Source organism: Cryptomeria japonica, chromosome 5, assembly GCF_030272615.1.
Source record: "Cryptomeria japonica chromosome 5, Sugi_1.0, whole genome shotgun sequence".
In the NCBI taxonomy this organism is placed as follows: domain Eukaryota; kingdom Viridiplantae; phylum Streptophyta; class Pinopsida; order Cupressales; family Cupressaceae; genus Cryptomeria; species Cryptomeria japonica.
This window is the reverse complement of record NC_081409.1, coordinates 206,571,368-206,643,456: the sequence shown is the minus strand read 5'-3', so window position 1 is coordinate 206,643,456 and position 72,089 is coordinate 206,571,368. Positions and strand designations below refer to the sequence as shown.

Sequence of the window (72,089 nt, the reverse complement as noted above, 5' to 3'; positions counted from 1 at the left end):
ATATCTCTCCCCCTTTGACATCAATGCCAGAAATCTGACAAAAAGATCAAAGCAAAAACATAAACCACTGAATCACAAAGTTGACTACTCCCCCCTTAGCAGTAGCATCCCACATTAGTGCCAGAATGAATAGCATCTCTAATAGTGCATGGCAAACTGATGCCAAACCACATTAATCAAGTCTCTACCAGAGGGGCATAAACTCCCAATCTATCTCTCAGGTACTCAAATGATTCCTTGGGCAAAGGTTTAGTGAAAATATCTGCAATTTGTTCTTTAGTGTTCACATAAACCAATCTAACTTCATTTGCTTCCACCTTTTCCTTCAAAAAGTTATACTTGATAGATATGTGCTTTGTTTTAGAATGAAATACTGGATTCTTTCATATATCAATAGCAGTAGAGTTATCACAATGAATAAATACAGGTGCATCACAATCCACCTTTATATCTTTCAACATTTTCTTCATCCATAAAACTTGTGTACAGTTAGTAGCAACAACAACATACTCAGCTTCAACAATAGATAAAGAAGTACATGACTGTTTCTTGTTGATCCATGAAACCAACTTCTTTCCAAGAAAGAAAGCTCCACCAAAAGTGCTTTTCCGGTCATCAATATCTCCAGCCCAATCGAAATCTATATATGCACATAAAGTAAAGTTATCATCCTTAGGGTACCACAAACCATATTTTGATGTACCTTGCAAGTATCTAAAAATCCATTTCATTGCAATCTCTTGATTTTCTCTAGGATCACTCTAAAATCCTGAAACAATACAAACAACATTCATAATGTCAGGCCTAGTCTGAGTCAAATAAAGTAGACCTCCAATCATAGATTTGTATCTTGTAGGATTTACCAGTGTAGAAACATCTTTTCTTGTTGATTTCTCACTTGCAACCATAGGAGTACTTACCAGTTTAGAATCTCCTATACCAAATTTCTTCAACATTTCCTCACAATATTTAGTTTGACAAATGAAAATACCTTTGTCAGCCTAAGTAATCTGCAAACCTAAGAAAAAATTCATCTCATCAATCATAGACATCTCAAATTCTTTCTCTATATTCTTAGAAAATTCTATGCATAACTTATCTTCACCTCCAAAAATAATATCATCAACAAACACTTCAATAATCAACTTATCATCATCAGTGATCTTATAATATAAATTACTGTCAGCACTGCCCTTAGTAAAACCAAGCTTCAAAAGGTATTTATCCAACCTTGCATATCAAGCTCTAGGTGCTTGTTTCAATCGATATAAAGCTTTCCTTAATCTGCAAACCATATTTGTATCATCTGATAGTGAAAAAGCATCAAGTTGCTTAATATGAACTTCCTCATCAAGATCCCCATTCAAAAATGCATATTTAACATCCATTTGATAAACCTTGTAGTTTTTATAAGCATCATAGGTAAGAAATAATCTTACAGCTTCAATCTTAGCTACAGGTGCAAAATTCTCTCCATAATCAATTCCTTCCTTCTGAGAATATCCTTACAAACCAGTCTAGCCTTATTCCTTATAACTTGACCATCCTCATTCAATTTATTCCTAAAAACCCATTTAGTTCCAATAACATTTTTATTTTTAGGCTGGGGAACCAAGGTCCATGTGTTATTTTTCTCAATCTGATCTAGTTCTTCTTCCATAGCTTTCAACCAATATTCATCTTTACATGCCTCAATTACTGATACAAGTTAAACTTGTGAAATTAAACATACCTCATTAGTTGCCAGTCTTCTTCTTGCCATCACTCCATTGCTCTTATCCCCAATGATCTGATCTTCTGAATGATTCAATCTCACATACTTAAGAGTCTTTTGACTTTCTGTTCCTCTTCCCCGTTCTTCAGTTACTATAGAATTCTCTGATATTGCCAGAGTAACTGGTTCAACACTCTGTTCTAGTAAAGGTGCTACTGGTTCCTTCTCATAAACTCTGATTTGACTTTTGTTCAACTCATCTACTTTGACATTAGCACTCTCCGCAATTCTGTGCAATCTCTTGTTATAACATCTATATGCTTTGCTTTCATTAGAATAACAAAGAAATATGCCTTCATCACATCTAGGATCAAATTTCTCAATGATATTATCTCTCCTGATATAACATTTACTACCAAAAATTCTGAAATACTTAACTGTAGGTGTATTGCCAAACCATAATTCATAAGGCGTCTTACCGATTTCTCTTTGATATATGTACTATGTTGAATGTATAAACCACTGTGCTCACTGCTTCTCTCTAGTAGATATGAGGTAGACTAGATTCCATCATCATTGTTCTAGCAGCATCCAAGATAGTTATGTTCTTCCTTTCCACAACTCCATTCTGCTGAGGTGTTTGGGGAGTAGAAAATTGTCTTCTTATACCATGCTTCTCACAAAAGTTATTAAACTCATTGGATGTGAATTATCCACCATGATCTGACCTCAAACATTTAATCTTCATTCTTGTCTCAGTTTCCACTTTAGCCTAAAAGATTTTAAAATTTTAAAATGCTTCAAATTTCTCTTTTAGAAAAGCAACCCACATCATTCTAGAATAATCATTAATGATTAGCATGAAATATCTATCACCTTGAAATTTTTTAACTCTAGCAGGGCCACATAAGTCAGTATGAATAAGATCAAGAACATCATTTGATTTATCTTGCATACTCCTAAAAGAGGTTCTGACCTATTTACCCATTTGACATTCTTTACATACCGGATTATAGGGCTTCATAATCTTAGGTATATCCCTAATTGCCTTAGTTGAACTGATCTTCACAATGCAATCAAAATTCACATGACACAGTCTTTTATGCCATAGCCAACTCTCATCAATTTGTGTAATCAAACATGTCTTCTCACTGGAGTTTAAATGGAACATATTACCTTTTGTCTGTGTACCGGTTGCAATCTCTAAACTAGATATGTTAATGATTTTGCATTTTCCATCCTTGAACTATAATTGAAATCCCTTATCTACTAATTGTCCTACACTCAAAAGATTTTGTCTTAAACCTTCAACATAATAAACATTGTCAGTATTATTCTTACCATCCAATGATATAGTTCCTTTTCCTTTGATCATACATGCTTTGTCATCTCCAAATCTAACTAGACTGCCATCAAATTCTTGCAAAGATAGAAACTTCCCTTTATCTCCAGTCATATGATGTGAACAATCGATGTCAATTACCCATTCATCTTTGTCTTCAATTTTAGTAGCAAGTACCTTCTCTTCAGGTACATTCACTTCCAGTGCCAGATCATCTTCCTTGATAGCCAGGAACACCCATTCCTTCCCATTGTTGGAACCACTTCCAGAGTCTTCTGCTGGTTCATCATCAGAATCAATAATGCCTTCCTCATCCGCTATGTAGCATGATTTGTCTCTATTTTTCTTGTTCTTGTACTTGTACTTGTTCTAATATCTAGGATTAGGATTAAATGATCTTCTAGCTCTTTCTTCAAATATTGAATTCCTTTCAGGACATCTAGATGCAAAATGACCAATCTTATTACATGCAAAACATTTAAAAGGTGCTTTTCCTTCATTCTTACTTCCTACCGGTCCTTTAGGTACTCTTCTAGCAAATAATGCTTCATGTTGCTCAAACTCATCATCTTCTATCTTCATATCTTCTAATTCCTTTGCATACAAAGCTTTCCAGTCTTGCTTACCAGTTGTAGATGTAGATGCATGAAAAGCAGGTTCAAACTTCACAGCTCCAGAAGGTCTAAATTCTTCAACCTCAAAAGCAGATAGTTTCCCAACCAAAGTATCTATGTTGACAAATGTATTAGCCATTGCTCTCAACTCATTAATAACAGTAGCCTTCATTTTGTATGTCACAACCCTCCTTTATCACCTTTTGATTTAAATACAAACTCTATTATATTTCTTTTGGATAAACTATTGAATGAATATTATAAAGGAATAAAAATAATAAATCACACACACACATGGAAAATATACTCTTTTTTTAATTGTTTATTTAAATTTCCTCACCCAAATTATGGCACATGTTGTAGGAGGAATAAGAAGCTTCTAGAGGCTTCTCCACCACCTTGCATGTAACTCCTCCCACTAAGTCTAATCAATTTACATGAAGGCCAAATTAGGAGAGAATCTCTATTTTTTTTAATTAAAAATTAGGTAGTGGAATTTGGAGTTTTTTCTTATAAAAGATGTACAAGTTTTCAAAAAGAGTTGTTGGTTATTCCATAAGAAATTCTTCAAGTAAATTTTTCTTTTGTAGTCAATTTTCATTTTTCAGCTAAGATTTTTGCTTGGGAGGACTTCTCTTCAAGTTTGGAGGATCAAGGGAGATTCATAGAGGATTCCACACCATTTTCAAGCACCCAGGTTCTTTCAAATTTAGTTTTTCATGCATCTTATTCTTGCTGCAATTTAGATTAGATTAATTTGTTTAAGAAAATTAGATCCATTAGTTCAAATTTTTGATAATAAGTAGATTAATTTGTTTAAGAATTAGATTCATTTGTTTCAAATTTTTTATAAGAATTAGATCCATTAGTTTTCAATATATAAGTATTAGATTCATTTGTTTAAGAAGTTAGATCCATGTATTTCAAATTCTGATAGGAATTAGTTCAAAATTGTTAAAATTTCTTATTAAGTTTCAAATCGATTCTTGCTGAAGAACCAAATTAGAACCATCCTTATTTCCTTTCTCTAGATTCATCTTTCTGGTTTTCAAATAAATTAAAAAAAAAATCTGAATCTCATAGATCTCACTGTAGATATTTCTCTATATTTCTCATTGATTTCTATACATATTTCCCATTTTCTGGTTATACATTTTCTGCAAAAAGATTGTTGAAAGAAAGGATAGGATTCGCTGTGAATAACTTTCCTACAATATTCTTATTGTTTTAGCTTGGTTATTTACTCCTCTCTGAAAAAAACAAAAACAAAAAAAAACAACAACAACAACAACAACAACAGTTGAAAACAAAGGAATGAGTCCCTCTATGAAACACTCTCTGTATTCCAATATGCATATTACTTCATTCTTTTTGTATTCTGGTTAGTCTTTGTTAATCACTCCAATAAGTAAATCCTTATTGTCTCATGTTCGTATTTTGGGTTACTATTACTCTCTGTGTTTTTGCTGCTACAAATAAACTCTTATCGTTCATACTAATTCTGAGTTGAATAAAATTAAAACTGCTCTGGTTCTTTTTTTTTACAAAATTAGACTAGGAACTTTACACACAAAAAATAAAATAAAATAAAAAATAAAAAAATAAAATAAAAAATAAAATAAAATAAATATATATATATATATATATATATATATATATATATATATATATATATATATATATATATATATATATATATATATATATATATATATATATATATATATATATATATATATATATATATATATATATATATATATCTTTTTATATATATTAATAAGTGAGAGTCTTTATTTAAAAAAAAAAAAAGAGAAAACAACATAATGCATTCTGTACGGGCCTGTGCGTACCGGTCCGCAGGCCAGTGGAACGGAGACAGTACTCCGCAGGTGGAGTGGTACCATCACGGTACCCCCCACTAGTCTGCGAGCACTGCTGCGGCAGTGGCCATAGGTTAGTGGGGGGGGGGGGGGGGGGGGGGGACTGTGGGGTCCCACTCCCACTAAAACCCATGCAAGCCATTCGAACTTAGTTCGATGGCATTAAATGCAATTTTTTTAAAATTCTTTTTTTTGTATATTTAAAATTTTAGTTAAATAAAATTCTTTATTTTTATATAAATAAATTTTAGTTAATAGAAATTTTTAAACTTAAGAAATTTATTTTATAAACTAGTTTTAATAAAATTATATTAAGTCATCTTAAGACCCATCTAGCAATAAATGACATAAGCTAAATTTTATGTTAGGACTAGTGACTTTATAAGTGGCATTTTCGTGTACAACTCACCTTGCTTCATGTCATGCATATACATATATATCGTTGATTTAATTATTTGATGTTTCCATCTTCATGCGAATTATACATTTAAGCGTTGGTATTCAAGTTACCTAACCTTCATTATTAGGCAATTATTTTCAAGTTTTTGATTAAATAATTCTAGTTACGATTCTTTTATTTCATAGTTATTTCAGTTCACTTTGCTTTGCAATATCTAAGTTCATAATTATTATCAACATGATGTTATTATAAGATTGAAACTAATCAAAGGAAGTTGGGAAACCAAAACTAGCAGCGTTTGGTATATATGGTGCCTCTGGGTCATGCTTACGGATAATGCCGTCGTGTTGAACTACTGCGCTTAACGCCTAATAAAGCTGCATCAACGACGTCTGTGGCATCGTCCCTATAAATCGTTGGGGAGTAATAAGGGACATTTGGAAGTTAAAATCCAAGGGGCAGGTAATCCCCCTTGGATCGATAATTTAATAAGATAACTTTTAAATGATTTTCACATCTGTTGAGATAAACCATAGTAAACCCCTTTTAGGGATGGTCAAGTTAAATGCTCTCATGAAATTGATTTCTTTTTTTTTTATCTTGAAGGGATATTGGTGATTTGCAATTGGGTGACGCTCATGATAAGAATTAGGATCTAGTTATTTTTAGGCCACAAGCAGTAGGCCATCTTGAGCCTTCGCTTAGGCGCTACCATCGTGGGTAGCAACCGCAGAGAAACTGTCTGGGGCACTGACCCTAGAAAGGGTTGCGTACCCACAAATCAGTTTACATCAAACCATAGAATAGAAAATAGAACTACATACTTTACGCCTTGATCCCGTGCCGAAGTGGGTATGTGGGCAGTCTTGGGACGGAGTTGTCCCTCGTACTCAGGCATTTGTGGGTGGGGTCTAGGCTTGGTTGAGTAAGAATCCTAATTGAAAGATAAGGTAATTAAATTGGAAAAGAAATTCAATGCATACTCGGAAGGAATCCCGTATGGATTCACTTGACTTCCCGAGGCTTTAAGCCAAATTCTGAGGCGGAAATCAAGCTTGTATTATTTAATTACTCCTAAGGACGGCGACCTCGGTGCACTTCTGTTAGAAGAGTGTAGTACTTAGTGAGTGGCTCAGGACCCGAATGGTCCTGATGAGTCTAAGTCTCTGGCCAGAGCATCTCCTATCCTGTTTGGATAGATGCCTACCCTGTATGGGTAGATGCCTATCCCGTTTGGATAGATGCCTACCCCGTATGGGTAGATGCCTATCCCGTATTCTATAGATGGAATCTCATGACCCGTATGGACAATTGCCTAACCCGTATGGTTAGATGCTCATCCCGGAAGGATGAATGCCTAATCCTAATGGATGGATGCCCAAAGTATGCAATTGAATAAACATAATGATTTCATTAAACCAAAAAAAAAAGAATACTCAATTTTGTTGAATCAATTATGGTGGGTTATCACATTGTAAGTCAGTGATAGGGCTCTCAGGACTTTAGAAACAATTTTATCTTCGCTCAGAGTTCCACCACAACATTGAATTCCCATAAAAATCTCATTTTCCCTTTCCATGAATGTAGTAATCTTTTCATTTTCTTCCATCTTCAGGTTTTCATATCTCACCCGGTAACCATCAGGTTTAGCAATCTTCACTGTAGGGTCACCTTCATTAAGAGTCTCCAACTTATACCATATAACCTTTCCAGATGATTTGTTGGTTAATCCCATTATTTGCTGATCAGAAAGTGCACACAAGAGGGGTTCTCTTGCTCTACAATCATTCTCAAGCTCCTTGTCCAGGTTTGTTGGAGGAGGATTTCCAAATCCTAGATTATAAGGTGTGACACCATTTTGTGTGATCTCCTAAATCTCCTTGCCAAGACATCTCAGATGAGTCTCCATCCGAATCTTCCATACTATGTAATTTGTTCCATCAAGCCTTGGAATATCCCTCCGAAAGATAGCTCCAGAAGAACTGGATGAACTTGAATCGTTAGTCGACATAGGATCTTCCTCAAGCAGTTAAGCTTTCTGCAGAGAGGACCAAAGCTCTGATACCAATTGTTAGACAATTCAAATAACCGAAAGACAACTAAGAGGGGGCGGGGGTGAATCAGTTGTCTCAGAGTAGTGAAACTATTAGCAGTTTAAAACTTTAATACTAGAACCTAAAACATTAATACTAGAATAGAAGTTAAACCAATTAATCATAAACAATAACAACATAATAAAACCATCCATATGACACCGAGATTTATACATGGAAAACTCGATAAAGGGAAAAACCACGGTGGGAAGCCTACCTAAAGTCAGATAATACTTTTGCAGTAAGTATGTGCATTACAATTGAGGGGTCTGCACTTGCAGGAAGGCCAAAGGCCTAGAACGCACTACTCATCACAAAAGGAGCCTCACTGACTACATAGAAATCTAGACTACATTCTAGAGAAGTGTTGAATTGCAAAAGATAGCATCTCCTATATCTGAGTACAATTCCGGTTAAGCTCAATACCGGAGGACTGATTCTTCTTACATAAACCCAATTTGATCTCCAATGATCGACCAAATCATCTGCCTGAATGATATTACATTATTCACACATTACATTCCTTGACCATGACCTCTAACATAACCATGATGATCTACAATGAGATCTTACATCTATATATACAAACCCTCAACCATAAACAATTAAGTCAGCCACCAGATAATAAACCAATTACATAATTATAAACCATGCCGGCCTTAGACCAAACAAATAATATCCAACACATAAGACATCCCGGAAACACATCAAGAGGTCCAATCCACACGTTACATTAAAGCAGGTCCATAACCTAGATCAACCGGGACCTAGTATAGGTCCACACTCTATAGCAATGATCTCCATCCGCCAAGTCTTGAACTGGATCACCAACAACATCCTGAAACTCCACCAAAAGCTGCACCAACACCACTTATGCAATTCATCAAAGATCTTCATCAAAAGCTCTGTCGGTGAAACCCTCGTCGGAACTAGAAACTAAGTTTCTAAGCAAGCAAGATAGCATCCAATCACCAGACCAAAAACCAACTGACTGAATATGAGCATGAGTATCATGAACAAGCTGATTCCATCACCAAACTATACCAGAGCCTACCAGAACATGCCGGATCCAAAACAGCCAGAATTCACTCAACCTACCGAGACCAAAAGGGTACTGGTAAAGCATCCAAACAACTAGTGTTGGCATCAATGACAAAACGTCAATGCAACACAGTCAATTCCACCAAATGGCCAACAAAATCTTCATCAACTCTTCTTTACATTTTTTGTTTCTCACTATTTAGAAAAAAATAAATCTATTACTTTTAATGCTTGCACCAATGATATTCCAATCCAAGATGGTAGAAAGACAAAGAGACTAATAAACCCAATGTCGATTCCATCACCTTTGTCCTTCGAAACACAAATCAAATCCATAATTTACCCCTAAAGTCTTTGAGTTGGTTGACAAGAAGAGGAGGGGTACTCATATACGTGACATATCGGATGTAGAAGCTCATCGTACTTTGCACACCCTCAACCATCATTAATTTGCACTCTCACACATTAATAATATACTTCATTCTTGAGTGTGACACTTTCAAAGCCAATAGGCACAGTTTTGAAAGCACCTTGGCAGCTAGTTCTTGGGATAATCTATTTAGTGAAGGGTGTGTGGAGAAGTTAGGCGCTCTCATCATCATATTGCACAAGAAAAGAGTTGAAATGCAGAAGTTGGTTAGTGAAGGGGTCTATCCCATAGGCTATATTTAGCCTTGTGGATGTTAAAGTAATTTCTTCTTCTTCTTCTTCTACATTCCTTTGTTGGATATGGTTGCCTTTCATTCAACACCAATGACTCTAAGCCTAGATTCATGTTGCCACATCAATTGCTTTGTTTGTAATCATACTAGCCTCATGATTTGCCGCTATAGGTATCTATGCATGCCCCATCTTGTAATCTTCAAATTCTTTTAAGAAACTTAGGCATTTTTCTATCATGCCCCTAAGATTCCCATTGCACATGTCTTGATAATAATCAACGAATCTTCCTTAACGAAGATTTTATAAATCTTTTTTTTAAACCTTCCTTTATACCAAGCTAACACCCTTGGAAAAATAGTTATTCATTCTTAGAATGTGCCATTATTCTTTATACATTATAAATATATTATAATAGATGTTTGGTGCATTCTAGAGGTTGGATAGCCATTCCTCACTGCTTACACTTCTACTTCGTTATTAGTATTGGAGGCAGTGAAAAAATTATATTTACCAATCATCCACAAATTAAAGAGCAAGTTATGAAGTTTTAGTTTGATAATAAACTCAGTCAATGTAAAAATGCTATTTAATTTATATAATCTTTGTTTATTTTGGGGATGTCTTGATGTCCTTATGCCTATACTGCTAGTGATTCACAGAGAGAGAGAGAGAGAGAGAGAGAGAGAGAGAGAGAGAGAGAGAGAGAGAGAGAGAGAGAGAGAGAGAGATGCACCCAACCTTAGATAGATAGTGATTGTCTCTTGAAGTCTTATCAATGCCAAGGTTCTTATTAATTCATCTGTCTTGTAGTGGAAACCAAGAGGCTCTGGTTCTAGCCATCTTGGTGGAATTATCTTCTCCAACTCAATGAATACGCTGATTATATAAGTAATATATTACATCAATTAATAATCTTCATATAATTTTCATAATAGTATAATATTTATAATTTTATTTGATATATAAATGTTAAATTGTTATTTAATTAATTTATATATTTTTATAAATATTTATATATTCTTATATAATATATTATAATATTATTGAGAAAATTTAGATTTAGAATATACTATCATCTTCATCATTTAAATTATAATGTTCAAAATATAAATTAGCATTATAAATATATATATATATATATATATATATATATATATATATATATATATATATATATATATATATACATATATACATATATAGATATACATATATATATATATATATATAGATATACATATATACATATATATATACATATATATATATACATATACATATATATATACATATATATATATATACATATACATATATATATACATATATATATATATATGTCTATATATATATATACATATATATATATATGTATATATATATATATAGACATATATATATATATGTATATATATATATACACATACACATACACATGTATATATAATTTTAAAAATATTAATCTTGATTTATCTAATGAAAAAAAGTCAATAGTAAAAAAGTACACAACATGTACATGTTTCCATTTGGAAGATTTAATTTCATACGAGATCTCCTTTGGAGCACCAAACTAGAAATAACAATTGGAAGACCAACTAAGCTCAACCCCTTGGATGATTTGATTTGTTTTTCATTAATATGAATATTTTTTAATTTAAAATATTTAATTATTTTTATTTCTTATGAAAACATTTTGGACGTATTCTATATAGATTAATTTTAAGATATATATGCTAATTTAATATAAACATTGAAATTGATATATATTGTGATATCTTTAATTAAAATATCTTTATTTATGATAATGCTAATTTTGTTTAATTAAACCATCTCTATCTTTTATTAAAATATTTTTGATGTATTCTTGTATAGATTAATTTTAATATATACATACTAGTTTAATATAAACATTGAAATTGATATATGTTGTGACACCTTTAATTAAAATATCTTTACTCATAATAATGTTAATTTTGTTTAATTAAAATATCTTTGTCCATAAAAATGCTAATTTTGTTTTATTTACGTCGAAGGCGTATCCTTTCTATGGAATGCACCAGCTAACTTTTGCAAATCAACGATTACCATTCACTCAGAGGTGTGCAAGACTATTAAAACGTCTTCCATCGTCCGATTTTTCAGTTAATTTATTATTTTATTAACATATGTTGTCCTTCAATATTTCTTTGTATCTCGTCCATTCACGAGATATATTCACAATGTCTAATTCCTCCTTTTGGGGCCCCATCTTTTTCATTTCATAGTTCATTTTTACCAATAAATTTATTTTGCAAATACCAAGACACTATATAATGTGTATTTAATGCCCAATCTAGTAACATGGGCACATAATAAATTCCTTTTATTTAATTTTTTAAAAATGAATTTTGTAGATTTATTATATATATATATATATATATATAAAATAAATCTAAGGTATAAATAATTATTAAATTTAATTTTTTTATTGAAACAAAATAAATTAATTGCTATAAGTACTTATTTTTGAAATTTTAATCATTAATATACGAGAATATATAACAAATATAATATATGAATAATAAATTATATATTTAAAAGTTTCTAATTTTTTAATTTTATTTTCATAATTATTATATTAAAATATATAAATAATTGATTTTATAAAATATTAAGTTTTTTTTTTAAATAATGATATTTTGATTGGTTCGACACATCTAGCAATCTTAATTCTCAAATTATGCTAAAAACAAAATATATCTCTTGATTAAAGAATTTGTAACTCAATAGTTTTAATCTTGGATCAAATTTTATGTGTGAACTTGAGTGTTATGTTTAAAATTCAAATTTCACTAATAAAAAATATTTTTATTGTTTTTAACAAAATCATAGGTCCATAAATATAAATTAAAGAACAAATTAGTTATAACATGTTTAAAAAATATAAAAAGCATAAATAGATGCAATTATAAATACTAGAAATAAAAAAAATTAAATAAAATTTGTTTAACAAATTTTTATACTAAATTTTTTATTTTAAATTTACAAAAATATATAGTCAAAATATATTTTATTTATAAATATCTTATAATTAAATAAATAAATAAATGATTTTTTTCATTATTTGAAAGATTAATATATATTTTAAAAGAAATTAATTTTTTTTAATTAATTAATTAAAAAATAATTTTAAACTCTAATTATAAAATAATTTTAAACTAAAAATAATTTAAAAATTATTATTATGTAAATAAATAAATACACCTATCAATATACATACATAGATTTCTCTTTATGCTCAATGATTTTTAGAGGATTGTATATAAGTTTTTTTTTTTGGTATAAGTTTATTATATTATTTTTAAAATATATAATTTTATAAATAGTATCAATATTTTATACAAATAAATTATTTTTATGATTTTTTAAAAATAAATGTATTTTTTATTGTTATATTTTCAAACATTATGAATAAATATATAATTTGTATATGTAAATTTTAGTTACATTTAATTTTTTTAATTTTTCGACTCTCTCTCTTCATATCCATCTCCATCTCCATCTCTATCTCTCTCTCTATCTTCCTCTTTATCTCTATTTGCTTATCCCACTCTATCTCACTCTTCCCCCTCTACCTTTCCCTCTCCATCTCCCTCTTTCTATTCTTATATCTCCCTTTCTCCCTATTGCAAAGAAAACAAGAGACTTTTGGTGATAGATCTTGATTCAGACCTCTTTTGTGAAAACACCACCATTAACTATATGACCTACCAATTGAACTCATAAACTATAAAAATGTTTGAAAAAATAAATTAAAATTTTACATAATTCACCTTCCATACCTCTTCGACCTACTCATTGCACAGTAAGATGCAATTGCTAGTTAATAATTTGCTCGGAGTGCATGGCAACTAGACAATGTAATGGCTATCAGACAAATGGATGACTTGTTTAAAAATTAAGTTAGATTCTCACGTGATAAATAAATTACAACTATCGAGGCCCCGTCAATTAACATAGAAAACGGCATATTCCTATCATATAATTATTATCTAGAAAGCAAAACCACAGATCACACTGGTCACTGTATTTCGGTGGCCATTGTTTAGGTGAAAGCTTGTATTACAGTGTTACGCATTTTATACGTAGTGGGGCACACTTTATTTATTTCTAAACTTTTTTAATTATACATAGTCGAATCTGTTTCTGTTATTGATCCTATTGCTTTCGGGTGACAAATCTACGTTCGGTGAGTGCTTGCTTTTATTTATTTTCTTGCATTTACAAGAAGTTATTGATGACATTTAACCAGTTTTAGGTTGGATTTGTTTTCATGATTTAGATATATCAGAAGATGTTTAGTTGATAAGTTGCGTAGCTTTCAAGAATTACGATGTTGATTTTATAATATAAAGGGTTTTGTTCAACTTAGAGGGTTCTTTTCTGGTCATTTTTTGATTTTGCTGAGGGTTTAAGAGAAAATCAGTCTATTTTTCGATTTTTGTCGTCCCATTATATAACCAGAGTGTTATTAACAGTTATCTGTTGAAAATGGATTCGTGCTACTGATTGTTTTCCAAGTTATATTTGTATTTTTCTCAAAATTCCGTTGATATACTTCCTGCATTGATCGATCTGGAGTTTAAATAGTCAATATGTGTTTTGATTTAATTTTTTTTTTTCCGAAATTTATTTATAATTTTCCTGTATCCGAAATTTAATGATAATTTTCCTGTATAGATGGCATTTGGCGTTCATCCGATGAAGATTTTGTAGTTTTGTTCAAAAAATTGAGAACAAACAGAGAGGATATGCACACTGTTTTTTCTTGTTATATTTTGCAAATGATAAACATGTGAAATTATCTAAAGAATCTCAAAATTATAATTTGAGTAACTTTCAATGCAGAAACATTTTGGAGTCTTAGCAATAAAAAATTACGAGGAAATTGTTAAATTTTAAACAAGATTCTTGTATGAAGCGGTCCTCTGTTAAAGAAAACAGACTTCCAATGCGACAGTTCCTCAGACATAGTATCCTGGAATGCAAGAAAGACATACTAAGCATGGACTGTCATGGGGAAGATATAATTGCATTGTTTGTTTCCCCCTTATACTTCTGGGTAATGTGCATAAGGATGGACCAATAAAGCTAGAGAGAACTGAACCGCAAGTATCTGGACCTTGGAACTGTAGATATTCCAAATCATAATCTTTATATTATACCACAGATTAGAAAGCCACATTTACCGATTGCATTAATTTATGAGTGACATTGACAACTGCATGTTTGCAATCATATAAACTACTTCCTTTTCTTTTGTCAATAATTAGTACATATCTTAGTCTCAATCTTACCTTGAATCTAAAAAACCTGTGCTGAGGGATAATCTGAAGACTCCAGGTTGCAATTCATGTGTTTCACATTGGTGCAGTTACTTTGGGATGTGATCTGTCTAATTTTTTATGTTTTTCCTGAATTTTATCTAAATTGATTATCACCATCAGCTCTCCCCCACTTTGTTGTTTATAATTCACTGATTCAGTATTTCAAAGTCAGGATTCTTAATCCAGAAGGAAATGCTTTGACGAGAAGAAAATATTAAATATGCATAGACCAAAATTGCACATTTTAAACAATTTCAGATCATATCTGCTATTTATTGACTACAAAATATAATGTTTCTGTTTGATCTCCATAATTCCAGAGGCTCAATATGCAGTATGGACAATATATTCAGGAGTACCAAAATGCATAAAATATGCCACTATTAAGGTAGTAATTAGAGGAGATGGATAATAATTATAGCCCTTAAGCTGATTGGAGAGCATACTTTTTTAATCTAGTTTAGCATATTCTTGACAACATCTATTTGCTATTAATTGAAGAGCTTATGGTAGAAAATTGTGTGGGAGCTCTTTAATCAACAGTTAGGAGTCTAATTTAGCATATTCTTGATAACATCTCTCTGCTATGCCTGCTCAACTGTCAAGAGTCTAGTTCTCTTTGACTTTTCTTAGTATCACCTTGAGAGTGGGTTGTCTGTTTCCAAACAATTTATTCGAGGCATCTATTGAATAGAGGGGATCTGCATCCAATCTCTTGGAAATTTACTGCTATATAAATTTGATGGGACATAGGAGTGACATGACTACACCAAGGAGCTGTTTTCCTCCTCTCTGGGCCGCCTGATACAGCTCTTCCTGTCCTCTTTGTACGCATTGACATTTAACTGTTGGAGCTATGAAGACTCTTAACAGAAGAGCATATCAAACAATTGAACAAAGCACTGAAGCCGTTTTTGCTTGAACCTCTGAATTAGGATAGACTATAAAGTGGAACAGAGAATTGGTTCACTTCCATTTTTCCATTTTATTACTGGATTGTAAAAACTCAAATAACAGTGTATTTGCAATTTCTATGATATGTAGTTGCCTTCTTAATGTTGAGGTCATTAGTGGAATGTCGCGACGTAAAAGGATTCTAACTGAACAAGTTTATCACAGATTTTAACTTCAAATTTTGTCTTTCGTACGTTAGATATTACCAAAATATAGGTATACACCTAGCCTTTTTGACCTTGTTGTTTTATTCACATGCCCCTTGATCATATGTCCATCCTCTAGGATATATTTTCAAACAATGTTGTTATTTCAACTTTTTCTTTTATAGAAATTCTGTACTAGATTCCAACCTTCTTTATGAATTGTATCATTATGTTGTGCATTCATATTGTAAATATTGAAACTTATGGAAATTCCCTGTACAAGGGAAAATTGAACTAACTAATTTCAATTAGATATAGATCATATCTGTGCTCTTGAAAGAGGGTCAATGCAGGGAGCAATGTTGAAATATTATTACAATATCAAATTTGTTAGTGGTTTTATTGCAGTTGATGTGTGTGGATTATTTCACATACCAAGACAAGTTGCTATATAAATAGATTTCTTTACATGCTGGTCTCTAGTATAAATTAATTTAAGAAATTTAAATGAACAATGCATAATACTGAAAGCTTCTATGTGCTTTTCTTTCTGATTCTTGCGCAGATTTATTTTGAAGAATGCTTTGTCTTACACATTTCTTTGCTGATGTTACTTATTTCATTGGTTAGCAGTGCAGAAGCAAGCACATTAAAGTGCATGGCCAAGTTGCATGTCCAGAAACATCTGTTGTTTGAAGCATCAGATTTCTACAAGTTGCTTAAACAGACAGAATCAATGAATGCTTGCTTAGATACATATAAGGACCGATGAAGACCCAGATTTTTCTTGTGTACCCTTGGCAATCCTGGAGTACAGATAATGCACTGGACATCAGGGTCTTACACATTACTTTGACATTTCAATATACATAATTCAGTTTATTTAAATTGCTGTAACTGCAGATTGCTTAGAGTGTTAATCACAGTTTTTCTGCAAATGTTAAGATTCCTGCATTTTGCACTTGCGTTTTCTAGTTTAGGGGCATGATTATAGGCTTCAGTTTAACCAACAAAAATATAAGATTGTTATTCCAATCTATGGCAGACATCCTACCTAAGTTCTCTATTCTTTGCACTCAGACGCATTACATATTTGGCACTTTAGGAAGGAAGGTAAGCTTAAGGGTATACAGGAATTGACTGAATGACAGGTGTCTGAATTGCAAAGGTGGATGTAGAAACTGATTTGGTGGGAGCAAGCAGTCAAAAGATTTTGTCTGAAGTTTATTCTTCAATTGAAAGTGATGGGGCTACCTGCTGGAAAACCAGGCACAGCAGACGAGAATCCTGTCTCTATTCATGAGAATGAAAATATCCAGTTATCTGTTAGTTCAGATCAAGGTGAGGATGACCAGGATTTTTTAGAGGTCTGTAGAGTCTGCCACTGTACAGAACCTGATAATAAGGGAGAAGCTGCTCTCCAGTTTTTGGGCATCTCCCCCCCTTTAATCAAAAGGTCACACAGTTTCAGTGTGAAGTCTTTGTCTGTCAAAGGTGATAAACAGTGTGTGCCAAGCCATTCATGTTCTGAAAAAGAGAAAGAAGAAACACTTGAGTATGTCAAATATGTGAGTCCTGATGGAGAGGTCCTTCTTTGTGACAAAGACTTAGAAGAAGGTCTAGGCTTCAATCATAATGATTATCTCATTGAGTTGGGTTGCCATTGCAAGAATGAGCTTGCACTAGGTCATTATGCTTGTTTGTTACGGTGGTTTGTTAGTCATGGATCAATTCATTGTGAAATATGCGGGAGTGAAGCAGTGAATGTTAGACTTGCAGATGTGAACAAAGTCAAAGCATCTGTAGAGGAGTATGAATCATTAAGGGCAAGAACAGCTGCTGGAGAGGTCACTTCTGCATGTATTCAATTGAATCCTAGTGTGGATCCAGATGCAGCGGCTGCAGTAAGGCGACAACGACTTACTGAGATTGCATCATGGTTTAATCCACGCCTGCATACAGCAACTGTTTCACAATCTACGACTGATGAAGTCTATAACGCTCCCATTGGCGATCTTCGCCCTAACATGCATCCACGTGCAAAATGGGTTGTTGAAGGAACTGGCATTCTTATCGCTACTGGATTATTGACTGTTACACTTGCTTGGTTGATTGCCCCTCGGGTTGGAAAGGTATTGTGTTTTATCCTTTCGTTTATTTTGTTTGCTGCATAAATTTTAGCTGGGTAATCTTTGGTGTTTTCTTACAAGTACTTACTTACAAGCAATTGAGAAGTAATCAGATTTTAGAGAATGAAATTGCCTCCATTTTTTCGCTGGTGACTGCTTACTTGCAGGGTTATCCTTCTGACCTTTAGTGTTCTATCCAAAAGATACCACTGGATTCTACGAGTATCACAATTTGGATATCTATTTATTGCACTGTAAATCAGGTACTTGGTATCTATCGAATGTTCAAAATGTTAGTAATTCCCGGGAAAGGTCATTCTCAGGTTTAACATCCTTGGATTATTTTTTTCTTGGTAATCCCCTTTTGAATATCATAGAGGAAAATTAACTATGACACAGACACACACACATCAGACACATATATCACATGAAATCAGATGGAAGCAACTGCATACATAGGCAACATGCCTTCCAGGATTTTTACCTTGGTCATCATGGTTGTAAGTGCTTCAACTTACTCGTAGATTATAGCTTAGGATTCTTGGATGAACTTGAGGAATGCAGCTTAGATACAGATTTCTTGAAGGAAAGAAAATCATATAACATACCAATTTTGAAATTTGAAATCAAGACAAAGGAAAATCTTGAATCCATTTTAAACTATTAGGAAGCAAAGAAAACAATATTATTATAATTAACAAATAATTATGGTGGTCAAAGGGACTGAGCATTGTAATGAATGATTGAAGGATTTGCCAAAGCATAGCTGCTAAATAAGACACTTCTAATGTACAAGAACATCAAGCTAAATGACTTTTATTCTTCTCAATTTAGGATGTATTATGTTGCAAATTTGCAACCTACAAGTTGTAAATCACAATCTTATTTTCCAAATCTTGTATTTCATTGCACATCTTAAGGACATTGATAAGCATTAAGATGGAGAATAAGATGTCTACGGGGTCTGTAGTAAAGTATTATCAAAACATTAGCATGCTCTACAGATATAATAGTATATGCAGTAGATTTATTAAACCTAAGATATTGTATTCTTCTAAATTTAGGATATATATTGTTACAAATTTGCACCCTACAAGTTGTGAATCACAGTCTTATCTTCCAAGTCTTGAGTTGTATCACATTGCACATCTTATGTACATTGATAGACATCAGGATGGAGAATAAAATGTATACGAGGTCTTTATTAAAGCATTTGTGAAAACATTAGCATTTCTATACATATAGTAGTACAGGCAGGAGATTTATTAAACCTAAGAGATTATTACATGAAAAATTATCTGTAGGTTACCTGGGTCATCAATGGGCATGTGTTCTGTGGGAGTTAGAACTTTGGTGCAACTCATTGTGATTGATAGTGAGTAGCAGGCTCAAAGGATTTGTTAGACTCCATCCCACAGCCTGATTATACTCTAGTGCAAGTGTTGGTTTGACTTCCATATTTATGCTCTCAAAATTGTAATATTGTTGTTACCTAGCCATAACACTATAATGCAATATAAATTAACTCTTATTTTTATCGATCTCATATTTTAATTTTAGAAAGGATTTTGTCTGTTTAGTCTTCCTAAAGTGTCGATTACTGATTCATCTGAGATAATTTGGTTGAATTCATTGTATTCTAAATTTCTTAACAGACATCTATGAGGATGATTTGCAGAAATTTTCATTTGATCTTTATCCAAGACAACACAACTAATGATCCTAAAGCAGATAACAATGACAATTCGATTCCTCAAGTACGAAGTTAGACCACACCATTCCTCACACAAAGTTCACTTCTCTTCCTCATGATAAGTAGAGATAGGTGAACTGTTAGTGGGCAATTAGTGGATTGCATTCAAGGTTAAAGCCAAAGATGTTTAAATTTTGAAGGAACAAGATCAAGGAGATATTCATTTTGAAGGAGTATGTCTCTTCCCTACCATGGGACTGCATAGGTTAACTTGCCACTTGTTAGTGATTTAATTTGTCTTTTGCAAGACAACACAATGAAACAATTTTTGAGATAGAATCTCTATTCGATTTTGGAGGGGAAGCTCCCTGAGATCTAAATTAACCTAAATCAAATTTAAACTAACCCTAGACTAAAAAGTAAAAACTATAGACAAGATATAACAGTATGCACATTATAGAAGATTTATTGAGGGGGTTTTGCATAATGATAAATTAATATCTATCTGCCAATGTTTTCACCTCGGATAGAGGTACCAGACTGTTAACAAGAGTGCTTTTCAAATGGTGTTTCCAAATAATAAAGGATGAAACAGCTAATCTACACACACAAATGACACCTTTTAGCCAGAAACCAATTATTCAATGCAAACAAGATTTTGAAAGGGATAAGATTTGCAACAACACACGATTCCAAATATTAAACGACTAGTTTGCATGCAAAGTTACAACCAAAATGAATAAAGTGACATCAATACAAAGCTTGACGCTTAGTGCTCACATTTCATGTCTATGAAATTACAAACATAGATTTCACAATAGCTTCGACAGCATAAGTATAGCATCCACCATCATTCTCTTCAGTTTATGTGTTCAAAGCATTTATTTATATGTTGCAAATGCCCAATATTTGGGTCTTTAGAATAATCTTAGTTAAACACCCAAAAGATCTTTGAAATGAAATAGTCAAAGGTTGCTGGAAAGAAGGGAACTTTAAAGCAAATCTAAACCTAAACATATAATAAAATAGAGATAGCAATTTTGATGCATCTCCTCACTCTGAAACTTGTGAACCCTTTGATGAATACTGATACCCTAATTGCTGGTTCACATATTGGAATATTTATGATACTGTTACAAAAGGTAAGACGAGCATAGAAGTTGTTGTTAGCATGGCTGCAGCACAACTTAAGAAATGAAAACCAAATTCAAAGATTTTGTCGCCACCTTTGAATACGAAAAAATAATTATAAGCATCTGAAAGTGAAATGGAAAACAAAAAACCCTAGTTATTTAAACAACAAACTTACATCCACAAATCAGAAACCATGGAATATGATCTGCTGCAAAGGACAATCATATGACTGCACTTTTCCGCTGTTGTTTTGACTGTTCCATTTTTTGAAAACTATCACACAAGCCCAAATTCTTTGCGGCTTGAAACTGTGCTGATATTCCCCTTTGAAATGCTGAAACTTGTCTTCCTTACAGTCTCAAATGAATGCGTTCTGCCTTCATGGGGTAGAGAAGATGCTTTAAATTATGACTGGTGTGCTTTTGGGAAAAGATGATTAGCTGAAATAGGCCCAAAACCAGTCCAGGCATAAGTTTCCATTGCTACTGTTCCTTATTAGATTGTTAGGCGCTTCTACATGTATACTTGTCACTTGAAACTATTCTGGCAGAACCGACTTTGCCATTTTTATGAACATGAGGTGGAATTATTAAGTGGCTAAGCCACTAAAAAGTATGCTCAGCTTGTTAGTGACAATTTAACTCAAGGGTGTAACTTTATGGTGTCTTTGTCATGCTTATGAACTTGGGCAGAACTACAAGGCGGTTATGCCACTTTTCTGGTTGGGCAGACCTTTCTGATGGCTAAACCCTCTTAAAAGTGTACCAAGTTATATATAGCACCTTTTTATGCCAGGCAGAGATATATGCAACTTATGTCACTTTAAAACCCAAACTGAAGTTCAACTCACTCTTGCCATCATTTTTACATGTTGGGCAGAGAAGTTATGTGCTTAAAGTTTAAACGAAAGAAAATGCATGCCAAAGGGTAAATGCCAACTTTTATTTGCTAAGCAGAAAACCTATCCACTTGAGCCAAAGCAGAATTTCAAGTAACTTGAAGTGGAATGCTGGGTGAAAGTTATAAGTGGTTAGCCACCCTAGGTGCACACCCAAGCTATACCCACCACTTTTTCATTATGACTACTAGGTGGAAGTCTTCCTCATCCATGCCAAGGTGGAGTTTGGTTGCTACTTTTCCAACCATTTCTTTCTCTATACGCAGTTGATAACCTTATTTTACAGTTGCATTCTGCTGTTGCTCTTGTTTCTACCCCATGGCCGCCTTAGAAACTGCTCCATGTATTCTACCCTTGAATGCTGCTGACATTGCCTCTTTAGCCACAGGGATATTCAAACAAAATCTTATATTCTTCTGTGAGATTGCTTTAAAGTTTAAACTGCTTTGAACGACTTATTTTCTGCTCCAGAATGCTGACTCGAGAAGGAATGAGGAAAGAAAAACAAGTTTAGGTCAATTTTCTTTTAATAAAAATGCTTGATTAAAGCCAAAATCAGTCGCTTCTAATCCCTTCATGACTGCAGGTCAGCCCTAAACTTTAAAATAACTTTTTTTTTTCGCTTGAAATTCTGGCACGGATGATGCTTGTAAGCAAATTTGATCTTCTATTACTGATTTTCTTTTTCCTTTATGGGATATTGTTGAACTAAGATTTTGTAGCCAGATTTTCAATCTCTATTCAATAGAGATTTACAACATTGATGGAAAAAAATGCTCTGAATGGACACATATACACACTTAAAAACATGTAAATAATTTATCCCACATGCAAAGAGAGAAGGGGCACGTAACAATTTTTCATATAAAAAAGGAAGTGGTATAAAGTAACAATTTAGATCTCATATTACACGTCTATAATGGTAAAAGGTTTGGCCTCCCAGGGAAATGTATGACACACGCAAAATGTAAAATCATCCCTTAGATATGGGAAAATGGATAACTTAAAATCTAGGAGGAAGAACTTCAAATGCAGATCACATCAACTATGCGGAGTGAAACAATGTTCATAATCTTGGGTCTCCCAGACATAGATAACTGGCTAGGTGCAAAGTCAGCTGGAGAGCAATGCAAAAATGCAAGTTTGCTCTGGACCTTAGGTACCTATGAAAGCCAAAATGGTTAAGTCAATGGTACCAATCATTTGAAGAGCAAGAATGTTAAAGCCTTCATAATTTCAGGGTTCTAGAAACATCTAAACTTGACAAGTCTTAGTTTGTAAGGAATGGGCTCACATGTTTTCCTTGTGGAATGGAAGCAAGGATTGTGGGGCAAAGGAAAAATTTGGATTTAAATATAAAGTATCATAAAAGCTTTGATGCTCTGGATTTCAGAACATTGGAAATCATCTAAGTCACAGGCCAGAGAGAAAGGGATAGAAGGCACCATTATTGAGGCTGCAGTAAATTTTCTACTCCTAGCTACTTCTCCCAAGGTGGAAAAGGCTCTTGGAAATGCACATTTAATATAGAAAGCTGGATCATTTCTGTCAAATAATTCAGTTTCTCTTTCATTATCATTTCATAAGCAATTGGGAGATGCGAGAGTGTGGCAGAAACTGTGGCTATGTTACAGAGTTCCCTTCAACACAGTTAAAGCTTCAACATTGGAATTGATCAAAGATACATGCATGACACATGTTGATCTTGAAGCTTTTGCAGATATTTTCAGGAAGAAAAGCACAATTGAAAGGAAAATGGACCTGCTTAAGAATACAGGAATGGAGGCCATAACTACATTTCCCAATTCCATATTGTTCTCTGAACTTGTTTTTTAACATGCAAGGAGCTACAACACCACAACTAAGGAAATTATATGAAACAGTGGAGAGGTGACCACCAATTGCAACTAACATTTCATTGAACTAATGCTCATATTGGTAACTACTGATTGTGATGAAGTCATACGGGAAGAGTTTTATGACTGAAAGAAACAAAGACACCAATAAGTTGATTAATAAATGGTTCAAAAGGCCAAAGCAGTTTCACACATAGGTTGTAAATGCAAGAGGTCAGATTTCAAGGAGAGACATGCAAATACTATCATTTTGCAAACCCATTGAATTTGTGTTCAATCCCTATATTTTGAATTTTCTTTTAAGTGGACAAGTCTTTGAGAACAAGGGTAGTTTTCAATGTGAAAGGCTTGCAAACGATACAATCCATGAGAAACATCAGCAGGTATGACAGACAGATATTAAAAAGTTTGTATAAACCTGTTTCTAGCCAATTTCCTTATGAATCTCTAGGAATAGGAAGTCTACATGGGTTAATAAGGATAACTAGAAAGGCAAAAAGCCTTTTTTTGAGTGTTATCTTCAGTTTTGGGAGGAAATTGAAGTCCATATATATAATGATTTGTGATGGGTTCATCTATTGGGTCATCAATGATCGAAATGGAGATTTTGAATTTTGAATATTAGAGCTCAGTTGTGTTGATGTGTTTTTTAGGACACCTCAAACACAGAAAAAAATACTAAGCATTCTATCCTCTCTTGAACAAAGAAACCTCATATGCTAAATAATATGGTCAAGTGAGACAACTCCAAGGTTTATAATGTGAACAATCAACTTTATGCTTGGGATAGACTTAGTGTTATGATATGATTTGCTCGAATCACAAGGGGACTTACGTTTTCATAAACTCTGCTGGAACATAAACTCTAACTTAACTTTGGAAAATAAACGACAAAAGAGGATAAATGTTAAGAGAACCTATGCTAATCCTAAGAATTCAGGAAATGGTTGTTGATTTGGTGCAACCAAACCTAGCTTTGCTTCACCATGCAGGAACAACTACACAAAGATGGTGCAATCTCCCAGGGATGAGTGAATGATTTTCATATCACCCATGCACACCAACCTTTACAAACAATGAGCATTTAATGATTGAAGTTAAGCTTTTAATCAAGTTCACTTTAACCACACACTACAATTTGCAATCAACAAACTCCAAGTGGTATGAACATAGGCTCACCATTCATCAACAATAAGATCTTTCAATCATCTAATTAAGATCTATGCTATGAGAAGTAGAAACTATGCAAAAAGTTGAAATAGCACACCAAAATCCGCCATGCCTTCAATGAAAATAGTATGTTTATTACAACAAGCTTTGGCAACAATCTCCTTTCCTTCTAATCTACTCTAGTTCTGATTTCTAACTATCCCCCTTTATAAATGAGAGCACCGAGCCTTCTATAGAGGTCATATTACAATGAAGGGCCCAAATTGATTTTCAAATCAATGGCCAAGATTTAACAATGAAACCCTAATGAGGGTTTGTTACAACTAACTCTTTCTTGACCAATGAAATAATTACATTATTTGGGACACATGTCCATCTTTGAATGTGCACCAATGAGAAAATAAGTTAGGTATGTTGAACAAATTTCAATGCATTGCCATGTGTCATTTACTCCATCATTGAATGAGTATGATACATTGAACCTGGACATGTTTACTTGGACGAACCTATTGGCCTAATGATGACTAGATGCCACCTCAATGTGCATATATTTTCAAGGATGCAGAGCAGAATTCTAAAAATTTTGAGTGACTATTTCAACACAAGATATCAAAAAGTGCAGGAAGTCGGCATGCATGCCAACACAACGAACAATTCCATGGTGAGCTATTTAAATCAGGTTTAGCCAGAGATTCGTCAGGTTGAGTAAGTACCCTTGGAGCACAATGAATATGTTAGCAGCTTCAAAACGTTCTGGGCAACACCACAAGAGGAAGATGAGAAACTATAGATCCAGCTGGCACTTATGTATGATACAAATGAGAATGTGAAAGATGGAGGGGCTGTAGTTAGCCTCAACAAAAAATGCAATTGTCAAGTATCCTCTCCACTTAGTTATGCAGCAAATAAACAGTGGACAACAACAGCTGTTTATTGTAAATTTTAAAATTTATAGAAGGAAAAAACACAATAAGAACTGTCTTTTCCAAGGAAGGCTTGTGTTTTAGTTATTGCAAGCTTATATTTCGAGAATAGTAATTTCAAGAATGTTAAGTGTTGAGAGATAAAATTGTGTTTCTTGTACAATTTCAAGAATATCTTGATTCTTAAGCAATACGGAATTTTTTATGTTTTAGAATTTAGTTATATTGTTTTGTGTCTGGAATAATCTTGATATGATGGTTATCACCATCTGAAAGTCTTAGTTGTGGCATCTGGTTCTCAAGATTGGACAGTTTGTAGTGGAATAAGTGAACTTCATAGAAACATTACTCATAATGTATCCAACCACAGTATATAGGCACCTACCACTAGGATATTCAATTGATTTTTATATCACTCAATGAAGAATTATATGTTTCAAGGACCAGCTCTGGGATTGATGACAACTATTGGGACAGTCTCCTAGATAGTTACCCTTTGTAGATCTGTGTGTGTGTTGATAAAGAACAAAAATGAATGGGAGTAATAAAATAGGCAAGGGGCTTGTATTGGAAGCTTCACAACAGGTGTACAACAACCATCACGCGTGTATGTCTAAATTAAATGCTTCTAGTCTTTGTTGATGGACGTTTTTGCATCCATATGAGTGTAATATGCCCTTGGTATAATAAAAAATGAATTAAATACACCTAATCAATGAAATGTCTTTAATTAATTTAATGCAATTAATTAGCTAAGTGAGATTATGCAACTAAACTTTAACCTCTTTTATGCAAGCATAGGAAATTCAATTTCTTTTCATGAGATAATTAATATTCTCTAAACAAAATAGATATTTTCTGAGTAGAATCACAAGAAGCAATAAAATGTTTAGAAATGAGCACACTATTGCTAATTTCTTTGTTGTCTTGAATAAGTCAAATATCCTCTACAATTTATTTTCATTGAAGATCTTCCTAGTACTTCTACTAGAAATTTCTTTTGAGATGTTTGTATATGTTCCTTGAAGAAATCTTGTGGGAAAGATCTTTTATAGGAAAAAAAGATTCTATAGGGAAATCATTGGAAACAAATGTTCACAAGCATATTCAAACAGATGTGAAGGAATAGAGCATGGAATTTAGATCATTGATTGATCAGTCTCAAGCGTTTGAATCCTATTGAAGTTTCATATTCAGCAATTATGCAGGTTTGGGAATATGACAAGTAATCTTTACTTTAAATAGACAGTTCAATTCCAATTTCATAAGCAACAAACAAATATATTTTTTAAATCTAACAAAGCAAGAAGACAAATCTATGCTACTTAAAACAAGGAATTCACACCTAAAATAGTGTACTTTAGATGCAGAGTTGATTTGATGCGTCAATGTATGTAAGAACCTTTCACAGACTGTGTTGATTGTCTCTGTCCGCTTAGTTGAGCCTGGTGCGTTTGTGTTGCAATAGCAATTGTTTTTGACAGATAAAACAAGTTTTGACAAGATATTAAGGAAAAAAAAAATAGTGCTATAATCTGGAAATTTATTAATTTCAGCCTGAGGTCTCTTATAACATTCAAACAACACTAATATTCCATGGAATGCTAAGACAATAATAATAGAATAATTTCATAGGTAAATTACTGATTTTCTGATTGGAAATTCATCAAACCCTTGCTGTTCATGCAAACAAATTTATGACAGCAGATCACTGTTTATTCAATACTAACCAGAATCGCCCATGCAATAGCTCAAAGTGTCAAGGAAGACTAGGCGCCACCTTTAGTAATTATTCCATGGTTTTTAGAAGCTCCCTTGCCAAAATCGCAGTCTTCCAACTATCTAGGGTATGGCTTCCAAAGCAGGTCAAATCAGCAACCAATCACTTCAGAATTTCTTTATTTCTCCTCTAGCTGTAGTTATCAAACCCTCTTCAAAGAACAATGCCTCTTTATCCAATTTGCTCAAACTTGGTCTCTGTATGAAACCAACAGTAACAAAATCATCTGGTATTTAACAGACTCTAATGTTGTTGAACAAGAATCCAACGTTTCCTTGCACCAATACCTCCGATCACCTGCAGAATAATCTTCTGCTGAAAACCCTTGGTCAAGTCTCTTCTCATAGCAAAAATCAGAATATCTTCAATCACATAATCCTTTTCAAAACCCAAGGCACCCTTATAAACTCACCAAAGGACGAATTAGGGCTGCAGCCCTAATTGGCGCAGCTTCCCAAGTTGCACGATTTTATCATTTAAAAGATGTTTAAACTTTTAATATTTTTTTTTGACAATTGAGGCGTCAAAAATAAATCATCTCCAGTCTAATATAAAAAGTGGCCCCATCCAATGAGAAATAGACCCTCACTTAAGTTATAACTTAAAGTGACTTAATAATATTAAAACATTAAAGTTTGCCACTTAATATTTAATTAAAGTAATTAAATATTGATATCTCTGTAAGTATCCATCATAATTGCCTGCCGTCAGAACTAGAGACTGCCAAACCATACTTTGCCACTGCCCAACCCAATTGGCTAAAAATAGCGGGACTGCTAAAAATAGAAAGTATCTCAAACGGAGTCCTGGAGACCTCAAATGAAAGCCAGTTCTGTAATGCTCACTTTGAAGATGAAGAATCAATCTCCAGAAGACCCTCTAACTGTGATGTCCCCTTCTAGTTGACATCTGTCAGCTTGGTAGATTAGCCTATCATTGACCCTCATAGGCTGATGAGGTTGGTTAGAGGATCTCCTAGAGACCGATTCTCCATCTTCAGAGTGAACAGTATGAGCAGTGACAGAGCATTGTTTGGCAATCTCCAGTTTTGACGACAGGCATTTGTGATGAGTACTTGGAGAGATATCAATATTGAATTACTTTAATTAAATATTATGTGGCAAACTTTAATGTTTTAATATTTTAAAGTCACTTTAAGTTATAACTTAAGTGAGGGTCTATTTCTCATTGGATGGGGCCACTTTAATATTAAACTGGAAATGATTTATTTTTGAAGCCTCAATAGTCAAAAATAAATATTAAAAGTTAAAACATCATTTAAATGCCAAATTGTACTTTTCTTGGGAATTGCGCCAAACCCTAAAGGAGGAGATAAAATAAGTTTTTAGGTCTTCTTTTCATTAGGTGATGATTTGATATTGAGTTTTCTCTGAGGAGATTTTGGCTTGAGGGTTTCAACAGGGGTTTCTTCCTGTGGATGATCTGAGAGTATTGGTATAGGAAAACGGTGGATTTCTGTGCATCAGCATTAGAGGCTATGAAATATCAGTTGATTTTTCTTTTTAGTTGCTTTTATCCAGGAACCAAGATAGGGCAGATTAGATAGGGTTTTATTGATTTTATGCAAAGGATTGATTGCAGCCACAGAGTCAGAGCAGAGGCAGAAATAAGTGTGTTTACAGCTGGGGTTTTTTTGTGCATGTACGTCCTGCAGATCTGCCGTACCTTTCTTCCTTGAAAGGGTACGATTTTGTTGAAGGAGTCGTCCAAAATTTTTGAAATAAATCCTAAAGGAGACGCCTAACTGGTAGCTTTAGTTTGAGCTGCTAAACTCACCATTTCGGGTAGTTTGGACTGATAAATAATTTTGCTGTCATTATTTATTGCTGTACGGTAGCAAAGACAAATAAGGGGTTTCATAAATTTGAGGTATTTGACAATAAAAGTTCTTGGTCTTGTCTGATTTCTTGATTGAAGGTGTTTATGCAAATTGGATGTAATAAGGGTTTGATAATCCTATTTTCTGAAGTTCAATTAATTTCCAGCTCTTTCCAATATTGCTTTTTGCATACTATTTGTTCAAAACTAGCCCTTGTTGTTAGAAATTGCAAAGTACAAAACATAAAATGCAATAGGTTCAACTAAACCTCCGTTGTCCGAGTTGAGAGCCCTTGGTAGGTTCTTACACTAACCAACCTCATCAGCCTACGAGGGTCAGTGATAGGCTAATCTACCCAGCTGATAGATGTCAACTAGAAGGGGACATCACAGTCCGCCCCTCCTGAAATTGCTTGTCCTCAAGCAATCTCAACTCCGGATGCTGTAAAATCTCCTCTCTCTCTCAAGTAGCATCCTCTACCAGCAAATCCTTCCATTTCACCAAGTAATCTGTGATAGTGCGTCTCCTAAAATTCCTCTCCTTGAACTCAATGATAGCTTCAGGTACAAGTATCAACTTCCCCTCATCATCCAGGGGTGGTAAAACTGTAGAAGGAACAATACGGTGTCCTAACGCCTTTTTTAGACGTGACACGTGAAACACATTGTGTACTCTGCTATCTTCCGGTAAATCCAACTCATAAGCCACCTCACCTATACGCCTGGTCACTCTGAAAGGACCATAATATTGTGGCTTGAGCTTCTCTGCTCCACTCTTCCTGAGAGTAGACTGCCGATAGGGCTGCAACATCAAATACACCATGTCTCCTACCTCAAATGACCTCTCTGTCCTCTTCTGATCAGCATATTGCTTTTGCTGATTCTGTGCCTTGGCTATATTCTCCTTAAGAGCCTTTACAATGCCCTGGCTCTCCTGTAGCATATCTCCCGCACTAGGCACCCTACTGTTTCTCAACAATAAGTCAATGAAACTAGGAGGCTCATACCCGTACAGTGCTGTAAATGGTATCATCTGAATGGACATGTGGTGAGTGGTATTGTAACAATACTCACAGAGGTAAATCCACTTCACCCACGCCTTCTGCTGCCCTGAAATGTAGTTCCTGAGGTATCCCTCCACCCATTTGTTAACTATCTCGGTCTGACCATCAGTCTGAGGGTGGTAATTGGTGCTCGGTGCAAGCTTGGTCCCACAAAGTTTGAAAAGCTCCTGCCAAAAATGGCTTATGAACCGAGTATCCCTATCATTGACAATGGTCCGAGGCAAGCCATGTAATCTGAATACCTCCCTAAAGAACAACTTTGCTACCTGTATAGCTGAATAAGTGGTGGTGATCGGATAGAAGTGTGCATACTTCGTCAAACGATCTACAACCACAAATATGCAATCACGTCCCTGTGCCCTCGATAATCCTGTGATGAAATCCATAGATAAACATGCCCACTTCCTGTCAGGTATTGGAAGTGGCTGAAGTAAACCAGCAAGGTATGTATGCTCCTGACAAACAGGGCACTTTCTAACATACTGTAGAACATCCGCCTCAAGCCCTTTCCAAGTAAAGCGCTCACGAACATACTGTAGGGTTTGAAATATGTGTGTGTGTGTGTGTGTGAGAGAGAGAGAGAGAGAGAGAGAGAGAGAGAGAGAGAGAGAGAGAGAGATGCTGGTTGCTTGAATAAAACTAATTTCAAATTTGATCGTGGTAATGGTTTCTAGGAAAGCCTTTATAGAGTTTATATTGCAACCATAGGGCTTTCTCCAACCAAACCCTTTAAAATGACCAAGCTTGCATACTTTGTACATGAATATGGCATTGTATGATTGGCAACAAAAGTGGATCGAAAATGAGAAAAATTGAAGGGAGAGTGAATGATATACTCATGTTTTGGAAGTAATTTATACATGCAAACAGAGTATTGAAATCACTACTTTCAATAGTTATCAATTCACTAGAGCAAATATGAAATGGCCATGGTGAACATAAAAAATTGTGGCAATCTAACAAATGCTGTGTCAAATGCTGCAAATACCACGATGAATGTATCATTAAGAGAAACATGAACATGTGATAGGCAGATAAAGGAAAACAGAGAAAGCAAGGGGTTTTAAAAGGATCAACAAGTAGAATTTTACCTTGGAGATGCATGTTAGATGCCACATAATTGAGTTTTCATGCCTTGATTTATCCTCAAGATTTTGGTAATAATTGGACTTGCCTTATTGGCCCATTCTATTTGGGGCACTTATAGGGTAAACATTCTATAAAACCTCATGACTAATCATGTGAAAAGTTATATCTTAATCATGTTCAAAAATAATTAAGGACATATTTATATCATTTACTTCATTCCTTTATTGATAAAAAGACAATTTGTAATTCCATCGTGTGCAAGAATTATGGTTTAAAAGGCTAACACGTACACTATAAACCAGTTTTGGGCATCCTTTTCAAAAAATTCCTAATTTGTTCTGAAGTTTTGGCTACCACTAATGTTTATTCTTTCTCTTGTTGGGTGTCTTCAAAAGCCTCTTATTAAAAGAATGAAAATTTTATTTGATCTTTTCTCGGCCTCCAATGATGGGCACCAAGGATTTCATTTTCTTGCTTGGGAATACTATCATCTTGCCCACGACGTTGGTGGCTTAGGATTTCTTTTAATCCATCGACAAGGTATTTCCCTATGTGCTAAATGGATTCTTAGGGCTTTTGAGGTAAATGAAGCTTGGAAAATTCTCATTAGGCATTGTATCAGTTCAGGTTTGCCTTTCAGATTGCTAATTTGGAAAGCATTTGATCTTGGCACTCTTCTCACCATGAGGAAACTAATTTAGATTTAAGACACTTTTGTTATTGAACCTTGCTTCTATCAGTGGGAAATGATTTCCACAATGACCTTTCAGTCAATCAACAATTTATTTGGTGTTTTCCTATTCTTCTTTTACAAGATTGCCCTCTGGCCCAAAAGTGCCATGGATCCATGTCTTGGAATTTTTTAAGCAAGGCATTATAATTCTACCAGATCTCATTTAGAGAGACACTAAGAATTTTCTTTCTTGGTCAAAAATTAAAAGAAAATCCAAGCTATCTAATCAAGATAAGAAGACATTTTAGGCTATTATTGATGCTATTCCTCTCCAATTGATTCACAAAATTGGGGTCAAATGAGTCTTGGTGGAAGGATTGGAAATGGTATCGTGATACACCATTTTGTAATTATAAGCCTTGTAAAGGATATTTGTGGTTTTCTCATCATCTTCCTATGGTTGGTCAGATGAACCATTGCTGGTAGCTCCAGTCTTCTCATGGTACTCGACATTACAAATTCTAGGCTATTTGGTTGGCTATTCTTGAGCCTAAATTGGCCCATTTTACCTTAATGCATAATTTACAAAGCCTTCCGCTTGGTTCTTGCTAAACGCATTTGGGGGTTTCTGTTGGATTTTAGGTCTCAGATTAACAGTAAGAACAAAAATCAGAATTGTATCTTTGACAACTTATATTAACATGAAGGTTAGCTGAACAATTAAACAAACATAGTCTAAATGAAATGCATAAACAATATAACACAAAACACGAGTTACCCTGGAAAACCTCCCTCTTGGAGGAAAACCCAACAAGGAATGATCCTCAGATCTGATTGTCACCAATTGGATAGATTACAATACTTATCCCTTTAATGCTAATGATGATGAACAAACAACAATCTGTTTGTTCTAATCTGATAACTAGGTCAGCACACAAGCTTGACCAAGACTGCACCAAATCAGATATAAACAGCCTTCTTCTTTAGATCTGCTCCAGGTCTGATATGATGTCTCAGAGCTTTGATAACCTGTCTTCAATATCAATATGAAGTACACAGGTCTGCACCTTTTGATGATGAAGTCTGCACTCTTTAATGGAGGTATTTGCATCTAGGATTATGCCCATGAATGGGATTCGCCTTTAGTCTATATAGCATCAGTTCTTCACATACAATGGATCAGATTCTTCAGGCACGGATTGCTCCTAACAGCAGAGATAGTTCACACCAAGTTGGCTCAGATTCTTCATATACTGATTGCACATAATAGTTGAGAAGGTTCGCACTGTATGACTGGAGAATTTCGCACCATAGGGCAAAGGTAGAGTTCGCATCAATCTTTTGGAGCAGAATTATTTGCTTGAAAAACTTATTTTATGCACTCCAAATGACACGATATATATATGGTGCTTGCTGACTTATTGGGTCGGCCCAATAAGTAATTGGCGCCAACTTCAAATTTGATTTCCCACGCTAATATATATATATTTGAATGCTTCCACCTTATATCATATAGGGTCGGCCATATATTGAATTTGGCGCCAGTGTTAGTTTGAATGCCCACGCTACCTTTGGGTGTGGATATCTAGCAAAAAATCAAATGTTGCCTTGGGTAATTTGATTTTTGCTTTATAATTAATTTTCGAACTAGTTACAAACAACACTCCCTCTTAACTAGGGAGAAAAATAATCTTACAACCAAGTTACATGATTAGGGCCCGGCCCTAAGTAATACATGCAATCTATATCTTGTATTCTGAAATTAGCCAACACTCTTTTAGAGAGGATTACAACAAGTAGCTAGAAATAACATCACGAATAATAACCCATAGTATTCATCTTGCGTTGCCATTCATTGTCTGCTAAGGATGAAGGAGAACTTCCATTTTAATCTTCTTTATTTACATCTTGCACACAATATTCTCCTTTAATCTTCACCTAGAGAAGAGTGTAATACCTTTACCTCAATCTTCTCCCAGAGAAGAGTATAACATAAAAAATTCATAATCTTGCACATAAGCAAAGAAGGGAATAACCATAATCTTCCATCTAGCACACCTTCCATCCAGCACACCTTCCATCCAGCACACAAGCATAGGATGAAGTTTCATCTGCCACACAAGCATAGAGTGGATCTAGCACATCTTTCATCTAGCACACAAGCATAGGATGAGATTCCATCTAGCACACAAGCATAGAGTAGATCTAGCACATCTTTCATCCAGCACACAAGCATAGGATGAGATTCCATCTAGCACACAAGCATAGATGGGATCCACCTTACATAGCCCGCAGAGGGTGGTTGATGCAACACAATGCATCACTGAGGTTGAGACTTCTTCTCAACCAAGGTAGTGTTCTCCATAGCTCCAAGTCTATCTTATGAAGTATTCAAGCTTCAAAAGACTTGGTGAGAACATGTGCAACACAGGATTGACCTGTCATAAGACACTGAATTGTCAAGTATCACTATACAACCCTGATAATAAATAATTATAAGAAACAATTCAACAAGAATTTGAAAAGCCACACAGTTTCCTTGATACAGTTCATGCTCCAATGAATTCAGCTTCGGCAATACTCAGTACAACTGAGGACTGTTTACTGTAGTCCTAATAGATTATAGAGTTTCCAAGCTGGAACAAGGTGTTTGAAGTGTCTTTCCTATTTGTGTCACTTCTTGTCCAATAGTCTAGGTGATAACAGCTTCAACTCACAATCATCTGTGCTTAGCAAAAATACTTCAGGGTATGCTTGGCAAGAACAACATACACAACCTTGATCATGAATTAGCTGAAGAACCCAACAATCAACTGCCTATCTTTAGATGGATCTGTAAATCAGACTTAGCTGCAGACATCCTCAACTTCTCTAAGTTAGTTTACATAAATGTTTACAATCCATCAAATATCAATAGTATACTTGACTTAGAATACTTGGTTAGATCCTGGACATACTTCTAACCCTAGAAAGTAAAGCATTAAATTTTAGATTCTTAATTCATCCACATCAGAAATAAGAATTCACAATATATTACAAAACCCTACGCTTAATAAATGATTGTCAATTCTTTTATACCAAGTATTCATTGAGGATTGTGGGAATCCTAGGACTCCTTCTTAATCCTTAACCAAATATAAGAATTAACAAAAGAACCAGACATCATATAAAACTGAAGATGCTAATTTGCTTTTCTCTTATTTTCACATTCTGTGAAAGGACCTATGGCGTACCTTTGGACATCTTCTTCAGTAAGTAAATGAGTTGAAGGTTTGTATAGGCTTTCATACCTTTTTCAAGCTCCCTCTGAAACTTTGAAGCAAGAACCATCTTGAAGAGAAATCATCAAACATAAGGAAAGCTTATCTCTTTCATTGATTGGCAATCCTCCAGCATTCTTAACCCTAAGAACCTCTGAAGATTGAGAGGCCACCTTTATCTCAGCAAAGAGGCATAGCAACCTGTGAAGTATCAAACACATACAAAGATTCATGGATTAAGAGATATTAATATTACTACAAAAATGTAGTTATGAGTTTCATCCTGATTGTATTGATATCACGAGTGGAATTTTAATTTTCCTAAAGGATATAACTTGAACTCAGAAGAGATCAATTACAACTCGAGTCATAAATTGTCAAAATCAACCTTACCAAGGATTTTTTTTTTTTTTTTTTTCAAATAATTCACCTTTGACCCTGAGAGATGGATGAGGCTAATATATAACTTAGTCAATATCCGAATAGCCAAACCTGAAAGAGTCTTATAGATTAATCACAATATGGTTGATCATGTACATATAATATCAAGTAGAACAAAGTCTTCATACTTAGCCGGGCAAGAACCTAATTATATTCAGCTAGGATTGAAGAGGCCCAAAACTATCAAGTGAAATGCTTACCTCAACCTGAGGCATCTCAAAATCACAAGCATATGAATAAAGAAGAAGAAACCACTATTGTATTGAATCATTCATCTTTTACTGCATATGCTATTTTACTGAACATAGACTAACTTCAACTATCAACACATCATCATAACTAATTAACAATGATATGTTGCTCTCATGTATAGATAAATCATTGTCTAGGGAAGCACTATTCAACAATAATTGACATACCATGCCAAGGTGAAGAAATGATCAAGGCCAATCGAAAGAGGCCTTTCTATGACATTTAGGAGCACAAGACAACAATAATGGAACAAGAGAAGATTTGCAATTTATGTCCATCAACACCTAGGTCCAATAATAGATGTTGGATATCTAGAAGCAAAATAAGTCTATCATTTAAAAGACTTCAACCATTGTCAATATTCGATCATATCACATCAAGGGTTAAGGATCATGAAAAATATGTCAATCTAGGGTTTGGACAAGAATACTTATCACAAGGAAAATTACAAAGCCTAGAAAATATGCAAACCCTCGATAATACTCTTAATGTGAAAGAAAATAAGTTAGAATGACCTTATCTTTAGATAGGACCCCAACTAGGGTCATAATAGCAGAGTACTTCAAAGCAAATGTTCAAGAGAAGTGAGCCTTTCTTGAAGGCATCTCTTGAATCCTACATACCCATGATGTGGACCTGCCAATGCCCTTACTCTTCAACCTGAGTCCCAACCTTTCGTAAAATATTCTCCTTAAGGGTGAAAGTAGTACGAACCTTTCGAGAGGCAAAGTTGAGTGCCCCATCAAGTCTCTCTTCAACCCTGCTATCATCTGAATCTGAAAAACAAAAAAAACTTTACTGAAATCTGAATGTTAGTATGACCTTAGCTCTGATACCTTGTTGAGACATGGACCAGCTAGGACTCAAACCTAGGACCTTCCATACGCTATTGGAGTACTCTACCACTGAGCTACTGGCCCCTCTTGGACCAGTCCATTGTCGGTCCGGGTGTGGCTTATTTCTAACACCAACACCCCCCCTTAAGCCACACCTCTCGTGTGCTTGGGGCTCCTAGCTTGGACCTGGCTCTGATACCATGTTGGATTTTAGGTCTCAGATTAACAGTAAGAACAAAAATCAGAATTGTATCTTTGACAACTTATATTAACATGAAGGTTAGCTGAACAATTAAACAAACATAGTCTAAATGAAATGCATAAACAATATAACACAAAACACGAGTTACCCTGGAAAACCTCCCTCTTGGAGGAAAACCCAGCAAGGAATGATCCTCAGATCTGATTGTCACCAATTGGATAGATTACAATACTTATCCCTTTAATGCTAATGATGATGAACAAACAACAATCTGTTTGTTCTAATCTGATAACTAGGTCAGCACACAAGCTTGACCAAGACTGCACCAAATCAGATATAAACAGCGTTCTTCTTTAGATCTGCTCCAGGTCTGATATGATGTCTCAGAGCTTTGATAACCTGTCTTCAATATCAATATGAAGTACACAGGTCTGCACCTTTTGATGATGAAGTCTGCTCTCTTTAATGGAGGTATTTGCATCTAGGATTATGCCCATGAATGGGATTCGCCTTTAGTCTATATAGCATCAGTTCTTCACATACATGGTATCAGAGCTAGGTCCAGGCTAGGAGCCCCAAGCACACGAGAGGTGTGGCTTAAGGGGGGGTGTTGGTGTTAGAAATAAGCCACACCTGGACCAACGATGGACTGGTCCAAGAGGGGCTAGTAGCTCAGTGGTAGAGCACTCCAATAGCGTATGAAAGGTCCTAGGTTCGAGTCCTAGCTGGTCCATGTCTCAACAGTTTCTAATCTGCGTTGTCCATTTTGTGGACAATTTGAGACTCAAGAATATCTTTTTTTTTTCTTTTTTCCAGAGCTTGGGAAGTTTGGAATTGGATTCCTAATTTTTTTAGGTCTTTTTGATTAGCTCCTTTTGGCATATGGTTTTGTTAGGGGATTGGCTTTGTCTCCCTTTCAAATATACTTAGATTTGACATGCATTCAAAGTGGAGATTCTCTTTAGCATTTGGAAAGATAGCAAATATGTTCTATTGATGTTTGTTTCTCTTTGTATACTAAATCTATGATTTTCTCTAATGTGCTTATGTAAATTCAAGTGCACGATAGAAAAGTTGTACTTGAGGTGGCACATTTATAGGAGCTTTTGGATCACTAGAGTGATGCTCCATACATTGTTGCTAGAGCTCTAATTCCCTCCTCATCTCCTTCTTGAGGATGCTAACTAGGTTGCAACCTTTTATCCAGAAGTGACCATGGCTCTTAGCCCTTGGGCAACAGAGATACTCGTGGTTGGTCCCAACTCTAATAGCCACTTTCTGCCTCTTCTCATGGGCATTGTGCTCCTAGTTGGCCAAACTCTAGCAAGGTTCCTTGGTTGGAGCTAGCCATTTCTCTAGTTCATGCTCGATAACCTTTAAAGTTCACTCTCGAGTAAGAGAGTGAACTCACTGGCTAGGAGCTGATTGATGATAATCTTGTCCTTGGTGATGTTTGGGGTAAACCTAATGATAAAGACCCCCCTCCTACTAGTGTTACGTTAAATTCTTAGTTTTTTATTGTTTTTTTCAGGCTTGGTCCTTTGAACTTGTCACTAGTTTGGACTTGATCTTGCTTGGACTTTGAGGGCGTGCCTTTTTATTATCTACCTTTTTTTTAATATTGTACTATTATCTTTTTAGTTAATTTAAAAAAGTTAAATAGGTTATGAATTAAAAAATTAAAAAAAATCATCAAATTTGATATCTGTGGGGGCTTCAAATTCCAAACAATAAATATTATAGAAATTGGATCTTGAATTTTTGGAACCAGTGTTATTCATGAGCTTGCTACTCAAATTGGTGATGCGACTAATTATGCATTCACAACCATCTTCAATGTTCATAACAAATTCCCCTTCTTGTAGATTTGTTATTCCTAGTCAAGTGCTAGAGTGGTCTTGCAACTTAATGGCTCTTTTGTTTGTACTCTTCATCCTGGTGGTGCTCATATCACATTGTTTTTCTGCTTTTGGTGATTTTTACATTGTTGGGTTTTTTTTCTTATCGAATCCCATACAACAGCTATGTTGGTGGGATTAGAGGTAGAGGCTCAAAGTTCCTGCTTATTTACTATGTAAAATGTGCCAGTTGTGAAACTATGTGTACAATTGAATGCCTCCATGCAAATATTTGCTTAAATGGTATTCTTGGGGAAGCCGAAGAACTTACAATCCCTTGCATCATGACATAGGTTTCCTTGATCTGCTTAAGCAACTTCGTCAAGTATGCTGTCTTGGATTTAAGTATATGTCATTCTTATTAATTACTTCCTCTTGGTTGTCATAATGAGGCCATCATAATAATCTCTTCAGGCATCTTAGCTCTTTCTCTAAAATGTGTTGATAAAGCTGTCTTAACACTCTCTTTAGGCATCTTAGCCCTTTTTCTAAACTGCCTTGATGAGGTTGTCTTGTCTCTCTCTCAAGGCCATCTTATACTCTCCGGGCCATCTTATCACTCTCTCTCTCTCTAGGCCATGCTAATATTTTCTTTAAATCATCTTCATCAACAGGCTGTCTTAGCACTTTCTTTAGGCTCTCTTGACCATCAGGATATCCTTTTCAATGCAGGCTGTAGTCATGAGCTGGCATCCTCTTCCTTCTAGGCTTCCTTGGCAGTTCTACTTCCAAGTCATCCAGCTTGTCTAGGCTCTATTGACTGATGTCAGATCTCCTTTTTTGCAGTCTGTCTTGCCCACTTAACTTGGGCTTTTCTAGAAATTCCGTCAAACATACTTGACTAGGCAATCCTGGCAGTCTATGTAGATTGTCTTGTCAAAATTCCTTAAGTTCTCTTACATGTTCTTTTGTCTTCTGCGTCATAGGCCGTTTCACACATAATCTAGTTTCTTCTTTTCCAAGTTCTTTTAGACTCGCACAATCCTAGGTCTAGCTGTCTTGTGGTAGGATTTCAACAACATAGCAACATATAGAGATCACTAGTTTTGTAGGCTGCCTAACTCATCATGAGATGACTGTCTTACTTGTTGGCTAGATGCTTTTTGCTTTCTTCTAAATGCCATTGTTTTTCATGCTTGGAAATGCACAAATCTATAAAATGCAGTTTAGAAGTCACTTTTAATGTTACTATAAAGGGGATCTTCAACCTGCACCCTAGACAATTTGAGTCCAGTTGTTGAGGTTAAGAATATGGAACTAGTAATTAAAAGGAATCAAATTTTAAGCATCTCCAATCTGTTTTATAAAAGTGCAGTCCAAGTGGACGCTTATGAATTGTGATTGTTGCACTTTGGACTCTTGGGTCATAAGGTTCATGTCAAATGCACAAAAATATACATCCTTGTGAGTAAAGTTGGCAATGATTGCAAGCCTGACACCAAATGCAAAATTATTTTTTCTTGCTAGGTAGATAATGGAATGTTTATAGATTTGAAATCCATGCTTCTTATTATCAGGCCTTATTTCACTTTAGAAGGTGGCGAACTTAAATTATGTATGTTGCTGTTTGTTTCCATATTATCTCACTCCAGACTACTGTTAAATTCTCTTGTGAAAGAATACGAACAAAAACCTCATTGTTTCTATACTGAAGCATATTTAAATTGGATTTCTTGTGAAGGTGGCACCATAAGGAGTAGTGTTGACATGTTTTTTATGACACTGTCTAACACAGAATAAAGTTGCCTAATGGTCACTTCATTCTCTCTTGATCAAAGTATGATTGTGTGCTAAGATTGCAGGAAGATCAGACAATTGACTCCAAGGTTCCTTTATGCTACGGATGTGACTCAGTTGGCTGATGTGATTGTTGGTAATCCAAGGGGACTTATGCTTGAATTAGTCTTTCATTTCTTTGATGTGGCATGGAACTTCATCATCAGATATAGCAATTTGGTGATGCTTCTGCTTTGAACGAACTGAAATGAACTGAAAATAAAGGGGAAAGGGTTAGAAAGGCCTAAAGCTACTCCTAAGGGCAGTGATATCAACAGCTAATGCTTTGGTGGACAAATTCCAAATAAATCAAGCTCTGCTTCGCCAAGTTTAACTACAACTCCGCAAGAATCGGTGCAATCTTCTAAGGATGCTGAAGGATTTCAAATCGAGAAAGTGCATTTGAATACCCAAATACGATGCAATCCAAATGACTGTCCACAACCGAACTTAGCACAAGTTTAGTGGCTCAGGCTAACTTTACACTACAACTTACAATCAGCAAGATGCAAAAAGTATGAACCATGGAAATTCATTAGACACCTTTACATTCTCCATTGAAATCAAAACACTATACTAACAACTGAGAAAATAAAATTCTACTAAGTGAGGAAGGTGAAACCATGCAAGTTTTGAAAAAATAACTTAAGTGGGCACCATCAGAGAACAATGTTTCACTGTTATTATTTCAAAAACTTATCGCAACAATTTCATACAAATCTTCCTCCTACAAATGAGGGGGGTCACCTCTATATATAGGCCTCAAGCCATGATAACACGCAAACCCTAATTAGGGTCTTGTTGACGTGTATTTTGTACACTGCCTAACACAGAATAAAATACCCAAGGGTACCTTATCCTCTCTTGAATAAAGCCTCTGATTGCTGAAGATGTCGCGAAAAAGGATCAATTAGGATGACTCCAAGGTTCTTCGTTGTAGGGTCTCTACGTGTGGATAAGCTCTCTGTGGTATGATGTGATTTGCTGGAATCACAAGGGGACTTACATTTGATGATTGAACATCTGATCTGCTTTGAATATTGCTGGAACACAAGATTTGCACTAGCTTCGATTTGAAAAAAGGAAAAAAGATGAGGGCGAGGAAAGGATCTAATTCTAATACCAAGAATGTAAGAGCAATGAATGATCTTTGATGAAATTCTAACTAGGTCTTGTTTTGACATCGCAGGACCATCTCCACAAGGCTAGTGCGATCTTCGAAGGAAAGCTTTATGATGTTCAAATCATCACTGCAGGCATAGACACCATCAGGTTGATGCATATCAATGAAGAAGCGACAACTGAAGTTAAGCTTAAGCTGAATGATTCCAGTTGACTACACAAGGCAAGTTTGCAATCAACAAACTGCTAGTAGTATGGATATACGAATTCCATCATCAATCAAGCACATTTCTTCCACTCATCTAATAACATAAAATCAAATATGAGAAGTATAAAGACCATGCAAATTGTCGAATCGACCCATAAATTTCACCATTTCTTCAATGAAGTTACAAGTCTTTTACAACATCTTGGCAACAATCTTTGCCTTCTCTCTCTACTCTACTCTAATTGCTATTCTAATTATTTTCAACTCTCTAACTATTCTATTCACTAACTCCTTCCAACTATTTCTATCTTATTTCTAACTGCCTTTACAAATGAAATGCCAGGGCTTATATAGTGCCCTCAATACAATTCGATGGCTGAGATCAATGGCCAGGAGTTTATAATGAAAACCCTAATTAGGGTTTGTTACAACCATTACATAACATTTAATGCTTGACCAATGATAAAATTGTATTGCTTGGACACATGTCCTCTCTAGAAAATTCCACCAATGGATAGCTGGGGTAGGTACATCGGAGTATGTGTCACCTCCCATAAGTTAGGTACATTGAATCCGGACATGCTGAGGTGGACCACACTGACTGGGATGTGATGACTGGAATGCCACCTCATCTGACACTTGTAACTTGGTAAATATTCAACTTGATGTTGTTGAGAAGCTAGCTTTAATTAATTCTTCTGGAACTATTTGCTTCTTCAACGAACCCTTGCTCTGACTTCTTGTGTCCTTGATTTGCAGGATGATGATGTACCTCGCCTTGGAATGCTAGACTGGAGGAGGCCGCCCTTGTCCTTGCTTGATTGTCCTTGAGGAGACCGTCCTTGATCTGGCTTGATTTTCCTTGAGGAGAACCTTTCGACTTGTAGATCCTTCGAGCTTGGGAGTCGCCATCTTGATACCTACATAACATTTCAAAATTAGTAATATATCTTGAAATCTAAAAATTAAACTTTAAAAGGAAGATTCAAGATTTTAATTAGGAAACTTCATGATAAATCTTGAGTTATCATTTCCTAATTAACCATGCAATACTTAGACTTTTCTAAAAAATGTCTAAAAAACTCAAACCTTGAATAAGGGTGTCAAGATGATTTTGCCATACCTCCTCTTGAGAATTAACTCTAAGAAATGATGTAAAAATAGATGAATTTTGCTAGGCAAAGTGTAGATCAAAGCTCTCCCTTGGATAAAATGCACCTCCTTTAGCTTGGAAAAGAACTCCACCTTCCACTAGCCTCCTCAAGCTTGGAAATTCGCCTTCAAATGTCTTTCAAAAAATCTGGAAATTATCCTCCAAACTAGCAAGAAATACGCCTCTCCAATGGCCTTCAAGATGAATTTCGCCTTCCTTAGTCTCCACACTTGGTAGAAATTCGCTCCACACAAGCTAGATTTCGCACCCCCTTCCTTGCTTCTCCAAATCGCACTTGAAACAATGAGTGGATGATTTGAATAATGAAAAACACACCCCAAATATATAGAGCGCTCACCATTTCACCTCCCCATAGGCCGACTTGATGAAAATAGGCCAAAAAAAATAAATAAAACTAAAAAGGAAGAGGCCGACTTAATAAAATGGATAAAAATAATACCTCAAAGCGCTCCATTTTCAATTTTAATTTAATAAAAATTAATTTTAAATGCCTTTATAATTAAAATTTCGATTTTTCTAAGGCTCAAAAATTAATTTATTAAATGCCATGCGCCTTTATTAAATGCCAATTTAATTGAAATTTTTTAAAATATTTCAAGGTTTTATCGAATTTGCAATTTGAAGGATATTGGCGCTCAAGCATGGGAAAATAATAGATATCAACAAGATCGCTCTGGTCCCTTGGAGAGGGACAGGAGCGCCTATACCTTTTGGACCTCACACTTCTTGTTTTTTACGTCCAAGACCTCATTTTTGACGTCCAAGATGGCATTTTTACTTAGAATTTCGAGTTCAATTTATTCGATCTTTGAAATGAGTGCACTTTAAAGCATTTTCGCCCTGGTCCCTTGGTGAGGGACAGGAGCAATCTCATCTTTTGTCCTTGGTCTTTGCAATCTTGTACCCTCTTGAAGCACTTCAAATATTATTTTGACCTTGTGTCTTGACTTGGACTCATCCAAATTTGGAGGGGAAGACTTGACAATGTATATTTCGCCCTGGTCACTTGGAGAGGGACAGGAGCGATTTTGCATTTATAAGCTCACTTGTGTTTTGCTAGCTTCCAAAATTATCTTCAACGGATTGACCGCGTCTTCCCTCACCCACCTCAAACGTAAAACTTGTTTTTCTCTTGCCCGAATCTTGTCTTGAGGGAAAATCACTCTGGTCCCTTGGAGAGGGACAGGAGCACCCTAGCCAATCACCTTGGTCCCTTGGAGAGGGACAGGAGCGAACTTGTTACTTAGGCCGATTTTCTTCATTGTGGCGTACTTAAGTTATATTCAACGGGCAAAACATACTTCCCTTGACCTCCTCAAATCGCGAAACCACCTAAATCTTGCAAGGATAATGCGAAATTGAAATTCAAGCTCCGGTCCTTCAGTGAGGGACAGGAGCGAATTTGCAAATCCAAGCTCATCCGTCCTTTGTTAGCCTTCCAAATTATATTCAATGGATAAATCATGTTTTCCTTGGTCTCTTCAAATCATAAAATTGTCTTGATCCTGCAAGAATAGTGCAAATTTGAAATTCAAGCTCCGGTCCTTCAGTGAGGGACTGGAGCACTTTTGCAATTACAAGCCAATTCGTCCTTTGCTAGCTTCGAAAATTATCTTCAACGGATCGATTGTGTCTTCCTCCACCCACCTCAAATGCGAAACTTGCTTTCCTTTTGCCAAAAACTTGCCTTGAGGGAAAATCGCTCTGGTCCCTTGGAGAGGGACAGGAGCGCCCTTTGAAAATAGCCCTGGTCCCTGGGTGAGGGACAGGAGCAGACTTGTCATTTAGGTTGGTTTTCTCCTTTGTGGCCCACTTAAATTATATTCAACGGACAGAGCACACTCCCCTTGGCCTCTTCCAATCGCAAAATTATTTAAGTCTTGCGAGGATAATGCAAATTCGGAATTCAAGCTCCGGTCCTTCAGTGAGGGACGGGAGCACTTTTTCATTTTTAAGCCAATTCGTCCTTTGCTAGTCTTCCAAATTATCTTCAATGGATGAATCTTGCCCTCTTTCATTCATTTCAATCACGCAACTTGCCTTGCCTTTGCAAGAAATTTGTATTTTTAGAAAAGAGGGACAGTCCTTTAGTGAGGGACGGGAGCACTTTTGACATCTTGGCGTACCCTTTTGTTCTTTAAATCTCTCAATGGCGTCCAAGGCATAAAACATCCTTCGTCCTTCCCATCCAAGTCAAGTTTTGCCATAAAATATCAAACAAATAGGAGAAACTTGAAAAAGTGGCACGGTCCTTCAGTGAGGGACGGGAGCACTTTTTGTCATTTGGGTTGATTTACTCCTTTGTAGACTGCTTAAATTATATTCAATGGACAAAACATGCCCTCCTTGATCTCTTCCAATCATAAAATTGTCTTGATCCTGCAAGAACAGTGCAAATTTGAAAATCAAGCTCTGGTCCTTCAGTGAGGGATAGGAGCGATTTTTGTCCTCAAGGCCAAATCACTACAATTTTCATCTCAAATTTCCTTTGCTAGGGAAGATTTCACCTTACTTCATGCTATGAATAAAAGTTAATGTCCAAAAAAGGTCTAAAATTGTGCATATAAAGAAAAGCGCTCTGGTCCTTCAGTGAGGGACAGGAGCGAATTTGACCTTCTAGGCAAAAAAACTTCATCATTTCATTGTTTTTGATCAAGTCTGGATGCTCTATCATGCTCATTTCGTCCTTCACCATGCTTTTGATGCCTTAATTTAACCAAACAAGGCCAGGAATGGCTCAAATAAGTATTTTCGCCCTGGTCCCTTGGTGAGGGACAGGAGCGCTTTGCCTTGGTCCCTTGGAGAAGGACAGGAGCGAAATTTGACTTTTTGAACTCTCTATCAAGATAATTTTTATGGAATATAACATCCTGAAAGTATATATGGAATATAACTTTAAGTTATATTCCATATATACTTTCAGGATGTTTGAGAGTGGTTTCAGACCTCCAAGAGTTATATTGCAAAATCTAGTTTGTTGAGGTTTTTCAGTTTCCAGACTTAGTCAAATTTCAGGATCAGGACATTCCAGACTTAGCCAAATTTCAGGATCAGGACATCACTCAAGCCGGACTTGCTATCCTATTGATCTCCCCGACAACACTAAAAATACAAAGGCTAACTGACAAAACCCTAAAAAACCTAAAAAGACAAACCCTAAAAAGCAAAAAAAGCAGTGGTCCCCATTTGCAATGGGGCGATGTGTGAAAACGTCACAACAGGTCTACCCTAAAATATTCCCCACACATGATGCAACAAGGTGGGAATCTCCGCCCATATACAATTAATTACAATCCTGCCAAAAATGGCACCCATAAAGCATTAATTAACCATTACATTCAAAAAGTGCCCACTATGCAATGAATGTACCCTCATGCAAAAATTGCCCATGATGCCATAAATGCACCATCATCTCTTGAACGTGATGCTGCATGCAAAAGGAATCTGCCATAATGCCATATATGTGGCGCCTACATGCAAAGAGATGCTTCATCAATTCAGCGTGCGTTGACTCGGCTGCCACTTGGCAAGAAAACCTTGGAGAGAGAACACTTTAGGAAAGAAGAATTTTCTTGAAGTTTCTTGAACTTTCCTTGCTCGGAGGAGATTTTTAATGATTTTCCACCATCTCCCATTTTTTAGGAACTTTCCAAAAATAGGGTTCTAGGTTCCAGGAGAGAAAATTATCTCACGAATCCAAATCCGAAAGAATTTTGAAATTTGGATGTGATTTGATGCCCAAAAATGGATTTTTCAAAATTTGTCCTAGGGGGAAATTCCTTGTTCAGTTCATCTTTGATTCCTTCCTTGCCTTGGAATTTTTATCTCCTTCCTTGGGTGGAATTTTCATGTCATGGCGGAATTTCATCTTGGAAGGAAAATTCCTTCCTTACCTTCATTTGGCGCCCATTCCTTTCCTGGAGCACATTTTCTCCATGGTGAAGGAATTTTGATGTGGGGGAAAAATTCCTCCTCAACCTCATTTTGACCTTGATTCTACTTTACTCCTTGAGGAAGGAATTCCTTCATGCTTTAGCCAAATTTCACATTTTCGAAGAATTTTGTCCCGAAGGAAGGAATTTCCAACACTTAGTCAATTTTTTCACTTTCTTGGAATTTTGTCCTGAAGGAAGGAATTTCCAACACAGCGCCAAATTTTGACCTTCCTAGAATTTCTTCTTCTTGGGCGCAATTTTTCCCTGAGGAAGGAACTTTTTTGAATCTTGAATTTTTCTTTTTGAATCTTGATTTTCATGTTCTACTTCCAACCTTAGGCACATTTCGGAACTGGAGAGGAAATTTTGGAAATTTGTTCCTTGAGGAAGGAATTTTTTGTGCTTTTTGAGTTCATCTTGTCTCAAGGAGGCTTTTTTCATCAATTTGCCACATTTCCTATTTTTTAGGAATTTTCCTAAAATTTAGGACCCGGGTCTAGGAGAGAGAGAATTTTGATTCCAAATCTGCAAAAATTCCCGGATTCTAATAAGATTTGGTGTCTAAAAATGGATTTTTTGAAATTTCCCTAGGGGATTTTCGCTTTTCCTTCCTCTTTGACCTTTGGATTTTCATGCCTTGGACAAATTTTCAGTTTTCCAACTTAGGCGTGGAATTCACTCTTCATGGTGGAATTCATCATTTCATCCTTGCCTTAGCCATTTTAATGCCTTTACTTGACCAGGGCATTGATTCTTCCCTGCCATGGAATTTCAAACTTTCTCCATTTTTCCATGCCTTGTGTGTTTTGGTGCCCTCCTTCACTGCTAGGTGCTATTCTTCGTTGAGGGAGGAATTCATGATTTTTAACATTTTCTTCATCCCATCTATTTGGCACCCTCTATTCCCTAGGGTGTTATTTCCCTTTGGTCAAGGAATTCAATGAATTCCAAATTTTCCCTGCTGACTCCATTTTGGCACCTTCCACAGTGCTAGGGTGAAATTTCACACTGAAGGAGGAATTCATACTTTGTTTGAATTATCCATCATCCCTTGAATTTGGCGCCCTATGACCTTCTTGGGCGGTTTTTTGACCTTGTCATGGAATTCTCTATTTGTCCTTCCTTCCATGCTTTCTCCTATTTAGTGCCCTCCTGAGGTCCTGAGGAGTAGGGCGAAATTTGATTGAGGTCAAGGAATTCAGAATTTTTCTAACCCTCCATGCATATTACATTTTGGCGCCTTAACTCACTCATGGGCGGATTTTTACATAGGTGGAGGAATTTCTCCTTTTCTTCATCATTCCAAGAGCATTCCATTTGGGCGCCTACCATCTTCCTTGAGCGGCATTTTGACAAGGAGGAATTTAATGCATTTTGAACTTTCCATGACCCCTCACTTTTGGCGCCTTCTCCCTGATTTGGGCGCTGGATTGCCTGAGGGAAGGAAATTCATCTTTCTTCCTTCCCTGATGCCAGACTCCTTCATTTGGATGTTAGATTGACTTACAGAAGGATTTTATGTTGCTTTCCAGACTCGGATGATTTTTTGAGCTTTCCACTCCAGGACTTGATGCCAACACTTGCCATTTTTGATTGATTCTGTTTGCTTTTCAAACCTTCCGGATTTAAAAATAGTCGTGAATGCTTGATCTTCATCGCTTGCTTGAATAGTCCTGTCAGAAATAATCTTTCCAACAATAGAAACTTTTCAAAATGTCAGCATTAGACCCTAAAACAAGACACAAATTGACTTGCTATAAATAGAAACTTACTAAAAATAGAAAAATACTAAAAATAGTAAGTTTGATTTTTGGCAAAATGAAGACATTTTGGGACTTGGTAAAATCCCTAAAAAATAGGAACTTTCTAAAAATAAAAAGTTGCTTCGTTTTGGCTAAAATTTTACTGGGAGGTTCCTTTAGGGGTTCTGATTCCAGTGATATGTTCAGTTTTTCCAAAACCCTAAAAGAAACCCCTAAAATGTAGGACTAAAGGCAGAAACCCTAAAATTGACAAAACATGCCCTAGACTTCATCAAATTCACTCAAATGAAAAGCAAACGTAATCAATTTGACCCCCGAACACTTGTAAAGTAAAGAGACTGCTGCCAAAAGACCCCGAAAACCAAAACAAAAGACTGAGAGGGCCTAAAAAGTAGGGGGTCCCCATTTGCAATGGGGCGATGTATGAAAACGTCACACACAACAAGTAGCACATTTAGTGGTTAAGTACCACCTTACATGTATGAATGGTGCTCAATCTGTTTCCCCTATTTAGTGCCCCTAGTTCATGTATGTATTTTTTATTTCTGTTTTCTTAAAGTACAACATATTCATGAATTTTGCAAGCAATTTACAATGCAGTTGATTGGACTTGTGTGTCTATTGTTATAGTTTATCTTGATGCTATGTGCATACTTTATGTTTTTAGTTTTTAATGTTTGGTAGTTTACATGTTTAATAACTAAATATTATTCTGAATTCTTGTAAAACCATATGCAGAAAACAGCAAAGAGTGGTCTGCATATTCTACTTGGCGGCCTTTGTGCACTTACAGTTGTGGTTTTCTTGCGCTTTGTAAGTACAGAAAATTTTACAAACTCATGCATATGTTTCATTTATTTGGAAGCCAGAAAATGAGGTATCTTATAATTAGTTATATTTTTTCAAGGAGTTCCCTTTTTTGTTTGCTTATCAATCATAGTGGTAGCCATTCACTTATACCTCTGTTACCTTGGTTCATTCTTGTTTACTATTGAATAATTTGAAAATTAGATGTCATAGGTAGTATAATGGTCAAAAGTTGGATATGTGATTACGTGGATGCACTGCTATTTAATGTAATCCAACTTCTAAAAGATTCAGATCTTAAGAGTTTCAGCCTATTGTTTAGCATACCTGGTTTGTTTCTGCAATTGGAAATATTCTGTTAAACATGACTATGAGATCAAATTATTCCTTTCTGGTTTTGAGCCATTTAGCCTAAAAATTAAGGTTCTATATGCAACCTTAACCCATGCATTGAGTACTTAAATCTGAGATCCTTGCATACAACACAAACATATCTTCCTAGTTTTTTGGTACTGCAAGTTATATAGAGATGAATACCATTATTGTGTAGCAGTTCTGTGATGTCCCCAAACAAGACTCTGTCAAGTATTGTTAATATTGAGAAAGCTCCTTGTATTATCTTTATAACGAAGTTGATGCAGTTAGAACCAAATGGTTTGATGACAATATATTAAGAATGATCAAGATTATTAAATGGTGAATATGAAGCACTTTGATAGAGGAAGTGGAGGGGTGACAGATGTAATTGAGTCGTGACTGAATGAGCAACAATTATTAAGTGGATATCACACACAGGGAGCGAGAAAAGTAGTTATCAAGATATATGAAGAAGAAAACAATAAAATAGTCTTGTTAAATGACTCTATGAATGATGAAGATTATAGCTATGAAGACAACATATAAATATAAATACTTCCTCCACCACAATATTAGAAAACAGAAATAATTGTGTTAGATGCAACGTTCTCTGCCACACCATCCCACTACAACTTTATAGTCCTAGTGGAAGATCTCCGACTCTTTGCTATGTCAAAAAAAAAGAGACCCACAGTCGACAACAAGGAAGGCTCTTGGTTTGACAACTTTTCAGCAATGATTTTTATTAATGAAGGCAGTAACGAATATGTTACAAGGAACAGCAAAGGTGGCGGATAAATGATAGAGCTGACTATGAGCAATGATATGATATACATAGAAAGGCGGCAAAGATTTGTCAAAGAAGCATTACCGACTTCATCCATGATTGAGTAACTTGAAGATGACAATTTATTCAGCAATCTAAAGCAGCGACTATGTTGGTGAACCTCCTAGAAAATGAAAAGATTTTTAATAGTGATTACAGCTAATTAGAGACAATAAGTGATCACAAAGAGATGTTTCAGACAAACAATTCATATACAACAGTAATTATCATGATAAAAGGTTGATACATGTAAACAATAATTAATGAAAAGAAGTCGACTCTATTCATTATAATGTGTAGCAAATCAGTTTCCAAGGGGAGCGACTTGTTTGAAGGAACAGACTTGGAAATAATTTACATTAATCATAAACTAAGAACAAACAGCAATTAAATGTGTGCGACTTTCTATAGACAATCAGCAATCAGATTAAGGAATGTTTGACTATGATTAGTAAAGAAGAGTTTGTTTATGGAGAAGTTACATTTCTTAAAATGTGTGAATATAAATAGTCATTACTTTATTAACAAGAGATTGCGATCAAGTTAATATATAAGGTAACGATTAGTATAAAGGCAGCAAATGCATCGATTAGCATGGGAAAAGATGACCTGTTTATGTTTAATAGTACAGCAATCAAGACAGCAGAAAGTTGTGATTCCCAAGAAATATGTTTTGCTCTCCAAGAGGCGTGATTTGCTTTAGAGTATATAAAATAAAGTTTAATTTGTTTTTAATAGAGATGACTCTTTGGAAAGAGTCCACACCTCTTATGAAGGGGTATGTTGAAGATATATATAGAGATTAGAAAGGAGGTTGAAGAGGGGGTGTGGAGTATTAAAATAAAGAATATATTTAAGCAAGTGCGAACTATGTGGAGAATAAGGAAGATAAAATGCATACACCAAAAGAGTGAGAGGAGATTATGAAGAAGACAACAGATTTCTTTTGAGCAATCCATAAACAGAGAATTTAGAATAAGTTGAGATCCTTTGGAGCAGAATTGTGATCGGATTAGTAATAGATTGAAGGAGGAGCTGATGTGTGGATTTGAATAAGGAGATTGTGATTCCTTTGCGATAAAATTGTGATCAGCATTATAGAAAATCATAGAAGAAAACATTGTTGCAGATCTATACCAGATTTGTAGAGCAACTTGAAGAAGAAAATTGATAGCATTGATTGTGAAGATTAGTTCTATCTTCCAAAACTATTCTTAGAATTTTAAGTTAAATATTATAATGAAATGTCTTCAGATTCGATAAAACTATGTTTATAAATGTATTACAATTCTCACTTTAAGTCGGAAATGTTGTCTCTGGACTAAATTGAGGTAAATCCCAAACTGGCACATTACAAGTTCTTGCTCAAAACTACAGCTAGTTAATGCTACATTACATTCACTTATTTGCAGACCCTAAGCAGTTGAAGGATTTTTATGGATTGCTGGTTTTTACCAAGTTCTTTCCTTGGTATTTACTCAAAACAATATGAAGGCTTATTTTCATGTCTCCTTAACTGAATTATTGAGATTTCTAGCATTCTTGTTAGACTGAAGCTAAGCCATTTCAGTTTTACAGAAAAATAAATTGGGCATGATGACCATTACAGATTATTTCTCTTTGTTATTTCAGGTCTTACATGTATATTCTATAAACCTGATTATAATCACGAAAACTATGATATTGTGCTGGCCCAATTAGTGATGTATGAAACTCCATTTGATTAGTTTTGTTATTGTAATTTGATGAAGCGTCTTGTTTGTCTTCTGGTCTTGGATAGTCTGCCTTGCACTCTTTATTGCCTCTGGTCTAAAAATATCTTTTGTGTATCTTCTGGAAAGATTCTTTGTTACCTTTAGTCTAAGTAGAATCATTGTGTAGCCTCGTGCGAAATTCATCGTTTCTCTCGTCTAAGAGGGTTCATTGTGTATCCCCTAGGGAGATTCTTTGCTGCCTCCGGTTTAAGATGATCCGTCATGAAACACTGGATATATTATTTATTTCTACTGGTGTAAGAGGGCATTTTGTATGCTCCCTAGAAAGAGATAAGTTGGAGAGGAATCATTTGAAATGAGCCCTTTTTATTGATAGTAGGTTGCAGATATATGGTAAGTTGGTTGGAACCATGAGCTAGTGAGTCAAGTTTCCAATGGAAGATTTCCTTAACATTAGGGTGCATACTGTCAATTGTGCATGCATAACGAGTATTATAGTTCTCAGATGCATATATTTCTGTAAATCTTAATCAGCATTTTATAATGATTCTAAAATTTTGTCTAATAACCATCTTTGTGTAAAATTATATTTGTTTGTGGATGAGAATCATATTTAATTCCATATTTTTTAACAATGTGGAGCTTTCAAGAAGAAAAACCTCATGGGGAAAGGTGAGGAAGAATGATGAATTAATAATGTTGAGTATAAATTTAATGGCACCATGCCTTTTTACTAAAGAGTCAATTTCATTTTTGATTGATAGATGCAATTCTATTGAGGCTCACTCTGATATTCAAAGAGATAACAAAGAGAAAGCACTGCATGATCTGCTCAGTCAATTAATCAACACACAATTTGCTAGCTAATCTATTTTTCATATGTGATTTTAGCAATATTTGATAGGAAGCTTTACTTTTATATACAAATTTCATGTATGAGATAGCAGTCCAAACTCCAAACATCCTCTTTTGGGAATCCTCTTCAAGGTCAAAAGCCACATTTTGACATGAACCAGATAGAGAGCCCAAGATCAAAAGATTTGGAGCCAAAGCTCACACACAAGGGGATGCAAACAGAAGAAGCAAGGGTGGTGAAGAACACTTATCAACTTGAGAAGCCTCACCAACAAGGATGAAGGTCCTATTCATAGTTGGACTACTCGCGACTCGGCTCGACTTGCCAAGCCCCTGAGAAAAAAACTCGGAAAAACTCGGCAACGTAAAAACACGCTTAATTTTAATAAAAAATGCATTTTTTTTGCAAAATTTAATGAGAAGATGCATCCAATGAGTCAATAAATGACAACACAAAAGAAACAAGCTGATTCTAGATATATTTAAATGCGTAGTGTCTACAAAATCGCATCCTCATGAGGAATGCTGATGGCTGGAAGCAAAATAGTAAATAGTTTATGTACAACCGAAAGTAAATACATCATTACAAATTACAATTACAACTTCCTCTTCCCAGCTCTAGCTAAAACTAGAGGAGAGGTAAAACTAGAGGGTCTAGTCCTAGAAGTCTGTAGTGGGCGTGACTGTGCCTCCTCGCTCGGTACGGCTGGCTCATCCTCCATCCTAGATGAAGCTATGTCTCCACCTGCTCGTGGCACTGGCAATGACTCCTCATCCTCATCCTCTTCCTCCTCAATGTCATCCAACGTGAAACCAAATCTACCCCCCTCCTCCTCCATAGCTTGCCTCTCCAAATCAGTGTCGTCATCCTCAAAAAACAATGGAGGCTGCTCCTGTGATGTCCAATCACTGTAAGGATCTATATCATCCAAGTCAAGTGGACCACCTGCTACTTCCTCTACCTTCCTTATGCGCAATTGAAGATTATATTGCACAAAGACAAGGTCATTGAAGTGTTTTGAGCTAGCTTGCTCCTCTTCTTCGTGTTGATGGCTTCAAACAAGCTCTAATTGTTCTCACAACTGGATGAACTACAAGGTTGACATAAGTTTCTGAGGGCAATTTTTTTTAGATTTGGGGTATTTCCACCCCAACTTTTTGCCACCAAGCATTTGCAAATTAAAATTAGGTTGAAAGTAGCACCCCTCGCCGGGGTGTGAGGGTGAGAAAAAGAGGGGTAGAGAGATAGGTCTAGATCTTGGTGGAGATCTACAAACGCACAATATTTGAAATTTCATCATTCATACTCATAGTTTCAAACTTTCAACTCTAAAATGTATAATACCAAGATTTCTTCAATGCTAATTATGTTGTTATATGGAGCCTAATCAGACTCGGAGGTTAAATTTTCTCTACTTCCTACAGCGTAGTTTCCCCCTATATTTTTCGACGGGGGTTTGGGGGTAGCGCCCCCAAGTTGGGGTCAAGGGGCATCGCTACTTAAATGTTATATTTCATGTGTATATTTTGATGAAGAGAATGAAACTGACTTGAAAAAACAAAAAATTGATAATTTTTTGATATGTTTGGGCCTCTTTTTTAAATCTAGCCAAGTTTTTCAAAGAAACTCGGCGAGTTTTTGCTGCGAGTTAAAGTCATAAAAACTCGCAGAGCTCAAAAACTCGGTGAGTTTTTGAAACTCGCCGAGCACTCTGCGAGTGTTCCATCTATGGTCCTTTTTTCAAGAAGGCAAACAGGAAGCTAGTAAAGCATTTGTAGAGGGCTGTAAATCAAAAGGAGGAAATAAGTCCAAAGTTAACACATGAGGGACCAAAGAAAGCCCTAAGACAGAATAAGTAGCTGCCACCCTATCATATGGGTCTATGCACTATGAACATCGATTGACCTTAGTAGTTGTGGTCAGATTCTTGGAGACAAGACTAGATGTAGGAAGGGCACACTCATATCAGCAACTAAAGGACCACTTGTGGAAGAAGTGGAAGTAGTCTCTATAAATGAAATAGACTTCACCACAAGAGCCATGGGGACTTCCTGAGGAGCCAAACTAGAATGATCTTGAAGCAATAAATAATGCGGCTTTGCATCCTTGTGCTAGGTAACTTGACATAGATTCTTTTGCTTACATCTTGTGCAACCATTCGACATATGCCCAAGACTACAACATTTTTTATACCTAAAGGCTATTGCCTCATAATTGAGTAATTTTCGAATTCAATATTTCACTTGGAGCCACATTTCACTAGAAGCCCTTTCAACCAGTGTTACTTAACTTGGATATGAGTGTTGGTAGGGACAAGAGAGTAGTAGTTTTGGAAGATATAGCCAACAAATTGCCTAAAGAGTCACCAACAACTTTGAAGCTAGAACCAATCCAAAACTGCAAAGCCAAGTATGGCAACCAAACCCAAATCAGCCAAGAAGGATATCACAATAGGATAGAAATGGATAACATGTTTTATTAAAAGAGCTTTCTTGCCCCAAAACTAGTTCCTCTCAAGAAGAAAATCTCTATCCTTTTTGGATTCACACCTCAATGAAAAAACCCTTATGTTGGGATAAATATCAATACCTTGTTGAAGGATAGGCTTCTAGTTCCTAGTCAACTAGGCATTATGATTAGATAAGCTTGGCTAGAATCTATTGAATTTGCAGATTGGACACAACTCAACTAGGCATGCTTCCTCTTTCGCATTGTTTAATCTTTCCTTAATATCATGAAGGATAATGTCAACCATTAGTATTTAATTTTATCTCCCTTCACTAGATAGTACTTGAGAGCTTGAGTGATTTGACTTTCCTCAATGTTGTCCTATGCAAGTTCTTAAAACAATCCTTCAAATGCAAAGAAGAAATCATTTGATGTATTTTCATCTTTGGTGTAGTCATTGCTTTCTTGCCCAGTAGGAACATTTGGTTCATTATTTTTCTTTGCAAGCTCTTGTGAGATCTTATCCTCATAAAATAGATGATATACTTGTGTAGTACTTTCAATGTCCAACATCAAAGGTGGTTCTTCTTCAATTGATGGTCCTTTCTCATAGAAATTGAGCAATGCTTGGAAAATAGATGGAAATTCAACTCTTCTCCATGAGTTTTCAATGAAGGGGCAAAGATGGACTCTTGAGAATAGGATATTGATAGTGGGCCTTTCCATGGATTCTCTTCATGCACTTTCCTCTTTTTTGCTACATGCTCTTTCTCAACTCTATGACTCTAGTCATTGAACTCTTTGTTGTGTAAATTATTCACTTGTTTAGCATGTCTGGATCCATATTGAAATATCCTATCATAGGGTCAACATGGGGCTCAACTTGAAGATGTTGAAGGCGACTTGCACCTGTGGATGATTCAACTTAGAAATAGTAATTACCTACAATGTGATGCATTTCCAAACAATATATAGCATCATGATCTTGTTTTATGGAAAGAACAAAAGTTGAAAATGTTGTGCACAGGGGGTGCCTCTAAGGCAAGCCTTGCAAGTGGAAGAGATAATTTAAAATCGTCATTCTTGCCATTTCTTTGAGGATGCCCTTGATATTGTTGAACAAGAGCATTTTTTTGAAACTATCTCTTCATCTTTTTTATGTCAATCACCACTCTTTCTAAGAGAAGGTTAGTTGAATTTCAAACCATCGGCTAGATGCAGTCTCTTTTGGTTTTTGCAATGGTAATCATTTTTTTGAGCTTAACCATTCACTTCCAAGCTTTTTGTAGTTCATTTGATGTAGGAGCATCCCAAATAATCTTACTGCATTTTATTGCAATACATCAATTTGATTGATGGTAGAGAAGTAGACATCACAATAACACATGCACAACATATTTAGGAATTAGGACATTTGGATCAATTTTTGAGAAGTTATTGCCGACAAGAGTTATGGGTGGTGTAAAACCTTTCCTTACCTTACAACATCTAACTCGACACATCATAGGGAAGAATGGGATCAAAGCAACCCCCAAATGGGACCGTAGTATATTTCGTTCACTCTTGGAACTTCACCATTAGAATTAGGGCAACCTAAATGTTTCACAAAGCATCAGGTTTTGCGTCACCTTGTGGTGGATATGGAGCATTCCTAAGACTTTGGGTTGATATTATAACATCTATCACATGCATGGGAAGCAATCAATCTTTGGTAGAAATGGATAGATAGTCAATTAGTAAGCTAGAAGACAATAGAGTCCACGTAGTCATAAAATTCTATATTTCAAGCCAAATCTGGTATGTAAGCTTGTAAGAAGCCTACGAGCCAATTTTGACCTATAGTGGCAATCAAATAAGTATTTTTTAATAATTTTGATGTTTTGAATCAATGAAAATTTCTTTCTTGTTCATGATAATTCCATTGTGTTAACTCCAGGTTACACAGTTGGATAGGCTTACCCCTAGACCCTCCATCCATGACTGCATCACCATCAATCACACTAGACTTGATCATTAATGTGATCTCTAATGGAAGTGAATTTATAAAACAACTCGAGGAATTTTGGAGAGGGTTTCAAAGTAGCACTAATCTTCTCAACAAGGCAATCAAATATTGAAATAAATTCCTACATTAGCTCATTTCTTTCCTTCATCACATTGGACAATTGTGCAAAGAGAATGTGACCATCTTTACCCACTTTGAAGCATGACAAAAACTTCTCTTGCATGATTTCCGAACTAGTGATTGAGCTCGTTGCAAGATGGTCAAACCATTTTGTTGTGCCTCCAATTAAGGTCTCAACAAAATGTTGCATTGCAACAACTTCATGCACCACTCTAAAAATACTGCATGTTGTGGTGAACTTACAATGTGTATGTCAAGATGTTGTTTGTTGTCACATTGTAATGTCCCCTTCCCAAATTGCACTAACCTTTACCTATAAACATAAATTACACAATTAAGGGTTAGGGATTGAACTTACCAACTAATCAACTTGCTAACAAATTGAACTCTTGTATGTAGACCTTGCATATAAGCATAAGAACAAATGCAAATACATATTTATCTTATTGTTAGGGTTAGATCAAATACTAAGTTTTATAACACGGAGAGTTGGAAGGAAGGAGACATAAAGGTTTGCTTGGAGCCATTTCTACACCAAGCCCAAGAAAGGTTGCCTTCTACAACCTTCTTGTTCCACTTGGTGGCCCACACTTGCTTGCCTGTCAGGGCCGCTTCTTCCCATATTATCATGCCTTGTGGGGGAATGGGTAGAGAATGTGATCGGGCTCCTCGACTCCTCTGTGTAAGGGCCATCCCAGCTCTTGATGCCACTTTGGTCATCCTAGGATGGCTTACTTGCGAGCCCCTCATTACCCCTCCATCACATTCCATACCCCTCCACAAGGGTGTATTCTTATGATGCAAATATTATTTAAATATTATCTAAAGAAACATCTTGTATATTTATAATGACTATGCATAACTTAATATATTATTCATACTTAATCATGATTGATTCCCAATGAGATATGATTAATTCAAATCTGCTAAATATAGTCTTTTCTTAAACACGTCATATCCTTAAGTCTTCTATGAAAGAAATAGTATTGAATGCTGCATTAAAGTAATTTGTATTTAAATATATTCCTAAATTAAACAGCAGAGTTACCAAATTGATACAGCATATCCGTATGAATATTGGGGTGGAATTTCCAAAACACAACACACTTAAGAGAAGAATAGAGTATGATAATGATAGGCAGGGTCTCAACCACTTATAAATATGCATACAATTAATAACATGGGAGGTGAGTTAACTACAGAAGAGCCTATATGCTGACATACATCCTAATGATTCTGCGAATTAAGAACCTATAAGTGTGATTTCTTTACTCTTAAAAAGCTTTATAAAACCTAATTTTTAAAAGTTTTGTTGGTATAGTTTCTTGTAATTCTTGTTGGTGTACCACCAGCCCTGTGCATTAAAAGTCTAGTCAAGTCTTAAAATACAGGCATATGTGTGTGCAGAGTTACATTGGCGATGGAATGAGTTGAAAAATAAATTGAATGAATGATTCAATAATCAGATGATCTATTCAACAATATACAAATGTATATAAAAAGATTACAAGGACGACGTTCTAAATTAAGAACAAGTCGTTTAAAGTGAACTACTAAAAAGCTAAATGCTAAATAAAGCTTAAAAGCTTCTTAACTAAAAAGAAAAAGCTAAATGACCATTAAACAAGGAACTAAATATAGGTGACTAAAATATAATTAAATATTCTAATACCCTCCCGTAATGGTCATTTTATCTACTAACTACCCTACATAAGACATTGTACGTCTTTTGATCACAAATGAAAAGAACACTCTGCTGTGGTGGAGACCCTCCTTGGATCTGAAAAATGTTAATGACCAAGAATACCAGAATCCATCCAACCTGATGTTGGGTAACCAAACTAAAACTTGAAACCATGATTTTGAGGAAAAAATGGCAAACCCTTTTGCAGAAGAGTACCAACTCCAAAACTGACTGCAAGATACCATGGTTGTAGATGTTCGCCCTGGCAGGTGCGACCCAAACTAACTGCAACAAAGCACGATTTTGAGGAAAAAACCGTCAAACCCTGAAATAGGAACCCTCGAAAAGAGAATTTAGGATTTTGAGGAGAAAATTGAAAAACCAAGAAATCTAAGGTTACAAATTATCGATTTTTGTGGAAAAAAAGGGTAAAACCCAGATAATTAAAATCTTACGCGAATATCTCGAATTACAGATGAGATAATTTTTAAGGGAAAATTATAAACCCTACGAACAATTTTGAGGAAAAAATTGTGAAAACCCTCCCATGATTTTTTGTGGAAAAAATCAGAAAACTGACAGACAATTTTCGTGAAAACCTTGGGACCTGTAAGACGAGGTCTGGCCTAAATCAATCTGATCAAGGCAACGATATCCAGATATCGTGAACATGCACTGTTTCCAAGTGTTGTGGCAGTTGTTGAACTTTTGACTGTGTTCCAACATGATGTTGGTCAAAGATGCCATCACAAAAATGGAGGTTGAAGGAGGTCAACCTAGTGAAAGCATGAGACAGAAGAATCTGATTCAAAAATTAGAATAGAAGCAGCTACACAAAAAATTTGAAACCCTGGAGGAGAATTCTGGCACGAATTCTAAGGTGCGAATTTCGAGGTTTGGAAGAAACTCAGAAATTAAAAATTTCTTCAAACTTAAAACCCACAAAAATCTGAGACCAACCCAGAAAAGCTCTCGAAAAACCCACCAAGAATCTGAAATCAGAATGCAAATCCGACGGCTCAAAAATTAAGGTACGGAAAACGATGCACCCAAAAAAATCTGATGATGACCCAGTTGAGGTCTTGAAAAACCCACCAAGAATCTGAAAAAAAAAACCTCCAGGTTGTAGGCCCGAAAATCTCTAGAACCCTAAAAAAAACATGAATTGCTGCCCAACACAAAGAAATTCGCCCACGAACTAGAAACCCTCGAAACCCTCAAAAAGCCTTGAAAAAAGCAAAATCGTTTTTTTATAAAAAAACAATAAAAAAAAATCTGGAAAATATTCCAGAAAGAAGACCATGAATTTTTATTAAAAAATTCACCAAACTTTAAAGAATCCCATCGACCCGCTTTGATACCATGAAAAATAAATTGAATAATCGGATGATCTATTCAACAATATACAAATGTATATAAAGAGATTACAAGGACAACGTTCTAAATTAAGAACAAGTCGTTTAAAGTGAACTACTAAAAAGCTAATTTACTAAAAAAGAAAAGCTAAATGACCATTAAACAAGGAACTAGATATAGGTGACTAAAATATAATTAAATATTCTAATATGAGTTATGTGTGTATATGCATTTAATATCTGTTTGCTATCGTGCTTGTTATTAAAATAATGTCCTGTTTTGAACACTGAAATGACTACATTTAGGCAGTATAAATTTTAGATCTTTGGTCACATAAATTTGAGCTATGATTTCTAATGATTGAAATCTAATTCAAGAATAATGTAGTACTTTCTGTATGTATATATGCATTGGCAGCTTACGTTTTTAGCCTAGGATGAGAGAAAACTGCAATCCAACTATAAATACAAATCTGATTGTTTGAAGTAGTGCCTTGCGAGCAAATAGGATCCTACCTCATTTATGAACTAATTGTAAAATGTAAGTTTATTATTCATCTTGTCAAATTGTAATTGATAGTAATTTTTAGTCACAATTTTTTTTAAGATATATTTAAAATGTAAAATCCAATTGTTTGAACTTTGAAGTAGTTCCTTGCTAATATATTGGATCCCATCTCATTTATGAGCAATTGTAAAAATTTAAGTTTATTATTCATCTTGCCAAGTAATTAACTATAATATTTAGTCACAGATGTTTTTAAGTTTAATATTTTCAAAATCTTTTACTTGTATTTGATTATCTTTAACTTTGGTTGAGAAAACTACTTTTGTTGTCATCTATATATCTAGAGCAAATTTTATGGCTATTGTAACAATGTAAATTTATTATTCATCTTGTCAGTTGCAATTAACAATATTTTAGTCACAAAGATTCTTTTCAGATATGTTTAAGATTGATATTTTCAAAATCCTTTACTTGTAATTGATTATCTTCATCTTTGGTTGAGAAAACTACTTTTGTTGTTATCTATGTTCAGCTAAGCAAACTGGATGGCACCAAAAAGTGCTTTAGATTTTTTTTTGCTTATTGGAAGGCTGGATAATTAGTAAATTGTCATAACAAAATGTTTAAAAGGCTAAGATTGGCAGTTCATTAAAAAAACATTTCAATATTCCATATGCTTTGCATCATCTTGTTTCAAGAGCATTGATAGTCTGGTTCCATGTTCATTTATTTGTTTGAAGTGACTATCAACATGTGTTTACAATGCTTGTTAAGGCCATTGCTTACTAGTACAACTGGTAAATTAAATACAGGAAATAATAATGTACATGACAATGCATACCAGACACGACAGAAAATATATCTTTATTCGCACATTCAATTATTACAGAGAAGAGACCAAAGATGGTCGGTCAAGGATTACACTAGATCCAACAACACCATCCCCCTTCCTTGACAGTACACAACATATTTAAAGGACCCAACGGTTACCGAGAGGTACACAACCGTCAACCAACCGACACATAACCACCCGAGACTGACAACCCACTCAATACAATTAATTAATACCTTGTCGGATAACAAATATTATCAAACATAACAATAGGCAATTTATGCTGACAACATCATCCCCCCCAAAAGAAAAAGTCGTCTTCTAGATGACAAGCAAACATCAAGTAATATTCGGGAAGACTAATGACAAACAACGACTTCGACTGGACAACCCCAACTTGTAGTGTACCTGCCAAATCAAATGGGGTTTGGGACAACGCCCCAACACCAAATTACAACCTTCAAACCCACACGGAACTCCATGGCGTGCATCAATTTTTTGCTTTTTTAAGATGTCAAGAACGAGGCCAATGAAGTCAAAATTCTGATCAAGGTGCATTCTCCCGTACGGGAATTGTGTTTTCTGACTTGTTCTCCTTCCATATGGGCTTATCCTCCTTGCGTATAGACTTGTTCTTTCGTACAGACTTGTGCTTCTCTCTTGGTTGTACGATGCATAGGTGTGTGGCTTGAGACTCCCTTCATCCAACTCAAAGCTGATGCCTTCGAGTTTTTGATATATTGCTTCCTTGACCGTACGGTATTCCTCCTGTGGTCAGTACGGATTTTTCTTGGTTGCCGTACGGTCTCCGCCTTTGGTTGCCGTACATGTAGCGTGGTTGAATGACCTCTCCTTGATTGCATCCCTATATACCGTACGATGTCCGTACGACTTCCATGTATGTCGTACAATGCCTCTTGTGCCATATCCGCCGTACGGTTTCACCATACACTGTACCCTTTTCTCTATGTAGTTTATGCCGTACGTTGTATGGGTCGAATGAATGGACTACGCCGTACGGAATGGGTGGATGAGCTATGCCATATGGGTTGATTGAACTAGGTACGCCGTACGGGTGAGCTACGCCATACGGAATGGTGCTCCGTTGTACGCCGTACAGACTCCTCGCCTTGCTTTGCTCCTGTGTGTCGATCGTACTTGTTGATCGTACAATGTATGGTATTTCTGCTTCTTCACCTGCACCGTACGGATTCAACTTCACCTGTGGCTGGATGGGAATGTTCCTTCCCTCTCTCGATTTTGTCCTGCTGTCAAGTTTGATTCCCCGACTCTCCCTTGACTGTACGGATCACTAGCACTTGGCTTCTCTAGTTTGTACGGTGTAGCTGGGGCTCTTAGCTTCGTGTGGTAACGTCATCACGTCGACGCAACCGGGACTCTCAGGAGCCAACTTGCTCTTGTCTGCTCTGAACCATACGATTGAATTACTTTCAGTTGATGTGAACTGTTTAGCGTATAGTATTAACTTCTTCGGGGCATCTCCATCAGGCTCTACAGCATCCCATTTTAGATCCTCGCCCTGTGAATTTTTTTCATACACCTTAGATACTTCCCCATTCCCACTCGGCGATCTTTGTTCATACGGTACATGCTCACTTGGTAACTGTTCGTACAGCCCAGACACACCAACGTTGGATGTGCACAGATGAATATCATACGCCGGACTTTGTACTTCCTCAATTTGGCCAATTTGTAGCATGTTACAGTCGGGGTGGAAAACTTCATAATCCTCCATCTACCAGTGGAATAATCCATTAAGAGAACTCATCTCATCTTCAGAGTAATCTTCTAGTTTGAGCACCCCTTCATCGTTGGGTTTCATGCCTTTCCTTCCTCCGTCCATGCCTAACTCTCCACCCTCAGACTTAGAGTTCAAGGGTGCCAGTTTTTCACTCACCACCTGGTTCCTCAAGTCAATGACGTGCTTCCTCCTGTCACTCTCGATCGAGAGTGTGTTTTGCTTCCAGTTATGATTTGCCTTGGCAGCATCCAACCATCCCCTCTCGAGGAGTGCATCGTATGCCTTCTTCTGTAACCAGATAACTACAAAGTCCAAGAAAAATTGTTGTATCCCAATCATTACTTTTTGTGCCATCAATGTTCCCAACGGTTGGATGTCGTGGTGGTTGGCACCTACCAAGTGGAAGGTTGGCGGCCAAAGCTTCGGCTTCCCCAGACATTTCCATGTGTCTTCTGGCAGTACATTTACTCCCGAGCCTCCATCGACAATGGTGTTTGTCAACTTCTTTCCCATTAATTCCATCTCGATGACCGTCGGCTTCCTCCCGATGCTCACCGTCAACAACATTGGATCATTGGATTCATTCCCTTCGGCTGATGGTTTTCCCGTCAGTTCCTCCTCGTGTGGCTTACATTGTTTTTGGAAGATTGTGTCGTCATTGATTGTGTTGGCAATTGCCATTCTCAGTTGCAGCATAGTTTGAAGAAGGTCTACCACCTTGATGGGTATGGTTGTTTGTAGCACCTGCTGGACTATGTTCTTCTCTGACTCCCGCAATGACATACTTGCAGTTCCATTGGAAGTTACTTGTTCCTTCGCCAACACTTGTTCTACTTCGGCTTGTTCCTTTTCCATACCAGAGTTTGAATACATTGCCTTCTTTGTTTGTGCTCTTGTGATTGCCAAAACTACGTCCTCTTGTTCCTCCACGTCCAGCATATTAATACCCTTGTGATTCGGGTAGTTGGTGTCTTCATGGTCACTTGGTCCACACCATTTGCACAATAATTGTATGTTGTCTTTCTTGTTATGGCAGTCTCTCGCAAAGTGTCCCCATTCACTACATTGCCGACACTGTATGATAGGATGTCCTTTGGAGTCGTACTGTATTTGGTTCTGCCCTCATTGATTTCCATAACCACTTGGTGATACATTCTATGATTTCGATGGGCTGGACTCTCCCTGTGTGAAGAGTACTTGTGTACTTCTCATCAAATTGTACGGGCACTGGTTGATTGAATGCCCCAGCACTTGGCAAATTTCACAAAACATATTTCTAGGACAATTAGCTTTCGTGTGCCCCTCCCTTTTGCACTCAATACACCATAGTTCATTACCTTCATTGCTGGTTCCTTTCTTAGCCTTCAATTCTTTCATCATTCTCAACATATCTTGTCGAAGTGCTCGTACGGTTTCGGATTCTTTGTCACTGCTACCTTCGGTGCTCTCATCATCATTGGTCTTCCTCTTCTCTGGGGAGGAGGTTTTATTTTCACTCTCGATGTCCATCGCTCAATTGTACGCATTGGCGTATGAGGATGGAGGCACTACTTTCATCTTCTTGCGCAGTGAGGGTATCAGTCCCTCCGTGAACCACCTCTTCTTCAACTTGTCGGCTGGCTGGTTTTCCATCTTGTTCAACAGTTCTTTGAGCCTACGGTTGTAAGCGCGTACACTCTCATTTTTCCCTTACTTAGTATTATAGATTTCAGCCACAATCTCATTATCATCCCTCAAGAGTTTGAATTCCTCCTGGAATGCCTTCTTTAGATCACTCCATCTTGTCTTGTGCTGGGCGTCAAGGTCTGCGTACCAGTCAATGGCGATCCCCCGAAGGATGGCGAGAAACGCCTTCAACTAGTAGTCCCTGTCATCTTGGCCATTTGCCTCCCAAATGGTTATGCATGTTTTGCAATGCCGTACCGGGTCCTCCGACCCGTCTCTTGTAAACTTTGGCAGTTTCTGCTTCTCCTGGGTGTTCAACATTATTTTCACTCGAAAGGTACGTGTGTATTCGCCTTGTGTGTCGGACCTGGGTGGATTGTTTCGATTGCTACGTTCTGGTGCTTTCCCTACATTCTCGGCCACGCAAGCATCCTCTACACGTCCACCTTTAGCGTCCCCAACACTTCGAGTACTTCTAGGTGTGTTAGACCTAAGTGAACTGTACCGACCGCTACGTTCCGGTGCTTTCCTTGCACTCTTAGACACGCACGCATCCTCTACACGTCCACCTCCAGCGTCCCAACACTCCGAGTACTTCCAGGCTTCAACTCGTCTCTGTGCTCCCTACGGCTGAGGGTCGGCAGATAACCTAATTGCTTGGGCTTGACCACCCTGTGGCCTCTTCTCACCTTTGAAGGGATCTACGGACATGAATCACTCAAGGCTGATCCGATTTTTTTTAAGGCAATGGCGCCAAAATGTTTACTGGTACAACTGGTAAATTAAATTTAGGAAATAATAATGTACATGACAATGCATACCAGACACGGCATAAAATATATCTTTATTCGCACATTCAATTATTACAGAGAAGAGACCAAAGATGGTCAGCCAAGGATTACACTAGATCCGACAATACCATCCCCCTTCCTTGACAGTACACAACATATTTAAAGGACCCGACAGTTGCCGAGAGGTACACAACCGTCAATCAACCGACACATAACCACCCGACACTGACACCTGACTCAATACAATTAATTAATATCTTATCGGATAACAAATATCATCAAACATAACAATAGGCAATTTATGCCGACAACAGCCATAAAATTGTATTGTTTTACCCATAGTTGGAAAACTCGGGCTCGTCGCGGACTCAGCAGCCCAAAAATTGGACTCGGACTCGGACTCGGACTCAGACTAAACTCGGGAAAGGACTCGACAAAAAAGAAAAATGTAGTTTTACAAAAAATAAAAAAGAAATTAATGCATTTAGAGAACACAAGAGCCATAATTGAAACATTACACATGTCATATGATCTCCAAACGCTCAATATTTGAAATTTCATCATTTATACTCAGTTTCAAACTTTAAAATGTATAACAGCAGCATAAGTTTATAAATGTTTACAAAATCACATATATTGATATGTCCAAATGTGAAAATCAGCAAATTAAAGACTGCATCTTCCTCTTTCCTCTCCTAATGACTGAAGTTCACGAGTCCATGGTGAGTCGACTTGGCCCGCCAATGGACTTGCCAGTCTTGGTGAGTCAGCAGAGTTTTTGGTTTTACCCTTGTTGAGCCTTCCTTCAAATGACATTCCTATTCAACAAACATTTTGCTACTAACTAATGCACCATTTTTTTAGTTGCTCTATACTATCTCATTTATTATCATGTACAGGGAAATCTGTGAATTTTAGAAGTTGCAATTTAATTAGCTTCATAGTAGCAGTTTACAGTGCAATGTTGCAGCATTTACTTGCTCAGATCTCTTAAGGTAGCCATATAGAGTTAGAAGGTCATTTGGAAATTTTGTATTCTATCGTTTGTATTTGAAATATAGTTATGAACTCTCTTTCTATGATTTTTATGCATGATACATGGGATCTTCAATAGATTTTCTTCCTTCCTTTTTGGATATATTACACTAGTTTTTGTATGTTTCTATTTGAGATATAGTTATGAACTCCATTTCCAAGATTTTTTATGCATGATACATGGGATCTCCACTAGACTTTCATCTTTACTTCCTGTATGTATCACTAAACTAATTTTTGCATATTTTGCAGGCTGTGCTACCAAGGATCAGGTATGGACGAGCACGCTACTGGGCAATTGTATTTGTTTTTATGTTCCTTGTTTTTGGTATTTGGGCTTCAAGGACAAGAGCTACCCGTTCAGGTTGAATGTACATTTGCCAATGAATGTCCTGTATATAAAATGTCAACTTATATCAAATCATGTAATATCCAGCTTAGATTTCTCAACGATTGAGGGCATGATGAAAGACTATGGTTAATGCATTTCTATGATAAAATTAGTGAGTAGTTATCTAATATTCACACTAAGAAGCTCTGCATGGACTGCTTACCCATGATACATATTATACTAAAGAGTTACTGAGTGGTTGATTACTATTTACAGTATAGAGCTGACGTACTGATTCCAAATCTTATGCTTGAAAGAACAAGCTTTACTGTCATCTTGGTGCATTTATATGACTGGGGCTGTCAATGTCGATAAATTATTGATTTACATGCCTATACTAGACTGTAGAGTATTTTAAGCAGTTTATTCTCTTTACTTACAGCAGAGGGCTAAACTACTTCAAAGATATATATTACAATGAATATTTCAATGCACCACGGGATAAAGAATCTTGATATCTGAAACAAGAAGGATTGATTTTGATATAAATGAAGTTATAGGAGAAAAACGTTGATCATCTTTATTCATCGGGGAACTTGGAATATTGACTACTTCAAAAGATGATACGAGTCTTGCACAACATGGTTAGTTTGTTTAATTGCATGTTACTACATGTCCTCATTGAAAAACAATGGTATTGCAAATCTAATCACAAAAATATGCAATTCATGCATTTTTAATTAACATTAGGATGTAAATCAATCTTTCTCCTAAACAAGTACTTATTTTCATGTTGAAAGTTTGATGCTATTCTAATTTTCTGCATTTACTGTTCAGTAGTTCAAATCGCTGTAAGAAATCTGCAACGTTTTTCTTTTTCCTTGTGTATTTGGAAATTAACAAATTATCTCTTTCAACCTTTTTTTTAATTGATAATATATTACTAAAAGAGAGTGAGAGTACATTCAGTCACGGCATAGAGGGCAGAGTACCAAGACTGTTGTCACATTACATGATTACATAGTAATATCACTGGAAGACCAGCCTACAGACTTAAGTCTTAACACCCTGATGACGTTATGAACTTACATCCAATACCAAATTCAGAACTTGGAAACATAGTATCTGCTGAATGAAACAGTCCAATCACAAGAATGGAGTAAACTGCTATAGCACCATAACCAAGAGCTGAGGATACCATCATAGTAGCAAAGTCTGGCACTGTAATATCTGCACGAATATCCCAGTCTGAGGCAATCAGTGTTGTATTGTCTGTGACAAACGATGAACTGCCACCTGTAGAGTGAGTGTTAGGTACCATGAAAGACTCAAAAGTGAATAATATTTTACCCTGCAATTACTGTAAAATTGTCACTAAGAAGATCCATATCATTACAACCAGTAGGAGGCATTGGTGGATTCATCATCATCAGGAGTGAATACTCTATTCTCAGCTCAGAAATGCTAGTCTTTGCAGAGTGTGTCCTGGAACTTCTTGCTATACTGGTTCTGGAACTCCATGAAAGCCTGTTAGCAACTATATGATCCAGATCCCTCAGCTCATCAAATCTGACTCTGGAAATTTCAAGTGTGATAGTTACCCAAGTCTGAAGCAAACAGCTTAATATATTCTGGGACAAACGAAGAACTGCACCTATGCATATTGCATACTGTCATTGCAAAAATGGCATCTAAATGCAAGGTCTTCACCCAAAGTCTCTAACAGTTCTGTCACTAGGAACATCCATATAATAACAGTCACTGGGAGGTTCACTGATAAAGTCATCTTCAGTGGGAGTAAAAACTTTATTCCCATCTCTGATATCCAAGTCTTTGAGGTGAGTGACCTGTTGCTTCTTGTTGTACTGGTTCTGGAACTCCATGAAGGCATTCAAAAAATCAGCCTTACTCTTCCTTGAAGCAGGCCAATGACTTGCATAAATTGCCTCAGGTCTGCTAGAACCTGTGTGATCAAAGTCCCTCACCCCATCAAATCTGTCTCTGAAGGTTTCAAATGTGATAGTAACCTGCATAGTCACAGTACTGAGAATGAGTGTTGTAAAAGACACAATAAGTTTCCTCATCCGGCCTTGATACCATTCATTCCCAAAGAATTTCAATAGAAAGGACAAGCCAGAAGAGGTTGCAAGCTTTACCAAGATCTTTAATACATCCAACTAAGATATCAAAGATACACTGACTATAATTAAGAGACCAATCATTTAAGTCAGACAAAAACATGAACCAAGCTCTTTTGCAAACAAGCACTTAAAAAAGATATGCAAAACATTTTCAGGAACCTTACACGATGGGCAAAGATTAACATCAGATTTAGACAAGGGACGCTTTTTCAACAAAAGAAGCCATTTGAAACATGCTTTCTTTGGTTCTACAACACTAGACCACAGATGAACAAGAGGCTTAGACCATTGGGCAGGATTAAGGTTCAGATTCCAGCATTCATTGAGGTGTCTGGTCACAGCACTAGTATCCACTATAGAGCTGTAAATCAATTTTGAGGTCATTTTGTCCAGCAAGGTACCATCATTCCATCTAGCATTATTGACCATCTCATCATCTGAGGCAGACTTAATAGGAAACTGCAGTACTTTACAGGCTTCTCTGATCACCCAGTATGTCCTCCAATGGGACTGTGGAAGCCCATACTCAGTGCTCAGATCAGACCAAGATCTCAGCTGTTAATGGTTAAGAATATGTGCAAAACTTTTAATACTTATACAGTACCAAACTTTTGGAGAGCAAACCTGCAATAAGGCTCTTTCAACTTTTCAAAATAAACAAGATTCTATCGTCATTTGCTCCTCATTGGACGTATATATATATATTCACTTCAACGTTGGTATTGCTATATCTCTATTGAAAAATGTTTTTTGGATAGTATTATATACCCAGTTGGTCCAAGTTTCTATGGTTTCAAAATGCATTGTGTATGTGAACAATATTTTCAAGTCTCTGTTATTGAAGACAAAGATTGAAGATATATAATCTGAATCATTCTTTAGTAGAAATAATCTACGAATTAGTCTCTTAACTAAGACTAACTTAACCAGGAATATTAGTTTGCATCAAATAAAATCTTCAGCTGCATCATTTTTCTATCGTTGCAGTGTGGATTATTTCCAGTGACAAGATTAGAATAGCAGCGGCATTGGGGTGGCTTGTTACCTTTCAATATACCTTTTCTTATGCAAGACATTTGGTTTTAGGTTGATGGTTTTGAGAGTTTAAAATATTCTCATATAATTTCATATTAGATGTAGGCCGCTTTTGGTAATAATTTACTAGGAACACAATTTTGTAATCATATATTCTCCACTGTTGGTTGTTCACCAATGAGGAACAAAAGTGACGTTCAAGTAATATGGTTTTAAGAAAGTAAGACATTACACGATCAAATTCATGCTGTATTGAATGGGTTTGTAGCCCATCTATTGATATGACACCCCCATTGAGAACAAGGTCTTGAATTTAGATCTGTTACTATTTTTGGCATTATTTGTACAAGAATTACTCGGTTATCTTGTATATTGGATCTAACATTAAACAAGCACGCATTGGTAAGCAGATGTAAGAAGCCACATATGGGAATAACTACTTTTAGTTGAAGCTTTAATTCAATCAAATCATTCGTTTTCTCTAT

At 35.9% G+C, this 72,089-nt stretch overlaps 1 protein-coding gene across 3 annotated transcripts; it reads left to right on the top strand.

The window, feature by feature from the left end:
- Positions 1-13,751: 13,751 nt before the first annotated feature.
- Positions 13,752-68,823, top strand: LOC131054614 (uncharacterized). 3 transcript variants are annotated; one of them, XM_057989157.2, is made up of 4 exons: positions 13,752-13,978; positions 16,850-18,348; positions 50,070-50,144; positions 68,350-68,823. In XM_057989157.2, the coding sequence occupies exons 2-4, from the start codon at positions 17,461-17,463 to the stop codon at positions 68,464-68,466; spliced, it is 1,080 nt and encodes a 359-aa protein (XP_057845140.2). In that variant the 5' UTR covers positions 13,752-13,978; positions 16,850-17,460; the 3' UTR covers positions 68,467-68,823. The 3 variants fall into 3 exon arrangements, with proteins under 3 accessions (XP_057845140.2, XP_059077327.1, XP_057845141.2); XM_057989158.2 differs by having other exon boundaries at positions 13,767-13,978; positions 16,847-18,348; XM_059221344.1 differs by lacking the exons at positions 50,070-50,144; positions 68,350-68,823 and adding an exon at positions 18,513-18,608.
- The last annotated feature ends 3,266 nt before the right edge of the window (positions 68,824-72,089 follow it).

Coding starts and splice junctions, on each gene's coding strand:
- LOC131054614 (XM_057989157.2), top strand. CDS start 17,461: ATGGGGCTACCTGCTGGAAAACCAGGCACAGCAGACGAGAATCCTGTC. Junction 18,349..50,069: donor TTGCCCCTCGGGTTGGAAAG/GTATTGTGTTTT, acceptor AACCATATGCAG/AAAACAGCAAAGAGTGGTCT. Junction 50,145..68,349: donor TTGTGGTTTTCTTGCGCTTT/GTAAGTACAGAA, acceptor CATATTTTGCAG/GCTGTGCTACCAAGGATCAG.